The following is a 71,943-nucleotide window of genomic DNA, read 5'->3' on the forward strand; positions in this document are numbered from 1 at the left end:
ACTACTGTAACAAGCCTCCTCCTCATGTATTCTACTTACTACTGGGATGACACACTGTAACAAACCCCCTCCTCATGTAATCACCTTACTACTGGGGTGACACACTGTAACAAACCTCCTCCTCATGTAATCTCCTTACTACTGGGGTGACACACTGTAACAAACCTCCTCCTCATGTAATCTCCTTACTACTGGGCTGACACACTGTAACAAACCTCCTCCTCATGTAATCTCCTTACTACTGGGGTGACACACTGTAACAAACCTCCTCCTCATGTAATCTCCTTACTACTGGGGTGACACACTGTAACAAAACTCCTCCTAATGTAATCTCCTTACTACTGGGGTGACACACTGTAACAAACCTCATCCTCAAGTAATCTCCTTACTACTGGGGTGACACACTGTAACAAACCCCCTCCTCATGTAATCTCCTTACTACTGGGGTGACACACTGTAACAAACCTCCTCCTCATGTAATCTCCTTACTACTGGGGTGACACACTGTAACAAACCTCCTCCTCATGTAATTTCCTTACTACTGGGGTGACACACTGTAACAAACCTCCTCCTCATTTTTTCTATTGCACAGGTTTCCATAAATCTACCCCTAAGTGATTATTTATGGTTTATTTTTATTATAGCTTGCATGTATTATGTTAATGAGGGCTAATTTTTCTGCCCCCTTGACTCCACCCATTGGCACGGCCTCTGACATGCCCCAGCTTACTACTGTAACAAGCCTCCTCCTAATGTAATCTCCTTACTACTGGGGTGACACACTGTAACAAACCTCCTCCTCATGTAATCTCCTTACTACTGGGGTGAAACACTGTAACAAACCTCCTCCTCATGTAATCTCCTTACTACTGGGGTGACACACTGTAACAAACCTCCTCCTCATGTAATCTCCTTACTACTGGGGTGAAACACTGTAACAAACCTCCTCCTCATGTAATCTCCTTACTACTGGGGTGACACACTGTAACAAACCTCCTCCTCATGTAATCTCCTTACTACTGGGGTGACACACTGTAACAAACCCCCTCCTCATGTAATCTCCTTACTACTGGGTTGACACACTGTAACAAACCTCCTCCTCATGTAATCTCCTTACTACTGGGGTGACACACTGTAACAAACCTCCTCCTCATGTAATTTCCTTACTACTGGGGTGACACACTGTAACAAACCTCCTCCTCATGTAATCTCCTTACTACTGGGGTGACACACTGTAACAAACCCCCTCCTCATGTAATCTCTTTACTATTGGGGTGACACACTGTAACAAATCTCCTCATGCTGCTGGCTGATCAAGTGGTTCGGATGCTGGTTGTCTAACTTTCTTGTGGCAGGCAGAGTGGCGCCCCCATCAGGAGGGCGCTGTAGGAGGCTGACTATTTTGCCTATAGGCAGAGCCGGCCCTGAATAGCATGTTCTGCCGGTGCTAGGACTGCAGGAAAATCCACTGTCTCCATAGAAGTCAACGCATTTCCGAGCGGATTCCACCTAAAGAATAAACATTATTTATTGCCGGAATTTCTGCATCTGCAGCGGAAACATCTGCCATGGAAATTCAGCAGAATTTTTCCGCCAAACTCCGCTCGGAAATTGTGGCGTGTGCACATAGGGTGCATATATATCTCCCTATCTGGCACTCACATATGTCTGGGGTATTTAAGAACCGCCTCCTGCATTATCGCTACCTTATCCCCACCATATCCCAACAATTTCAATGAGCCACCTAGAGGCAGGTAGTGTATACCGTTGGCTCATTTTCCAACCATGTCCGGTGTTCAGTTCTGTTTAAAAAATTGATACGTTTGGTAAATGAGCCAACCAGAGACACTGCCTGACTCCGGGCAGCTAATGCAAAATGGTGACCTAAATACTACCATGTGAATGTGGCTTTAGGGTGTGTTCACCCATCCAGTGTGTGTGATATGATGACGGGATATGAGGACAGGATATGAGGTCGGAATATGAGGTTGGGATAGTAAGATGGGATGTCAGGATATGAGGGCAGGATATTAGGATGGGATATGAAATCAGGATATGAGGACAGAATATGGGGTCGGCATATGAGATCAGGATATGAGGTCGGGATAGTAGGTCAGGATATGAGGTAGGTTGGGAGGACAGGATATGAGGATGGGATATGAGGACGTGATATGGGGATGGGATATGTGGACAGGATATGAGGTAGGTTGGGAGGACAGGATATGAGGATGGGATATGAGGACAGGATATGAGGACGTGATATGGGGACGGGATATGTGGACAGGATATGAGGACGTGATATGGGGACGGGATATGAGGACAGGATATGGGGACGGGATATGAGGACATGATATGAGGACGTGATATGGGGACGGGATATGAGGACAGGATATGGGGACGGGATATGAGGACATGATATGAGGACGTGATATGGGGACGTGATATGGGGACGGGATATGAGGACGTGATATGAGGACGGGATATGAGGACATGATATGAGGACGGGATATGAGGACAGGATATGAGGACGGGATATGAGGACAGGATATGAGGACAGGATATGAGGATGGGATATGAGGACGGGATATGAGGATGGAATATGAGGACATGATAGAAGTTCAGGATATGAGGACGTGAGATAAGGATGGGATACGAGGACTGGATATTTGGTCAGAAGATGAGGATGAGGACGAGCGTGTCATTGTTGCTCCCACAAGGTTTAGGTAGGAAGACTGGGCAATGCTGGGTCCGCTGCTGGTTGTACAATACAGGACAGGACTAGCGATGTACCAGGCTGCTGACAGTGACCAGGAATGTTCCCATCAAACACATTTCTTGTAAATGTTGAGGAACTGAGATACTACGTATAGTAGAAAGTTTCATTTATTCCGTCAAACTTTTCTTATATCAAACAAATCCCTTTAGGGCCCTCCTCTAGTTTTATATAATCTTTTCAGCGAGCGGAGATTCCGCAGTGTGAACGCACCCTTAAAGGGAACCTGTCATTACGTTCATGTTGTCTGAACCATCATGGTGGTCTCCGATGGTTCCTCCCTGTGTCATTAGCCATGATTGATACAAACGATAGGTATGTCTATGGGACTTCTGGTACCTTACTCCACTCCGCTTCTCCTGGTGAGTATGTCGGTCCCGCTTGCAAACCACGCTCCTTATATTTCTGGTCCTTTTTTTTTTAAATTTTGGCTTAAAGGGGTACTCCGCTGCCCCATCGCTTAGAGCGGGGGTCATGACGTCACGCCCACGACCCTTCGTGATGTCACACCACGCCCCCTCAATGCAGGTCTATGGGAGGGGGGCATGGCAGCCCCCACGCCCCCTCCCATATACTTGCATTGAGGGGGCGTGGCGTGATGTTGGGAGGGGTGTGGCCGTGATGTCACGACCCCCGCCACGGGCACCCAGTGTTCTAAATGAATGCCCGGTGCTGCACAGAGATTCGCAGGGGTCCCAGCTGCGGCACCCCCGCGATCAGACATCTTATCTCCTATCCTTTGGATAGGGTGGAGTACCCCTTTAAGGCCAAAAAACACCATTTTCATCCACTACACCCACTGTTCAGGTCCTTCAACCACAATCTCTTCATCAGTGCTCAGCCTCACCTGATGTCAGCAGAGAGCACTGTGCTCGTGATGTCAGCAGAGAGCTCTGTGCTCGTGATGTCAGCAGAGAGCTCTGTGCTCGTGATGTCAGCAGAGAGCACTGTGCTCGTGATGTCAGCAGAGAGCTCTGTGCTCGTGATGTCAGCAGAGAGCTCTGTGCTCGTGATGTCAGCAGAGAGCTCTGTGCTCGTGATGTCAGCAGAGAGCTCTGTGCTCGTGATGTCAGCAGAGAGCACTGTGCTCATGATGTCAGCAGAGAGCAGAGTGCTTGTGATGTCAGCAGAGAGCACTGTGCTCGTGATGTCAGCAGAGAGCACTGTGCTCGTGATGTCAGCAGAGAGCTCTGTGCTCGTGATGTCAGCAGAGAGCTCTGTGCTCGTGATGTCAGCAGAGAGCACTGTGCTCGTGATGTCAGCAGAGAGCACTGTGCTCGTGATGTCAGCAGAGAGCACTGTGCTCGTGATGTCAGCAAAGAGCTCTGTGTTCCAAAAAGAAAAGAATTTCCTCCGTATTCAGCAGCTAATAAGTACTGGAAGGATTAAGATTTTTTTTTAATAAAAGTAATTTACAAATCTGTTTAACTTTCTGGCACCAGTTGATTTAAAAAAAAAATAATGTAAAAAAAAATATATAAGTTTTCCACCGGAGTACCCCTTTAAACGATGGCTTTTTATGTTATTTTATTTTTATTTTTTTCCCAAAATGAACTCTGCTGGAAAAGTCCCTTTGAACAAAAGGGGAAGTAGACAAGTTTTACTTCCTCATGGAACAACTATAGCTCTTATGTGAAATACAAAATACTAACATTCACACCTTAAGGGTACGTTCCTACACGGCGTATTTGCTGCGTATTTGCTGCTGCGTATTTTATTTTCCCTGTTGAAGTCAATGGGTAGGAAAATACGCAGCACCAAATACGCAGCAAATACGCAGCAAAATACGTTGTGTGGGAACGTACCCTAAAATGATATCGATCCGTGTTTCCCAAGCAGGGTGCCTCCAGCTGTTGCAAAACTACAACTCCCAGCATGCCCGGACAGCCGAAGGCTGTCCGGGCATGCTGGGAGTTGTAGTTTTGCAACAGCTGGAGGCACCCTGCTTGGGAAACACTGATATAGATGCCTGAATGACATCTCCTAGAGGTAAGAACGTCTGCCTGGAATGTCATTACTTATGTCTCAGGAATTCTACCCACGGATTAGTAAACTAGTAAAACCCCGAGCAGCAGCGCAGTTACCCAGGTCGCTACCGACACAAATATGCACCATAAATCTCGCCCGTCACAAAGACCCTATTCAAAGACTAATCTACTTCACTGGTTGAGGGTTTCGCACGTTTTTGCAATACAGTTCCCGTATCAGGTTTTTGATGAAAAAACTGATTCCTCAAAACCTGACTAAACTGTATACAAACGTGTGCGTACAAATTTCAACCTATATATTGTTAAAAACCGTATACGGTTTGAACAATAATGTCCGGTAGGATCCGTTTAAAAAATAAAATAAAAATAAATTTAAAAAAAAGAATACGTTTTTAACTTTTCACTCCATTATGAATAAAGTTTCACTTGTTTGATTGAAATTCCAAGAAAAAAAAACTGGGCAAAGTCAAAAACTGTATGGTGAAAACCGGATGGAACCGTACGCTCATACAGTTCTCTACGGTTCCCATGTAGAAAAAAAAAAAAAAAAAAGGTATATGGTTTAATACGGTTTTTCACCCGGACCAAAAAACGGGGTAGGCAACGGTTTGGGGTACGGGAAAAAAAAACGGACAAAACCGTATAAGATGCAAAACGGACACAACCTGATGCATCTTTTGGCATACGGTTTTCAATGGAGAGTCAATGCATACGGTTTTCAATACGGTTCCGTACGGTTTTCAAACTGAAAACGTATACGGGAACTGTATCGCAAAAACGTGGTGTGAACCCGGCCTAAGGAGGGGTTTACATTGTCGCTGTGAACCGACCGTCAACGTCAGATGACAGGAATAGTCACGAGCCCCAATAGTCATAATGATCGGTTCTATCTGATTTACAGGACAAATTTATAGTCAACGCTCACATGTTCCCGCCGGAAAATATGGCGGCATTAGGACCACTCGGATTTGGCGGCATTAGGACCGCTCCGAAATGTGCCGTCTCCATAGATGGCGCTGCATTTCCAGGCGGAATCCGCAGAAACATCTAACAGGTTCAATGGGGGGAGATTTATCAACACCTGTGTAGAGGAAGAGTGGTGCAGTTGCCCATAGCAACCAATCAGATCGTTGCTTTCATTTTTGAAGAGGCCTGTGAAAAATGAAAGCAGCGATCTGATTGGTTGCTATGGGCAACGGCTCCACTCTTCCTCTATACAGGTTATGATAAATCTCCCCTCCATAATGTTACCGCAGATGCCGGAATCCGGATTTCCATGGCAGAAACATCTGACGCGGAAATTCCGCCCTGTGCACGGTGCAGCAGAATCCCATTGAAAGCAAAGGGATTCTGCTGCAACTAAATTTTTTACGGCCGTATTCCGCTCGGAAATTCCGCCGTGTGAAAATGGCCAAATACATCTTGCACATGGAAAAGTCTCAATTTGGAGCCTTAGGCTAGGTTCACACTGCGGAATCGCCAGTCGGCTCTAGGACCGCGCAGACATTGCCGTCCCCATAGACGGTAATGTCTCCTGCTTGGGTTCCACCTAAAAAAATTACCCAAATAATGATTTTGCCAGCGGAAATTAAGTGTCAGAATATCCGCTGCTGAAATTCGGTAGTGTGGACTGCGCAGCGGAATCCCATTGACTGCGGAATTCCGCTCAGAAATTCTGTAGTGTGAACCTAGGCTTAGGGCTCGTTCACAGTATGGACATTCCAGGAGGAAATTTAAGGGGATTCCACTTGGAGCCTTAGGTTAGGTTCACATTACGGAATTTCCAGCTGGAAATATCCTGTCAGCCTCCCATTGATAACAATGGGAGGCTGCTGCCAAGTTTGCATATCGAAAGTTTGATTCGGTCAAAAGAATTAAAGGGGTATTCCAGGAAAAAACTTTCTTTTGTTATATCAACTGGCTCCAGAAAGTTAAACAGATTTGCAAATTACTTCTATTAAAAAATCTTAATCCTTTCAGTACTTTTTAGCAGCTGTATGCTACAGAGGAAAAACATTTTTTTGAATTTCTTTTTTGTGTTGTCCACAGTGCTCTCTGCTGACACCTGATGTCCGTATCAGGAACTGTCCAGAGCAGGAGAATATCCCCATAGCAAACCTATGCTGCTCTGGACAGTTCCTGACACGGACAGAGGTGCCAGCAGAGAGCACTGTGGACAAGACAAAAAAGAAATTCAAAAAGTAAAGAATTTCCTCTGTAGCATACAGCTGCTAAAAAGTACTGGAAGGCTAAAGATTTTTTTAATAAAAGTCATTTACAAATCTGTTTAACTTTCTGGCACTGGTTCATTTAAAAAAAAAAAAAAAAGTTTTCCACCGGAGTACCCCTTTAATCACTTAGCATATAGAGATCTGTGTCTGACTGACTGTGATTAAAATGGTGAGACCTACCACTACCTACCCTCTTATTTGGGGGGGGAGACACTACCTACCTAGGGACATTCCTACTTATGGAGGGGCTACATAATAATTGAACTGTCCAGAGAAGGAGCCAATGCCCATAGCAAACCTCTCCTGCTCCGGACAGTTCCTGATACACACAGAGCACTGTGGTCAGACCGGAAAGAACTATACAACTTCCTCTGGAGCATACAGCAGCTGATAAGTACTGGAAGGATTAAGATTAAGTCATTTTAAAATCTGTTTAACTCTCTGGCACCAGTGGGAAAAAAATTTTTTCCACCAGAGTACCCCTTTAATGCCCCCAGTTCAGCTTCTTCTTTTATCACCAAAATGTTTTCTGCCGGTGGCTCTAGTCGGCTGCCATCTTGCATGTCTAGGCGCTTGGCGATGACATGAAATAGCGTGTTCAGATGGGTGAAATTCACCGCTCTCACTCCCGGGGAGATTCTTTTTGGTTTGGAAGGGCGTATGGAGGGGGTAATGGTGGTGGAAGAGACCAGGGCCCAGTAATAGGGAGAGTTCTGGTGAGAGAAGTGAATGTCATGCAGGAACCATTGGGTCACCTGTGTGGGGCCTTGGCTACTTACCCGTCCTTGCGCTCTCCGGCCCCCACCTTCCTGGATGTGGGCAAGTGAGGCGGGACATCGCTGAAGCTGGTGATTGGCTGATTGCCCACGTCTAGGTAGGTAAGGGGTTGGAGCACGCCGAGGGTGGGTAAGAAGACCGGGGGAGGTCCGACCTGTGGATAGGGGAAAAGTGTCTGATAAGTTCAGTTTCTCATAATGTCCCTTTAACTGTCTGGGCATGCTGCGAGTTGTAGTTTTGCAACAGCTGGAGGCACCCTGATTGGGAAACACAGTATTATAGAATCCCTGTTATTTAGGTAACTTTTCATGTATGTACAAAAGAGAAGCAAAACTATGTTGGGCCATTTTGCTCTGCAGGCTTCACCTCTAATTCAGTTGTCTCCCTGTGGGCACCGATTCTTCTTTTTTCCCCCCTTACTCTCTTTTCCTTTTCTTTCTCTTATTCTGTTGGTTTCTGTATTTTCTATTATTCTGGCTCCACTGTTTGGATCCAGTGTTAGGCCTCATTCACACCACGTTTTTTTTTTTTTCCTACGACACACGGACGACACACGTCAGAATGACACGCCAACGTATCCGTGCTCGGACGGGCAGGGGCCCTATTCATTTCGATGACCCGAGTGTAGTCGCCTAGTGACTACGTTACGTTCATTTCTCCAGCTAAGGCTGCATTCACACTGCGGTTGGAGTGTACGGCTGCCGGATCCGGCTGGGGGAGGGGAAAACCGTGCGCTCCCGTACCCCAGCTGGACCGGCGCCAAACTCCATTAACTTTAATGAGCCAACAGGAGTCAAACAGTGACTCCGGTCGGCTCATTTTTGCCCCGTATCCGGTTTTGTGACCGGACCTACCGTAGTTCACTGCAGTTTTAGGTCCGGTCACAAAACCGGATACAGGGCAAAAATGAGCCGACCGGAGTCCCTGTTTGACTCCGCTCGGCTCATTATAGTCAATGGAGTTCTGCGCCAGTTCAGCTAGGGTACGGGGGCACACAGTTTTCCCCTCCCCCAGCCGGACACCACCGCAGTGCGAATGCAGCCTTATACGAGTTTTTTGTCTTGGACTGAAAATCGCTGCAAGTCAACTGTTTCTCAGTCGGATCCATAACTTGTATGTGCTCGGGAAATGACTACAATCCGGCCATTGAAATGAATGGGACCCCTGCCTGTCCGAGCACGGATACATCGGTATGTCATTTTGACCTCCTCCCGATTTATCCGTGCTTCGGAGACATCAATCCTGGTGGTACGTCATCTCCTGCTCTAGATTTGTGAGTAGCATGTGCTTGCATTTTCTGTGGCTAAATCTACATTGCCCGGTACCATTTCTTATTGCTTTGTTATAGTTGATTTGCCTATCCTTGCCTATCCTTTCCTAACATTGTTCTTGTTCCTCCCACTCCAAATCCCATGTTTTGTGGTGTTCCCTTTCCCTGTTTTATCTTCTGGATTGCATTTTCATTTATTTTAAATAAAGTTGTTTTTTTTTCATACGGAAAAGATAATAAAAACACAAAAATGAAAAAAAAAAAAACAAAGTCTAATTTATTGTCCCCCATACTGACATTAAAGTATAAAAAAAAGAGGGGAATTAAATGCCGCTGTCAATAAGGAAAAGACGTACATGCATACGGGGGGGAGGGGGGGTATCAACTAAGTAATAAAAGCCAACATGAACATTTTTTTCATTTTCAAGCCTTTTTTTTTTGTTGTTTATTACTTTATTCAGATGCCTCCCGAAAATCTTGGCATCAATAGCCCAATTGCACTATTAAAGGGGTTATCCAGGAAAAAACTTTTATATATATATATATATATATATATATATATATATATATATATATATCTCAACTAGCTCCAGAAAGTTAAACAGATTTGTAAATTACTTCTATTAAAAAATCTTAATGCTTTGAGCTGCTGAAGTTGAGTTGTTCTTTTCTGTCTAACTGCTCTCTGATGACACCTGTCTCGGGAACCGCCCAGTTTAGAAGCAAATCCCCATAGCAAACCTCTTCTACTCTGTGCAGTTCCCGAGACAAGCAGAGATGTCAGCAGAGAGCACTGTTGCCAGACAGAAAAGAGCAGCTCAACTTCAGCAGCTGGTAATTATTGGAAGGATTAAGATTTTTTAATTGAAGAAATTTACAAATCTGTTAAACTTTCTGGCACCAGTTGATATCAAAACAAAAGTTTTTTCCTGAAATACCCCTTTAATCTAGACCAGTGGTCTTCAAGCAGTGGCCCTGCAGCTATTGCAAAACAACAACTCCCAGCATGCCCGGACAGCCGTTGGCTGTCCGGGCATGCTGGGAGTTGTAGTTTTGCAACTTCTGGCAGGCCGCAGTTTGGAGACGACTGATCTAAATTCGCACACTGTCCCTATGATAACACTCAGAAGAGCACCAAACAGGAGGTGTTGTCATAGGAAGAAAGCGGAAGTGAATAATCTGACCAGTCCTGTGTGTAAGAAATGTTTTTTTCAAGTATTTTTCTTCTTTTTCACCGCTTTTTCTTTGTCTCTTTCTTTTGCTTTTTCCCCGCCGTCACTAGAGCCATCTTGGGTTTTTTCAACACTTCTGTGCTTTTGACTTCAGAAGAGTCGGAATCCTGAAGAAAAAGTAAAACAGCCGAGGTTAATAATAATAATAATAAGGCTTTGTTCACACATAGGGGGGAGATTTATCAAAACCTGTCCAGAGGAAAAGTGGCCCAGTTGCCCATAGCAACCAATCAGATCGCTGCTTTCATTTTTTAAAAGGCCTCTGCAAAATGAAAGAAGCGATCTGATTGGTTGCTATGGGCAACTCAGCAACTTTTCCTCTGGACAGGGTTTGATAAATCTTCCCCAAGGTGTCTCGGGGCGGAGTACCCCTTTAAGGAGCACAATCACAATTTCTCTGCACGATTTATCGCAAAAACACTCGAGATATTAGCCATTCGTGATTACTGAGAATACGTGTCTGCAATATCCTGCGATTATTTCCTTGCATTTGAAGACCTGACCCCCCCCCTGTTCGTGTCAAATATGGTGCTGGGGCGCGGTCAAAACTTTAAATAACTTACCTAGTCCCACCCATGTAGGTCTGCCGCAAATCCGGTTAACCTCCGATCAGCCCCGGTGTCTTCTCTGCTTCCTTCTTCAGGGATAAGCAGCTTGATGTAGGACCTTCCCGCACAGCCAATCACTGGACGGAGCAGTAACTTGTCTCAGCCAGTGATTGGCCGAGCGGGAAGGTCCTGCAACCAGCTGCTTGTTCCTAAAAGAGGAAGCAGAGACCGGGACTGCTAAGAGGAAAACAGGATCTGCAGCAGATCTACGGGGCTAGGTAAGCATCAGTTTTTTTTTTAAATGTTTCCCCCGCACCCTGGCATATATTAAGGGAGATGGACATGAAATGGGGACAAGCGGGGCTCTGTACGCCCAGGATAAGCGGGGCTCTGTACGCCCAGGACAAGCAGGGCTCTGTACGCCCAGGACAAGCGGGGCTCTGTACGCCCAGGGCAAGCGGGGCTCTGTACGCCCAGGACAAGCGGGGCTCTGTACCCCGAGGAAAAGTGGGGCTCTGTACACCGAGGAAAAGCGGGGCTCTGTACACCGAGGACAAGCGGGGCTCTGTACACTGAGGACAAACTGGGCTCTGTACACCGAGGACAAGCAGGGCTCTGTACACCGAGGACAAGCAGGGCTCTGTACACCGAGGACAAGCAGGGCTCTGTACACCGAGGACAAGCGGGGCTCTGTACACTGAGGACAAGCAGGGCTCTGTACATGAAATGGGGACAAGCGGGGCTCTGTACACTGAGGACAAGCGGGGCTCTGTACACTGAGGACAAGCGGGGCTCTGTACACTGAGGACAAGCGGGGCTCTGTACACTGAGGACAAGCGGGGCTCTGTACACTGAGGACAAGCGGGGCTCTGTACACTGAGGACAAGCGGGGCTCTGTACACTGGGGACAAGCGGGGCTCTGTACACTGAGGACAAGCGGGGCTCTGTACACTGAGGACAAGCGGGGCTCTGTACACTGAGGACAAGCGGGGCTCTGTACACTGAGGACAAGCAGGGCTCTGTACACTGAGGACAAGCAGTGCTCTGTACGCTGAGGACAAGCAGTGCTCTGTACACTGAGGACAAGCAGGGCTTTGTGCACTGAGGACAAGCAGGGCTCTGTACACTGAGGACAAGCAGGGCTCTGTACACTAAGGACAAGCAGGGCTCTGTGACACACTCCCGGCTCACATAGGATGATTGACAAGCCAGGAGCCTGCACAGAGCCCTGCTTCTCCTGCCCTCACTTCCTGTATCTGGACTCCTCACAGAGACACACAGGCAATAGCTGCAGGGACAGCAATTTTTCACCCACAAATAAACAAAATTTTTTAACCAATGAATATTACAAATATACATATAATAGTATTATCTACATTATATAAAAAGTTTTTGCTAATGACAGGTTCACTTTAAGATTTGTTTTCACTGGAATTATAAGCCCTAAACTATGAGATCATCAAGCCAGGGTTGGTCCGGCAAGTGAATATAGATGAGGCAGGGGAGCTCGGCCAGCCAGCTCCCCGCCTCCAATGTGGCCCATTAGGAATAAAGCTGTTTCCAAGCATAACTCTGCACATACAGATTTCAGCGAGTAACCCCTTAATTTCTAGCTGTTCATCCACACTATAACCGAGTATACTGGGTTTAGAGTGGGTGGGCTAGCTGTCAGATTCTCTTTAAGGTCCCCCATTCTGGTGATCAGTGGAGATTAAGATTAAGAGGGATACTTTTTTTTTTGATCACTGATCTTAGACATTACTTCTGCATTGTCCTTCTGCAGTTGACATACATGCAACTATTATAGGAAGATGTGATCAAAAGCAGAGCGCTCCTGTATAGTCGGCCCATTTAAAGGGACCATAACACGAGATTAGTTCATACAACTCACCATTTCCTTTGAACTGCTACCAGGGAATATAATAGCCAAAATGCATATGAGCTGGAAAATTGCTCCACAAAAGAGTCCATAGCGCAGTAAGGTCTCTAGGAAGCTCGGTTCTGGGATATCCGGCGGGGAGAGATCCAGGGGTTCTGGCATGGTATACAGGACAGCCACCTAACAGAAGGAAGAGCCATATGTATTATCCATAAGTTTCTTATCTTACACATAACTACAATCTTTACTATGACCGGTGCGGATTCATGAACTCTTCTGCTCTAAGGAATTATACATCTGAGTTTTGGGTTGTACTTCGCCCCTAGACAGGTTATCCCTTTTTGCATGGGATCCAGCTGCTGGGACACTACCCCACGATCCAGCCCCATGCTTCCATATTCGTGCCATCACACCACGCCCCCTCCATGTCTATAGGAGGTGGCAGTACAGCTAGAACATAGTCGTCACGCCTCCTCCCATAGACATGAATGGAGGGTGCATGACGGCTATGGTCACCAGTCATCCGGTTCACTCCGTGCACTGGATGACTGGGGTGCCGCACCGGAAATCTCAGGGGGTCCCAGCGCAATCAGACATGTTATCCCCTATCCTTTGAATAGGGCATAACATATCTAGGGGCAGAGTACCCCTTTAAGAGCCTGACAATCCCCCTGCCCACCCCAAAACGTATTTGCAGGGGGTCCGAAAAATATTGCTTGCAGCTGGAGATAAACTCAACTAGTCTCCACTGGCTTTGGTGCGATCTTCTAATAAAGTCTTTTTCTTTCAAAGACCTCTCCCTGTCTGTCTCCAGGTTGGGTATGGTAGTTGTAAAACCACACCCAAATTGAAGACAGACAGGGAGAGGTCTTTCAAAAAAAAAAAAAAAAAGAAAAAAAGGGGCTCTTATTTTTTTTTGTCCTTGACAACCCCTTTAAGTTATGTCACATGGTGGAATTTCCTAGAAGAATCCGACAAAAAATTCATCTCGGAAAACTCCGGTGCAGAAGCCACCTAATGTTATTACTGGGATTCTGCTGCACTGTGTACGCAGTGTAATTTCTGTGGCCGAAACATCTCCCGTGGAAATACCGATTCCACCAATCTGCTCAGAAATGCATTGCCGTCTATGACCAGGCACGTCCAGGTTTTCCTAGCACCTTGAAATTTTCTGGGTAGACATTTTGCTGTGTGAACATAGCCATTTCCGATCAGAATACGGCAGAAAAATTGCACACATAAATTCAATTGCAGCAGAGTCTCATTGTTTTCAATGGGCTTCTACTGCAGTGTGCACGTTGAAATATCTCCTGCAGAAATTCGGATGTCAGCCCCTGCAAAAAGAATTGACATGTCTATGGACACGGCGCATGTGGTCCAAGTGGTCCTAGTGCTGGCATGTTCTGCCGGCATCCGCTGTTTGTAATATGTCCATCCGGGCGGACATTCTGCTGTGTGAACTTAGCCTAAGGCAGATTCCCTTAGTAAATCACCGATCACACTTAGCATTTTTCTGTGTTAGCAATCTAATGACTGCTTAAAGGGGTATTCCAGGAAAATACTTTTTTTATATATATCAACTGGCTCCAGAAAGTTAAACAGATTTGTAAATTACTTCTATTAAAAAAAATCTTAATCCTTTCAGTACTTATGAGCTGCTGAAGTTGAGTTGTTCTTTTCTGTCTAAGTGCTCTCTGATGACACCTGTCTCGGGAAACGCCCAGTTTAGAAGAGGTTTGCTATGGGGATTTGCTTCTAAACTGGGCGTTTCCCTAGACAGCTGTCATCAGAGAGCACTTAGACAGAAAAGAACAACGTTAACTTCAGAAGCTCATAAGTACTGAAAGGATTAAGATTTTTTTTATAGAAGTAATTTACAAATCTGTTTAACTTTCTGGAGCCAGTTGATATTTATATAAAAAAAAAGTTTTTTTCTGGATAACCCTTTTAAATAAGTCCCCTATGAGTGTAAATTAAATACCGTATATACTCGAGTATAAGCCAAGTTTTTCAGCACGATTTTTACGCTTATACTCGAGTGAACTCTCCGCCTTCCTCCCTTCTCAGTGGTCTTCAACCTGTGGACCTCCAGATGTTGTAAAACTACAACTCCCAGCATGCCCGGACAGCCATCGGCTGTTCGGGCATGCTGGGAGTGGTAGTTTTGAAACATCTGGAGGTCCGCAGGTTGAAGACCATTGCGGCCTTCGTCATCTTCCAGACCCCCCTTTAGTTTTCTACTCACCTCCCCTCGGTGGGAAGGAAGGGTGAGCTGGTCCGGGCCATCTATGCTGCAGGGACCGTCCGGTGGGAAGGGTTAGTCGTTCCCGGCTGTCCATTTTCACTGGGAGGGGGCCCTCTTCTCCACTCCGCGCTGTCCCCGGCCTAGTGACGTTGCCTTGACGACGACGCAAAGGGACATCCGTGCGCTGCAGACGTCCCTGCGCGTCGTCAAGGCAACATCACTAGGCCGGGGCTGGCCCGGAGCGGAGTAGAGAGCCCCCTCCCGGGGAGCTGTCCGGGCATGCTGGGAGTTGTAGTTTTGCAACATCTGGAGGTCTGCAGGTTGAAGACCACTGATGAAGGGATTGACAGGCGGTGATGATGAAGGGGGGGGGGGGAGATGATGACCGGCGGTGATGATGACGGGGTGAAAATGACAGGATGATGATCACGGGGGGATGATGTATTTCCCACCCTAGGCTTATAGTCGAGTCAATAACTTTTCCTGGGTTTTTGGGGTGAAATTAGGGACCTCGGCTTATATTCGGGTCGGCTTATACTCGAGTATATACAGGTGGTAAAAAAAAAAAACAAAAAAAAAAAAACTTTTTTTAAAATATACCCTTCCCTAATAAAAATTTAAATTTAAATTTCCAAATAAAAAAAATAAATAAAAAAATTATAATACAGAAAAAAAAAACAGATCAATTTGGTTTAACAAATAGATTTGTCCGAACTTTTGAAATAAAACACTATGAGTACTGTACAGTGAACGGCGTAAATGTGAAAAAATATTAGAAGTCCAATATGTCAGATTTTTGGTCCCTTCACATCCCAGAAAAAATATATATATAAAGTGACCAAAAAGTTAAATATCTGCAAAAAATGGTTCCAATAAAAACTACAGATCACCAAAAAATGAGCCCTCATACAGACCCGTAGATGGAAAAATAAAAAGTTATAGGGGTGCAAATAGGGTGTGCAAATTTTGTTTAAAAAAAAAAAAGTATGACTTTTTTTTTTCTTTTTTTAAAAACTAGTACAATAATACAAAGGCTAGGTAATTATGGGTATTGCTGTAATAGTATGACCGCGCACTGTATAAAAAAAAAAAAGGAAACCCCACCCCCTTCAAAAAAAGTTCCAAAACTAAGAGGGGTTCCTATAATTTATTGTTTTTTGGGGGGAATTGGAATTTGTTGCCTCGTACATTTTATGAGACAATTATAGTACAATTATGAAACAAAATGTTAGCATCCTGGCTCTTAGAAGGCGAGGAGTAAAAAAAATTAAAAATGGGCTAAAGGGGTTATCCAGGAAAAAACTTTTTTTTATATATATATCAACTGGCTCCAGAAAGTTAAACAGATTTTTAAATTACTTCTATTAAATTGTTTAATACTTTCAGTACTTATGAGCTGCTGAAGTTGAGTTGTTCTTTTCTGTCTAAGTGCTCTCTGATGACACGTGTCTCGGGAACTGTCCAGAATAGAAGCGAATCCCCAGAGCAAACCTCTTCTACTCTGTGCAGTTCCCGAGACAAGCAGAGATGTCAGCAGAGAGCACTGTTGCCAGACAGAAAAGAACAACTCAACTTCAGCAGCTGATAAATTATTGGAAGGATTAAGATTTTTTAATAGCGATACATACATTTTTTTAATAGAAATACAAATCTGTTTAACTCTCTGGAGCCAGTTGATATAAGAAAAAAAAAAACGTTTTTCCCTGGAATACCCCTTTAAGTCCTTATGGCAATGTTTTCCAAACAGTGCGCCTTCGGCTGTTGCAAAACTACAACTCCCAACATGACCGGTTAAATTAAGCATGAAATCAGCGCCACTCTGCTTGGACAGAGCGTAAAATTCCGTAGTGTAAACAGGCCTTAAAAATAAAAGGTAGACCAATAGGGACTGACGGAGCTTTGGCGCTGTATCGGTGGGCAATTTAACAAGCCCATTATTATGGGTTTTTTTTAAACTTTTTTTTATTATTTTTTTAACATTTTTCTGTCCAACAACACCCCATTAAAGAGACATTGGCGCAAACCGCCATGTCTGACGCTGCATCTCTTGCAGCTGGCGATTTGCGCCAATGTCTCTTTAATGGGGTGTTGTCGGACATTGTTGGTTGCCAAGGAAACCGTACAATGCCCATGGCTGCTCGCTCAGCTAGTGTTGTCAAATATACAATTGTCAATAGGAAACACTGTTATAATTGTTTGTACAGCCGTATGGTATATGTTGGTGCTATAATAAATACACATAATTACTAAGGATACAGCAGCAGTGCCGTGTGAGTGATTTACAGGAGACAAGCTCCACGCAAACAGTATGTCCGCATAAGCTTTTACCATGCAAATACAGCTCTACAGACTATATAATACCGTATTGTTATAAGACTTACAGACAATACACAACTGCAGCCCCCAGCCGATCACCAGGAAGGGATTGTACCGCTGTCCGGATATGACGAGTTTCTATGGACTGGAATTGTGAACGGGAGCAGCCATTTTGTCAGCGCCCACATCCTATAGGATAAACCGGAGAACGGTCTCCGGCAAAATGGCGGCCGCGCGTCACAGGATGCCTACGAAAAGTTTTACCTCTGGTGACCAAAGTTTTACCCCAGAGATTTAGGGGTGTAAAGTGAGATCTATTGTTTCCATTTCAGCCCCATCATGAGGAGGAATGGTTGTAGTTATAGCAGGAACCTGCTGGGAGTTGTAGTCCCACTGAATGTTTTGAAAACATGAGTGAAATGTAAAAAAATCTATAACAACAACATGTCGCGAAATAGTAATAATAATCATGAGAACAAAGATTAGTATATAGATAAAAGTTGGAAATGCAGCATTTTGCGCCAAATTTATCGAAATGGCTAATCTGAATGATAACTAAGATGAAAGTGACATGCGTCGTTGTTTTAGTAGTCGCTGAGCTGCCTGATGTTGCAAAACTACAACTCCCAGCATGCCCAGACAGCCAAAGGCTGTCTGGGCATGCTGGGAGTTGTAGTTTTGCAACAGCTGGAGGTCCACATGGTGTTTCCCAACCAGTGTGCCTCAAACTTTTAACCTCTTAAGGACGTAGGGCGTACAAAGCTATGGCGTTGCAGGGATCAGTGCAAAAGATCAGTGTGTGCAGTGTTATAGGTCCCTATGGGATAACAATGATCAGTGTGTGCAGTGTTATAGGTCCCTATGGGATAACAATGATCAGTGTGTGCAGTGTTCTAGGTCCCTATGGGATAACAATGATCAGTGTGTGCAGTGTTATAGGTCCCTATGGGATAACAATGATCAGTGTGTGCAGTGTTATAGGTCCCTATGGGATAACAATGATCAGTGTGTGCAGTGTTATAGGTCCCTATGGGATAACAATGATCAGTGTGTGCAGTGTTATAGGTCCCTATGGGATAACAATGATCAGTGTGTGCAGTGTTATAGGTCCCTATGGGATAACAATGATCAGTGTGTGCAGTGTTATAGGTCCCTATGGGATAACAATGATCAGTGTGTGCAGTGTTATAGGTCCCTATGGGATAACAATGATCAGTGTGTGCAGTGTTATAGGTCCCTATGGGAGCTATAATACTGCAAAAAAATGTGGAAAAAAAAAGTTAATAAAGGTCATTTAACCCCTTCCCTAATAAAAGTCTGAATCACCCCCCATTTCCCATAAAAAAAAACAAAAAAACTGTGTAAATAAAAATAAACATATGTGGTATCGCTGCGTGCGGAAATGTCTGAATTATAAAAATATATTGTTAATTAAACCGCACGGTCAATGGCGTATGCGCAAAAAAATTCCAAAGTCCAAAATAGCGTATTTTTGGTCACTTTTTATAAAATTAAAAAAAATGAATAAAAAGCGATCAAAAAAGTTAGATCAATACAAAAATGGTACCGATAAAAACTTCAGATGACGCCGCAAAAAATTAGTCCTCATACCGCTCCAAACGCGGAAAAATAAAAAAGTTATAGGGGTCAGAAGAGGACATTTTTAAACGTATACATTTTCCTGCATGTAGTTATGATTTTTTCCAGAAGTGCGACAAAATCAAACCTATATAAGTAGGGGATCATTTTAACCGTATGGACCTACAGAATAAAGAGAAGGTGACATTTTTACCCAAAAATGTACTACGTATAAACGGAAGCCCCCAAAAGTTACAAAATGGCATTTTTTCTTCAATTTTGTCGCACAATGAATTTTTTTTCCGTTTCGCCGTGGATTTTTTGGTAAAATGACTGATGTCACTGCAAAGTAGAATTGGTGAAGCAAGAAATAAGCCATAATATGGAATTTTATGTGAAAAAATGGAAAGCGTTATGATTTTTTGAAGGTGATGAGGAAAAAATGAAAATGCAAGAACGGAAAAACCCTGCGTCCTTAAAAAAATAAAATAAAAAATACTTACCTAGCCCCGATTTCTGCTGGTCTCCCGCACTCCCATTCATCTCCATCCGGTCCTCTGATCTTCTCTCTTCTTGCTGCTTCCAAGACGAGCGCTCGAAGCAGGACCCGCTCAGCCAATCATTGGCCAAGATGGGACACTACAGTGGCCATTGATTGGCTGAGCAGGCAGGCCCTGCCCCCAAGCTTTTGTCTTGCAAGAAGAAGAGAGAAGATCCAGGGACTGGGACTAGGCAAGTATGTTTTTTTTCTTTCTTTTTTTCGCTCCAGAAACATATTATTTTTTAAAAGAAGCAAACTGGTATAGCTGCATTGGTTCATCGTCCATGTTGCGCTCGGTGTCCTCACAACAAGTTCCGAAAAATCAATCAATCCACCGACACCTTATAATGAAGACGCCACTTTACACCCCACCAGGCTCTATAGATTAGACAAGTCATGGTGACTGAATAGAGTGTAAGGCAACATGAGCGTTTATAATAAGTGATTTTTAACAAGATCAACTTCTCTTCTTCCATCCAGATTCCCTACGGCAAGGTCTCTTAAAGGGGTACTCCACCCCTAGACATCCTATCCAAAGGATAGGGGATAAGATGTGTGATCACGGGGGTCTCGGCTGCCATCTTTGGCTACGGCACCCCGACATCGCTCTGTGCCGGATGACTGGCGATGTGGGGCGGAGGCTCGTGATGTCACGGCCACGCCCCCTCAATGCAAGTCTATGGGAGGGGGCGTGACGGCAGTGACGCCCCCTCCCATAGACTTGCATTGAGGGGGCGTGGCCGTGATGTCACGAGTCTCTGGTGCTGCAGGGAGATCGCGGGGGGCCCCCAGCGGCAAGACCCCCGCGATCAGACATCTTATCCCCTATCCTTTGAGTAGGGGATAAGATGTCTAGGGGCGGAGTACCCCCTTTAAAGGGGTACTCCGGTGGAAAAAATTTTTTTTCTAAATCAACTGGTGCCAGAAAGTTACACAGATTTGTAAAAAATTACTCCTATTAAAAAAATCTTTACCCTTCCAGTACTTTTTAGCGGCTGTATGCTTCAGAGGAAATTCTTTTCTTTTTGAATTTCTTTTCTGTCTGACCACAGTGCTCTCTCTGCTGACACCTCTGTCCATGTCAGGAACTGTCCAGAGCAGCATAGGTTTGCTATAGGAATTTTCTCCTGCTCTAGACAGTTCCTGATACGGGCATCAAGTGTCAGCAGAGAGCACTGTGGACAAGACAGAAAAGAAATTCAAAAAGAAAAGAATTTCCTATGTAGCATACAGCTGCTAAAAAGTACTGGAAGGATAAATATTTTTTAATTGAAGTAATTTACAAATCTGTTTAACTTTCTGGCATCAGTTGATAAAAAAAAAAAAAAAAAAAAAATATATATATATATATATATATATGTTTCCCACCGGAGTACCCCTTTAAGTGCACCCTTGTAGAAGACTATTTTTACAATGCAGTTCAGGGTGGTCGTCTCCAAGAGGTTTTGCTGTATAATAAAATGTCTTTGTTCTTTATGTTCAACAGAATAAGCCTAAAGTCTATAGACACCTTTAAAATGCATTTTTTAAATTAATTCTTTGTACAGATTATGTTGCAAAAATAACTTTTGTTAAAAACGTTGCTTTATTTTGCTTTTGCTGTGTGAGCTCTATTTTCTCTCTATAATTGTACGCAGCCTATATGATTCTCCCCTGCAGACTGCCTTGTATCTGCTCTCCTCTCTCTCATCAGCCGGTCTGAATTGTCCTTTAGGATTTCTCTCCCCCACCTACTAATTGATTTGGTCTATAACCCCCTACTAGAGATGAGCGAACTTACAGTAAATTCGATTCGTCACGAACTTCTCGGCTCGGCAGTTGATGACTTATCCTGCGTAAATTAGTTCAGCCTTCAGGTGCTCCGGTGGGCTGGAAAAGGTGGATACAGTCCTAGGAAAGAGTCTCCTAGGACTGTATCCACCTTTTCCAGCCCACCGGAGCACCTGAAAGCTGAACTAATTTATGCAGGAAAAGTCATCAACTGCCGAGCCGAGAAGTTCGTGACGAATCGAATTTACTGTAAGTTCGCTCATCTCTACCCCCTACCCTTTTCTGGCTGCTATCTCTAACACAGAGAGCAGAAAGTCCATCTCGTCAATTTCTCTTTCTCGGAGCAGCAGCTGCAGGGTAGGATACTGTTAAAGAAGTACTCCGGTGTAAAAAAAATAAATTCAGACCAACTGGTGCCACAAAATTAAACAGATTTGTAAATTACAAGTTTACAAACTATATACTATATTTTTTGAGTGCCAGAAAGTTATACAGATTTATAATTTACTTCTATTAAAAAAACCTTAATCCTTCCAGTACTTATCAGCTGCTGTATGCTCCACAGGAAGTTGTTTATCTTTCTGTAGTCCTTTTCAGTCTGACCACAGTGCTCTCAGCTGACACCTCTGTCCATGTCAGGAACTGTCCAGAGCAGGATAGGTTTGCTATGGGGATTTGCTTCTACTGTAGACAGTTCCTGACATGGACAGGGGTGTCAGCAGAGAGCACTGTGGTCAGACAGAAAAGAACTACACAACTTCCTGTGGAGCATACAGCAGCTGATAAGTACTGGAAGGATTAAGATTTTTATATAGAAGTCATTTACAAATCTGTTAAACTTCCTGGCACCAGTGGATTTGAAAAAATGTGCTTTCCACCGGAGTAACCCTTTAATGAAGACTATTTAAAAAGTTGCTTTATATTGGATTTAGGAAACAAATTAACATAAAAAAAAAAATCAATAAAAAAAAAAAAATGCACCTAGAGCTTAACTTTCATCTTCCACCATGTTGGTTTTCTGCTCACGTGTACAGCTGACCAAGCACTGTTGAGAATAGTTCTTGGGAAGGTGGATCAGTCCTGGCATAGTAATAAGATGACTGCTGACACATCATTGACAAGTCCTATTGATCAAGAATGTCTAAGAAACTCTTGGAAATCAAAGTTGCACTTTTCTGTTATCATGTTGGTCATGTTTTGTACAAGTCCCAAGGGGTATACAGACACTTCAGACAAACTTCTAGCATTTATAGACAAGTGCAGTCAGTACAGTGATCCCTCAACTTACAATGGCCTCAACATACAATAGTTTCAACATACAATTGTCTTTGCTCCAGATCTGTCCAGATCTGAGAAACTGACTGGTGTCTGGTAGCGCCCCCTACAGTACAGGGAGGTATTACATGTTCTGTACTCTTTACCTGTATTACTGAAGTACATGCACTGACTGGTGTCTGGTAGCGCCCCCTACAGTACAGGGAGGTATTACATGTTCTGTACTCTTTACCTGTATTACTGAAGTGTATGCACTGACTGGTATCTGGTAGCTCCCCCTACAGTACAGGGAGGTATTACATGTTCTGTACTCTTTACCTGTATTACTGAAGTACATGCACTGACTGGTGTCTGGTAGCGCCTCCTACAGTACAGGGAGGTATTACATGTTCTGTACTCTTTACCTGTATTACTGAGTGTATGCACTGAATGGTGTCTGGTAGCGCCCCCTAGAGTACAGGGAGGTATTATATGTTCTGTACTCTTTACCTGTATTACTGAAGTGTACGCACTGACTGGTATCTGGTAGCTCCCCCTACAGTACAGGGAGGTATTACATGTTCTGTACTACTTTTTACCTGTATTACTGAAGTGCATGCACTGACTGGTGTCTGGTAGCGCCCCCTACAGTACAGGGAGGTATTACATGTTCTGTAATCTTTACCTGTATTACTGAAGTACATGCACTGACTGGTGTCTGGTAGCGCCCCCTACAGTACAGGGAGGTATTACATGTTCTGTACTCTTTACCTGTATTACTGAAGTGTATGCACTGACTGGTGTCTGGTAGCGCCTCCTACAGTACAGGGAGGTATTACATGTTCTTAACTCTTTACCTGTATTACTGAAGTGTATGCACTGACTGGTATCTGGTAGCACCCCCTACAGTACAGGGAGGTATTACATGTTCTGTACTACTCTACCTGTATTACTGAAGTGTATGCACTGGCTGGTGTCTGGTAGCGCCCCCTACAGTACAGGGAGGTATTACATGTTCTGTACACTTTACCTGTATTACTGAAGTGTATGCACTGACTGGTGTCTGGTAGCGCCCCCTACAGTACAGGGAGGTATTACATGTTCTGTACTCTTTACCTGTATTACTGAAGTGTATGCACTGACTGGTGTCTGGTAGCGCCCCATACAGTACAGGGAGGTATTACATGTTCTGTACTCTTTACCTGTACCAGGGTTAGCTGCTCCTTTGGACACCAGGTGAGGGCGGCTCCATTACTTTTTTAGGACACTGTGTACTGTACAGGACCCTGAAGAAGCTCCTGTCCTCTACATAGACAGTGATTACAGCTCCCAGCAGATCTTTATTACTTTTAAATGTAAGGATTTGCTTTATCTATATTAGTTCTCTACTTATTTTTCTTTTAAGTAAAGTCTTAAGTCTTTTAACCTGTGCAGGGTTACCTGCTCCTTTTGGACACCAGGATAGGATGACTCCATGTTACTTTTTTAGGACACTATGTACTGTACAGGACCCTGAAGAAGCTCCTGTCCTCTACATAGACCAGTGTTTCCTAACGAGGGTGCCTCCAGCTGTTGCAAAACTACAACTCCCAGCATGCCCGGACAGCCGTTGGCTGTCCGGGCATGCTGGGAGTTGTAGTTTTGCAACAGCTGGAGGCTCCCTAGGTTACAAAACACTGACATAGACAGTGATTACAGCTCCCAGCAGATCTTTATTACTTTTATATGGAAGGATTTGCTTTATCTCTATTAGTTATCTACTTATTTTTCTTTAATCCTCACTTTTTCCTATTTTTGGATGACATTTTGGTGGCTTCAGAACCAATTACCAGGTTTCTATAGAGTTATGGTCTCAACATACAATGGTCTCAACATACAATGGTCGTCCTGGAACCAATTAATATTGTTACTTGAGGGACCACTGTAAACTTATTTAATTCACAATTCAGACGTTGTCTTCATTTCATGATATTTTTGTTTCTTTATTCTTGGTTCAATACAAAAGTTTTTTTCTGGCATAACAACCCCTTTTCTGCGGTGTTCCTGACCCGGCCTGGACGTGACTTTTCTGGGAACCTCCCCTTACTCATGTGTGCAATAGTGTTGTTTTCAGATGTACAGGTGCTTACTTTAAGGTGCCCATACACTTTCGACTGTCTAAGACATTGTTTAAATATACTTTCCAGGGACACTTCGGCTTTGACAATGAAGGATGTAGCTTATTGTGAGTGTGGTTTGTTTTTGGTGTGTGACTTATCACAGGGTGTTTTTTTACCTGTAGGTAGTTTGTCCCCTGTATGTAGGACCCCCCTGTAGGTAGTTTGTCCCCTGTATGTAGGACCCCCCTGTAGGTAGTTTGTCCCCTGTATGTAGGACCCCCTGTAGGTAATTTGTCCCCTGTATGTAGGACCCCCCTGTAGGTAGTTTGTCCCCTGTATGTAGGACCCCCTGTAGGTAATTTGTCCCCTGTATGTAGGACCCCCCTGAAGGTAGTTTGTCCCCTGTATGTAGGACCCCCCTGTAGGTAGTTTTTCCCCTGTATGTAGGTAGTTTGTCTCCGGTATGTCGGACCCCCTGAATGTAGGTAGTTTGTCTCCTGTATGTAGGACCCCCTGTAGGTAGTTTTTCCCCTGTATGTAGGTAGTTTGTCTCCGGTATGTCGGACCCCCTGAATGTAGGTAGTTTGTCTCCTGTATGTAGGACCCCCTGTAGGTAGTTTGTCCCCTGTATGTAGGACCCCCCTGTAGGTAGTTTTCCCCCTGTATGTAGGTAGTTTGTCTCCTGTATGTAGGACCCCCCTGTAGGTAGTTTGACCCCTGTATGTAGGACCCCCCTGTAGGTAGCTTGTCCCCTGTATGTAGGACCCCCCTGTAGGTAGTTTGTCCCCTGTATGTAGGACCCCCCTGTAGGTAGTTTGTCCCCTGTAGGTAGTTTTCCCCCTGTATGTAGGTAGTTTGTCCCCTGTATTTCGGACCCCTGTAGGTAGTTTGTCCCCTGTATGTAGGTAGTTTGTCCCCTGTATGTAGGACCCCCTGTAGGTAGTTTGTCCCCTGTATGTAGGTAGTTTGTCCCCTGTATGTAGGACCCCCTGTTGGTAGTTTGTCCCCTGTATGTAGGTAGTTTGTCCCCTGTATGTAGGACCCCCTGTAGGTAGTTTGTCCCCTGTATGTAGGTAGTTTGTCCCCTGTATGTAGGTAGTTTGTCCCCTGTATGTAGGTAGTTTGTCCCCTGTATGTAGGTAGTTTGTCCCCTGTATGTAGGTAGTTTGTCCCTTGTATGTAGGTAGTTTGTCCCCTGTATGTAGGTAGTTTGTCCCCTGTATGTAGGTAGTTTGTCCCCTGTATGTATGTAGTTTGTCTCCTGTATGTAGGTAGTTTGTCCCCTGTATGTAGGTAGTTTGTCCCCTGTATGTAGGTAGTTAGTCCCCTGTATGTATGTAGTTTGTCTCCTGTATGTAGGTAGTTTGTCCCTTGTATGTAGGTAGTTTGTCCCCTGTATGTAGGTAGTTTGTCCCCTGTATGTAGGTAGTTTGTCCCCTGTATGTATGTAGTTTGTCTCCTGTATGTAGGTAGTTTGTCCCCTGTATGTAGGTAGTTTGTCCCCTGTAGGTAGGTAGTTTGTCTCCTGTATGTAGGACTCCCTATAGGTAGTTTGCCCCCTGTATGTAGGACTGACGGCAATTATATATTACACAACCCTGTTTTCTGTAAAAATATCTCTCCACTGCCCCCATTTTTCCTTGCCTGCATTCTGGCTGGATGGCTTCCCCGTCTGTAACATGGCGTCCTACTGAGGAGCATCAGACGATACATGTCACTCCGCTTCCTCCATAGCATTAAAGGGGTACTCTGTTTGAAACATCTTATCCCCTAGCCAAAGGACAGGACTCCCGCAGTCTCTGGGCCGGCAACAGCAGCATCCGGAGCATGGAAGCTTGCAGCTTTCGCGTTTGTGATGTCACACCACGACCCCTCCATTCATGTCTATGGGAGGGGGCATGATGGCTGGTACATAGTCACGCCATCACGTCCCCTCCCACCCCATCACGCCTCCTCCCATAGACGTGAATGGAGGGGGTGTGGCGGTCCGCATCACCAGTCATCAGGCACGGAGCGGAGTTTGCTCCGTGCACCAAATGACAGGGGTGCCGTGCCGGGACCCTCGCAATCTAACATCTTGTCCCCTATCCTTTGGATAGGGGACGTTTCCAGTGGAGTATCCCTTTAAACTGCACTAAATCAAGAAGCACAGGTGCACTAGAGGAGGCAGAGTAACGTGTATCGTCACATGCTTCTCCATAGGACGCCATGTCACGGATGGGGTGCCGTACATGAATAAGTGCCGTCCCGCAACTATCCTGTTTTTTCTGGGACGTTTAAATTGCCCAGGACAGGGTGCCAAATTCCAGGACTGTCCTGGCAAAAACGAGACAGTTTGCAACTATGTGTTCTGGAAGGAATAAGCGATAAGCTGCGGCTGACCTCCTCCTTTCACCATAAAGGAAACATGAACGTTCGGTCGTGCCATATGTTCTGGTGTATGGGGAGGACAGGAGAGACGACCACCTTTATAGGTGCCCACTTTATAGGTGCTTTTTGGCAATAACAATGGAGCCCGTCCAGTTGGGAAATTTTTAGTTTTCGTAGTTTTCCAAATCTACCAGCTATGAAAATGTTTTTCCTACATTTTGGATATTGAATTGAATTTGGATATTGATGTTGAATTAACGCGTTTACACTGTATCTTCCCATAGTACCTACCTACTCTATAGCACTATAAGCTAAAGTGCACCACGTTTCCGTACATGGTGTTCATAGCAATGCTAAGTATCTCTCTCCACCACTGCGCTGTGGATAAATGTAAGTGCTCAGACCGTACAGATATTGTACTTAGACCCTTTTACAACGACAATGCTTTATACTTATTGTAAAATAAAAGCAAACAGGAGTATTATACCTCGGTCGTCAGATGATATAATGATGATGAGATCCTGTTGGTGGGTATTGATCACAATGAGCTGTTTCATCACCTTTTACTGTCACTTCTCATGTGACCGAGATAATTACCCTATAGACGTCAGCCCCCCTCTGTTTGATCTCCCTCTTCCATGCCCCCCATTCTCCTCCTACCATGGGAGTCCAGGTATATAAGAATGTGGTTCTAACTTAGTCTCGAGCACATTTGCTGCCTCCTATTCCTGCAGTGAATAACTAAGCAGCCTAAGTACCCAGAGAAGACGAAGAAGAGAGGAAATCATCGCCGCTGACAATGTGAGTAACTACAACACTTCAGTGTCTGTCACTTCTATGTGATCCTTACTCTTGCATTCTCCATTCTTTCGTTGATCGTATCAGAATTCTGGCATACACACAACCCATGGCAAAGATCACTTACCTATAGTCTCGTATCTGATGCTGTAGCTTTTATGATAAACCTAAATCAACAATCCATAACCCTAGTCATATATTACCTGTATGGGACGAATGGGAAATATCTAAAAACAGCTATTTTGGTGTGTGAATGGTTTGCACTGTAATGGAACATCCTAAGGAACGTTCTACATGTCATTGCCAATGAACTATTCTGTTAGATTATGTGCAAATCTGCATTACTTCTATGACTATAGAGAAGTGTCACAACGCACCGTCCACTCTGTAAACCTTATGGTCCTGTAAATCACAAAAACATCTTTATTCTTCTGCCCATCATTAAAGCATGGTCTATGTCTACCATCATTACATACAGAATATGAGCTATATAAGTAAAGGACCAACTTCTTATATGTCACCGAGAGATGTCAGAAAATATGAAGGGTGGAGATTAGAGATGAGCGAACTTGCAGTAAATTCGATTCGTCACAAACTTCTCAGCTCGGCAGTTGATGACTTTTCCTGCGTAAATTAGTTCAGCTTTCCGGTGCTCCGGTGGGCTGGAAAAGGTGGATACAGTCCTAGGAAAGAGTCTCCTAGGACTGTATACACCTTTTCCAGCCCATCGGAGCACCTGAAAGCTGAACTAATTTATGCAGGAAAAGTCATCAACTGCCGAGCCGAGAAGTTTGTGACGAATCGAATTTACTTTAAGTTCGTTCATCTCTAGTGGAGATACCTGCTCAACAATGTTAGAACGAAGGGAACTATATGCCCCTTCGGCTTTGATATTGGAGATTTTCATATTTCCGAAATGTTGTCAACTAACATTCCATAGTTATGTTGTCATTTACATTATCATATCTAGGTGGTTCCACAAGACATCTTGAGGATGTACCTGTTGAGCCACACAAGAAGCATTAAATCTACTTTCCATCTTATCTCCATCCTATCTCTATTCTCCATCCTACTGTCCTTTAGCTTTGATATTCAAAATTTTCATATTTCCAGAATTCTGTCAACTAACATTCCATAGAGTTGTCATTGAGCTTTAACATTACCATATCTAGGTACTTACAGAAGATATCCTGACCATACATGTACATACATGTTCAGCCACACTTTAAGGAGCATTACATATATTGTCCATCCTTCCTCTGTTGTCTGCCAATAAACATTCCATAGAGTTGTCATTGAGCTTTAACATTATCATATTTAGGTCGCTCCAGAAGACATTTTGACCATAGATGTACCTGTTGAGCAACACATTAGGGAGCATTATATCAATGGTCCTTTCTATCTCTATCATTCATCCTATATCTGTTGTCCATGACAATAATGTCAACTAACATTCCACAGAGTAGTAATTGAGCTTTAACATTATCTTACCTAGGTAGCTCCAGAAGACATCCTGACTATAAATGTACCCATTGTATATTGTCAAACCTATTTCCCTTCAGTTTTGAGTTGGGAGATTTTTATATACATTTCTGTCAGATAACATTCAATAGAGTTGTACATGAGCTTTAACATTATCTTCCATAGGTAGCCACAGAAGACATCCTGATCATAGATCAAACCTACTGAGCCAAACTTTGAGATTGTCCATCCTATCTCTATCATCCACCCTACCTCTTATTGTCCATCCTACCTCTTATTGTCCATCCCGTCTTATTGTCCATCCCGTCTCTTATTGTCCATCTTATCTCTATCTCTATTGTCCATCCTATCTCTTATTGTCCATCTTATCTCTATCTCTATTGTCCATCCTACCTCTTATTGTCCATCCCGTCTCTTATTGTCCATCCCGTCTCTTATTGTCCATCTTATCTCTATCTCTTATTGTCCATCCTATCTCTATCTCTTATTGTCCATCCTATCTCTATCTCTTACTGTCCATCTTATCTCTATCTTTTATTGTCCATCCTACCTCTTATTGTCCATCCTATCTCTATTGTCCATCCTATCTCTATCTCTTATTGTCCATCCTATCTCTATCTCTATTGTCCATCCTATCTCTATCTCTTACTGTCCATCTTATCTCTATCTTTTATTGTCCATCCTACCTCTTATTGTCCATCCTATCTCTATCTCTATTGTCCATCCTATCTCTATCTCTTATTGTCCATCCTATCTCTATCTCTATTGTCCATCCTATCTCTATCTCTTATTGTCCATCCTATCTCTATCTCTATTGTCCATCCTATCTCTATCTCTTATTGTCCATCCTATCTCTATCTCTTATTGTCCATCTTATCTCTATCTTTTATTGTCCATCCTACCTCTTATTGTCCATCCTATCTCTATTGTCCATTCTTTCTCTATTGTCCATCCTATCTCTATCTCTTATTGTCCATCCTATCTCTTATTGTCCATCCTATCTCTATTGTCCATTCTTTCTCTATTGTCCATCCTATCTCTATCTCTTATTGTCCATCCTATCTCTATCTCTTATTGTCCATCTTATCTCTATCTTTTATTGTCCATCCTACCTCTTATTGTCCATCCTATCTCTATTGTCCATTCTTTCTCTATTGTCCATCCTATCTCTATCTCTTATTGTCCATCCTATCTCTTATTGTCCATCCTATCTCTATCTCTTATTGTCCATCCTATCTCTATTGTCCATCCTATCTCTATCTCTTATTGTCCATCCTATCTCTATCTCTTATTGTCCATCCTATCTCTATCTCTTATTGTCCATCCTATCTCTATCTCTTATTGTCCATCCTATCTCTATTGTCCATCCTATCTCTATCTCTTTTTGTCCATCCTATCTCTATTGTCCATCCTATGTCTATCTCTTATTGTCCATCCTATCTCTATCTCTTATTGTCCATCCTATCTCTATCTCTTACTGTCCATCCTATCTCTATCTCTTATTGTCCATCCTATCTCTATCTCTTATTGTCCATCCTATCTCTATCTCTTATTGTCCATCCTATCTCTATCTCTATTGTCCATCCTATCTCTATCTCTTATTGTCCATTCTATCGCTATTGTCCATCCTATGTCTATCTCTTATTGTCCATCCTATCTCTATTTCTTATTGTCCATCCTATCTCTATCTCTTATTGTCCATCCTATCTTATTGTCCATCCTATCTCTTATTGTCCATCCTATCTCTATCTCTTATTGTCCATCCTATCTCTATCTCTATCTCTTATTGTCCATCCTATCTCTATCTCTATTGTCCATCCTATCTCTTATTGTCCATCCTATCTCTTATTGTCCATCCTATCTCTATCTCTTATTGTCCATCCTATCTCTATCTCTATTGTCCATTCTATCTCTAATGTCCATCCTACCTCTATCGTCCATCCTATCTCTATTGTCCATCCTATCTCTATTGTCCATTCTATCTCTATCTCTTATTGTCCATTCTATCTCTATTGTCCATTCTATTTCTATCTCTATTGTCCATCCTATCTCTATCTCTTACTGTCCATCCTATCTCTATCTCTATTGTCCATCCTATCTCTATCTCTTATTGTCCATCCTATCTCTATTGTCCATTCTATCTCTATTGTCCATCCTACCTCTATCGTCCATCCTATCTCTATTGTCCATCCTATCTCTATTGTCCATTCTATCTCTATTGTCCATTCTATCTCTATTGTCCATTCTATCTCTATCTCTTATTGTCCATTCTATCTCAATTGTCCATTCTATCTCTATCTCTATTGTCCATCCTATCTCTATCTCTTACTGTCCATCCTATCTCTATCTCTTATTGTCCATCCTATCTCTATCTCTTATTGTCCATCCTATTGCCCTTCAGCTTGAATATTGGAAATTTTCATATTTCCAAAATTCTGTCAACCAACATCCCTTAGAGTTGTCATTAAACTTTAACATTATCACACTTAGGTCCGGAAGACATCATGACCATAGATGTACCTGTTGAGCCACACATCAAGGTGTTCCTCCGGAGTAATAAATCCCCTAGTGCCAGAAAGGAAGAGGAAGTTGTGTAGTTCAAACTAACAAATCAAAATCTCAAATAGCTAAAAATATCTTTCTTTATTACAAATAGCTTGTTACAGAATACAGTATATATAAATCCCCATAAAAACAGTAATTCACATCAAAACACAAAGTGCGATATTTATAGGGACAATCCCCAATAGTACATCCTAACCCGACGCGTTTCCTTTAAAGCAACCACAACCATCTTTTTACCCCTGATGAACCGTAGGTTACTGTAAATTACCCAGTTACGGGGAAACGCGTCGGGTTAGGATGTACTATTGGGGATTGTCCCTATAAATATCGCACTTTGTGTATTGATGTGAATTACTGTTTTTATGGGGATTTATATATATACTGTATTCTGTAACAAGCTATTTGTAATAAAGAAAGATATTTTTAGCTATTTGAGATTTTGATTTGTTAGTTTGAGCTAGCTATTATTTATCTATATATCAGTGATTTGAAGTTGTGTAGTTCTTTCCAATCTGACCACAGGAGAGGTTTGCTATGGGGATGTGCTTTTGCTTAGTGCAGTTCCTGACACAGACAGAGGTGTCAGCAGAGAGCACTGCGGTCAGACTGGAAAGAACTACAAAACTTCCTCTGGAGCATGCAGCAGCTGATAAGTACTGGAAGGGTTAAGATTTTTATATAGAAGTAATTTACAAATCTGTATACATTTCTGGCACCAGTTGATTTAAAAATTTTTTTACTCAAGAGTGCCCCCTTTAACTCTCTAATGTTCATCCCATCTCTCCATTCTATAGTTGTGTAGGCATTTGTTCGCTGTTATCACCCACTGACCATGACGCTTTTCAGTGGGATTACTCGTAGGAAAACCCAGAAAATACTTTGTTTCTCAAATTTCAAGATCTTAGATCTCCCACTTCTCTTTACAATAAAATGTCTTTCAAATGTTTAAATACATATTTGTAAGGTTTATTGACCCATCGCCTTCCTAGATGGGAACGCCTGATGCAACAAGATGGATTTTTGGTATCCAATGTCCCATCCATTGCCTCATGGTTTAAAACAGGGTTCAGTGGCGGAGCTATGGACCATCCGGTATATTTCCCATCTTGGATGTTTTTTTTTTACATCTGGTTCCTGCACCCCAATGGGAATTTAAAGGAAATCTGTCATCAGTATAACCCACACTAACCTGTCATAAAGGCCTATAGTGTGGGTTATACTGACCAAAACGATACTTACCGTGTCCTGAACCATCCAGCCATTTCGCTGTTATTTCAGTTTTTTTGTCATATGTAAATGAGGTCCTTGGGGCATGGGCTAAGGCCGGAGCTCTGGGCACCCATACGTCATCTTCGGCCAGGCGCTCCGCCCAGCTTATCCAAATGTCTAATTCCCCTCCCTCCTTGCGCTGTTGGTTTACTCTACGGCGCATGTGTCGCTTACAGGGTGAAGTGGCGCATGCGCCGTAGAGTAAACCTGCCGCACGAGCAGAGAGGGGGATTAGGCATTCGGATGAGCCAGGCGGAATGCCCGCCCGGCTGAAGATGGCCTAGGGGTGTGCTCAGCTGTAGCTCCGCCTATGCCCCAAGGACCTCATTTACATATAAAGAAAAACCGAAATAACGGCGGAACGGCTGGATGGTTCGGGACGCGGTAAGTATTGTTTTGATCAGTATCTGTATGACAGGTTAGTGCGGGTGATACTGATGACAGATTTCCTTTAAATAGGTTGAGGCAGTGTTCCCCAACTAGGGTGCCTCCGGCTGTTGCAAAACTACAACTCCCAGTATGCCCGGACAGCCGTAGGCTGTCCGGGCATACTGGGAGTTGTAGTTTTGCAACAGCCGGAGGCACCCAGGCTGGGAAACACTGGGTTGAAGTGAACCTACAAATTTCTGACCTGACACAGTGCGCGCGCTTACTTCATTCTAGCATTCGGAGGAGGGGGTCTCTACGATGTTTGGCAATTTAGGGGTTAACAGCAATGGGTATAAGGGCAGTGGTATGTGTAAGACAGTGATTCTTTTGGCTATAGCATCTCGCTCTATATCATTCTCTCCAAGAACGTGTAGCTTTTTGATATATATATATATATATATATATATTGCTCGCGGAACGTTAGTCACTACCGATAGGTTTTGCAATTATTTCGTAATTATTCCAACAATCTCCCACACATCTGCTTTTGTTTTCTTCAGGGTGATGCACAGATTCCTGTATCTCGTCTTGCTGCAATTTGGGTTGTACGTTCACTGCTATTTGATGCATCCAAACTACAGGTAGGTAATTACCTATCATCGAGTACCGATATTACCGACGCCGTGTCTGACAATGTGAAATTCGGAAGGCTGGAGCGGATGCTTCCATGCCTGTTTAACTCCTGATTTTGCATAAGGCGGTGTTACCCAACCGGGGTGCCTCCAGCTGTTGCAGAACTACAACTCCAAGCATACCCAAACTGATCCGATATATATATATGCATCATTATAGGCATAGACAATGAATGTAGGGGATATGTTGACCCAGCGTTCCGTGGGGTCCTGTTTTGGAGACAGCAGAGGGTCTCAGCGGTCAGACACTTATCCCTATCAGGGTGCCTCCAGCTGTTGCAGAACTACAACTCAAAGCATACCCAAACTGATCCGATATATATATATGCATCATTATAGGCATAGACAATGAATGTAGGGGATATGTTGACCCAGCGTTCCGTGGGGTCCTGTTTTGGAGACAGCAGAGGGTCTCAGCGGTCAGACACTTATCCCTATCCCTGACAGGGTGCCTCCAGCTGTTGCAGAACTATAACTCCCAGCATGCTCAAACTGATCCTATAGTCGTTCTATAGTCATGCAAGTCGTAGTCTGCTGAACTTTTCTATCCAGAGTAGAAAGTTGCACAACTACCTTTGCAACAGCTGGAGGCACCCAGGTTGGAAAACCACTGGTCAATGGCTTGTGTGTAGTATTGCAGTTCAGCTTAAATGTTAGAAATGGAGCTGAGCTACAATACCACCCAAAACAGGGTGTGGCGCTGTTGTTCGAAGAAGGCAGCCATGTTTTTGTAGTCCTGGGCAACCACTGTATCGGATGGAAGACATCCAAGAAATTTTGGGTCTGACTATTTGTGGCACCCTCATCGCTACCCCTCCATAACAACGATGCTGGTCGACGCTCTGCAGGGAACTACAACACAGTTCTATTCATTTCTTTATGTTAGGAATTAGTGGGATCATAGATGCCCCGGCACAACACAAGAATGCCGCAACTGAATGGGTCTAAGCCCGCAATACCAGACACAGCCTGTAAACAAAAGTGGCGCCTTTTCTGGCCAATTTTTTTTTTTCTTGCAGCCACTATAAAATCGACATTCACAGGGTATAAAGCGCAACTCCGACATTGGTCCATATTTAAATTTCCCCACAACTACATAGCCCTGCTACGGCGATCAGGATACAGATTGGATGGAAGTCCCATAGACTTACAAATCCGTATCCTGATCGATTTAGCAGTGTCAGGCTACGAAGTTTTCAGAAGATTTAAAGGGGTACTCCGGTGAAAACCTTTTTTCTTTTAAATCAACTGGTGGCAGAAAGTTAAACATATTTGTAAATTACTTCTAATAAAAAATCTTAATCCTTCCAGTACTTATTAGCTGCTGAATGCTACAGAGGAAATTCCTTCCTTTTTGGAACACTGATGACATCACGAGCACAGTGCTCTCTGCTGACATCTCTGTCCATTTTAGCAACCGTGCATAGCAGATGTATGCTAAGGGCAGCATGGTGGCTCAGTGGTTAGCACTGCTGCCTTGCAGTGCTGGGGACTTGGGTTCAAATCCCACTAAGGACAACAATAAATAAAGCGTTATTATTATTATTATAATAACGTCAGCAGAGAGAACTGTGCTCGTGATGTCATCAGTGTTCCAAAAAGAAAAGAATTTCCTCTGTAGTATTCAGCAGCTAATAAATACAGGAAGGATTAAGATTTTTTTAATAGAAGTAATTTACAAATATGTTTAACTTTCTGCCACCAGTTGATTTAAAAGAAAAAAGGTTTTCACCGGAGTACCCCTTTAAACAGGTATCCTGTTAAGGACCAACATCGGAGTTGCGCTTTAACCATGAGAAGAAATAAGTACTTTCTTTTGTTTCATTTCCCTATATATATACAGAAGATACGCTGAATGGCTGAATTGACCAGTTGCCCATAGCAACCAATCAGATCGCTTCTTTCATTTTGCAGAGGCCTTTTTTTTAAAATGAAAGAAGCAATCTGATTGGTTGCTAGGGGCAACTGGTCAACTTCTCCTCTTCACAGATTTTGATAAATCTCCCCCAATAGATTTCTCTAGGTCAGTGTTTACCAACCAGGGTGCCTCCAGATGTTGCAAAACTACAACTCCCAGCATGCCTGGACAGCCTTTGGCTGTCCAGGCATGCTGGGAGTTGTAGTTTTGCAACATCTGGAGGCACCCTGGTTGGAAAACACTGCTCTAGGTGTTGAAATCGTTCCACATTGGCCCATGTCCTGACAAACCCTGAATAGCTCCTTCTACCTTGTCCCAGAGATGTTTATAGGATTTAGATCTGGGGACACAAGAAAAACACAATTTTGGATGATTCCTACTCTACTGTTCGTGCGACTTTTTGAAATTGCTCTCCAAAAGGCAATTTTCTTAAAGGGGTACTCTGGTGGAAACTGATGCCATAAAGTTAAACAGATTTGTAAATGACTTCTATAAAAAAAAATCTTTATGCTTCCAGTACTTTTTAGTAGCTGTATGCTAGAGAGGAAATTCTTTTCTTTTTGAATTTCTTATTTGTCTTGTCCACAGGGCTCTCTGCTGACACCTCTGTCCGTGTCAGGAACTGTCCAGAGCAGCATAGGTTTGCAATGGGGATTTTCTCCTGCTCCGGACAGTTCCTGATAAGGGCATCAGGTGTCAGCAGAGAGCACTGTGGACAAGACAAAAAAAGAAATTCAAAAGGAAAATAATTTCCTCTGTAGCATACAGCTGCTAAAAAGTACTGGAAGGGTAAAGATTTTTTAATAGAAGTCATTTACAAATCTGCTTAACTTTCTGGCATCAGTTGATTTAAATTAAAAAAATAAAATAAAAATGTTTTCCACCGGAGTACCCCTTTAAGCCATGTCTGTTGTGATGTAGATTTGTGACTTTTTGGCCTGCTTGGCGACTTTTTGGGGGACAACCTTTGAAAGTTACAGGTTGGCATTCTCTGACCACTGCAAACGGTTTAGAACATCTGCCCTGCGCAAAATTGCACGGCGGAGAGCAAAAAGTCGCACAGATTTTGCGCAGGTGCCCAGAAAAGCAGTGTACAAGCCTTGATAAATTTCCCCTTATGGTCGTGTTAGGGTGCGTTCACACGTCGGAATTCTCGCGGATGAATTCCGCGAGCGGAGCTTCCGCCTGGCGGCCGCCGCCGGAGGTGCTTCAGCGCTAGGGCCGCGGGGCACTGAGCAGTCACCATTGATGGCTATGCAGTGAATGAACATGTTCTTTCTTTGCGCAGAACACTTTCAGCGGCGGAAATGTCCGCCGCTGAAATTCCGCAGTGTGAACGGGTCTCGCGGAAACCCGTTCACACTCATGTTAAAGTTCACACCGCGGAATTCCGCCCGGAAATTCCGCGGGAATTCCGTAGTGTGAACGGGGCCTTAGGCTGGGTTCACATCACGTTTTCTCCCATACGGGAGCGCATACGGCAGGGGGGAGCTGAAACCTCGCGCTCCCGTATGCCTTTCTATGCGCTCCCGTATGTAATTCATTTCAATGAGCCGGCCGGAGCGAAACGTTCGGTTGGCTCATTTTTGTGCCGTATGCGCTTTTTCCCCGGACCTAAAACTGTGGTCAACCACGGTTTTAGGTTGGGTTGTAAAAGCGCATACGGCCCAAAAATGAGCCAACCGAACTTTTCACTCCGGCCGGCTCATTGAAATGAATTACATACGGGAGCGCATAGAAAGGCATACGGGAGCGCGAGGTTTCAGCTCCCCCCTGCCGTATGTGCTCCCGTATGGGAGAAAACGTGATGTGAACCCAGCCCAATCTATGACTATACATCCCTTGTGGATGGATCATTGTCCTGCTCCAAGTGTCCCTCTGCCACAGGGGAGACAGCTACAATGAAGGGAACTTGGTGACTACTAAGCTTAGGAGAGCCATTTCATCCTCAGGTATCAGAGGACACAGGGTATTCCCAAAAAAATATTCCTCACACCATTACACCCTCTTTACCAGATGAACTGTTCACACCTGGATTTATGCTGCTTGTACCAAATGTTGACCTTCACATGGTGCCACAGAGATCTGTATTCATCTGCTAAGTAAGGCTGGGTTCACACCACGTTTTGTTAAATATGGTTCACGTATACGGCTGGGAGGAGGGGCGGGCGGGGCTTAATCGCGGCGCCCGCACTCAGCCGTATTCGGGAACCGTATTTAATGTATGTCTATGAACCGCAGCCTCCGGTCAGCTTCGTTTTCGGCCGTATGCGGTTTCCCAACCGCAGACAAAAACGTGGTCGACCGCGTTTTTGCCTGCGGTCGGGAAACCGCATACGGCCGAAAACAAAGCCGACCGGAGGCTGCGGTTCACTCCGGTCGGCTCATAGACATACATTAAATACGGTTCCCGAATACGGCTGAGTGCGGGCGCCGCGATTAAGCCCCCCTCCCAGCCGTATACGGGAACCGTATTTAAGGCTGCATTCACACCACGTTTATGCAATACAGTTCCCGTATCAGGTTTTTGATCAAAAACAGATTCCTCAAAACCTGACTAAACTGTATACAAAAACATGTGTACAAATTTTAACCCGTATACGGTTTGAAAAGTGATGTCCGGTTGCATTTGTTTTTTTATAGAAAAAAACAAATGTTTTTAACTTTTCACTCCATTATGAATAAAGTTTCACTTGTTTGATTGAAATTCCAAGAAGAAAACTGTACAAAGTCAAAAACCGTATGGTGAAAACCGGATGGAACCATACGCACATACGGTTCTCTACAGGTTCCCATTGACTCCCATGTTAAAAAAAAACAAAAAACGTATACGGTTTCAATACGGTTTTTCACCCAGACCAAAAAACAGTGGTAGGCTACGGTTTTAGGTACGGGGAATAAAAACGGACAAAACCGTACAAGACACGAAACGGATACAACCGGATGCATTGTTTGGCATATGGTTTTCAATGGAGAGTCAATGGATACGGTTTTCAATACGGTTCCGTACGGTTTTCAAATTGAAAACGTATATGGGAACTGTATTGCACAAACGTGGTGTGAATGCAGCCTAATCCAATATTTGTGCTTTTTTGCCCACTGGTGTCATGCCCTTTCCCTTAGAAGGCATTCTTACTTGAACTGGTCATCTGCTCTTATAGCTCATCCATGAAATGACGAGTGCATTAAGAAACATTAGCCATGGTGTTGTATTCAGCTGCGGTTTCCTTGACTAGGCCCTACCCAATCATCCCAACCATTCCTGAAATCCTCCTCGGACCCCATTTCAAGGCTTTTCCTTGATCATATCATTCTAAACCCCATTTTAGAAGAAGCCCCACATGGTTGTCACTTCCTGAAATCCTGACCCAGCTTGTCCAGAACCGATGACCGATAGTTTCAAGCTGCTCAGATCTCTTGATTTTTCCCAACTAATGTGGAATCACACGGAGGGTTCGGTCCCATGTAGCACATATGCAGTGTATTTTGCTGCGTATCTGCTGATTCGTATTTTCCTACCCATTGAGATCCATGAATAGCAAAATCAACTGCAGAAAATACACAGCAACATTCTCTGCATATACATTATGTGGGACTGTATCCTGAAAATGATCCACAGAAAACTGATCACTTAAAGGGGTATTCCAGGCCAAAACTTTTTTTTATATATCAACTGGCTCCAGAAAGTTTACCAGATTTGTAAATTACTTTTATTAAGAAATCTTAATCCTTCCAATAGTTATTAGCTTCTGAAGTTGAGTTGTTGTTTTCTGTCTAACTGCTCTCTGATTACTCACGTCCCGGGAGCTGTGCAGTTCCTATGGGGATATTCTCCCATCATGCACAGCTCCCGGGATGTGACATCATCATTGAGCAGTTAGACAGAAAACTTCAGAAGCTAATAACTATTGGAAGGATTAAGATTTTTTAATAGAAGTCATTTACAAATCTGTTTAACTTTCCGGAGCCAGTTGATATATAAAAAAAAGGTTTTGCCTGGAATACCCCTTTAATTTAATGCGTCACTCTGAGGTCACGTCTAAACTCTAAAGAGGAACGTTCAAATAGGGAAGGGGCAGCAGGCTCCAATAAGGTGGCCATTAAGCATATACTATATAACAACGTGTGTGTGTGTGAATATATATATATATATATATATATATATATATATATAATTTTCAAATGGCTGGAGATATTTCAATTAAATTAATACACATTCTTTTTATACGTCAAATAAAAATATAGTTTAAAGTTTAGGGATGTCTAGTTACCAACAGTCTTCTCAGTCCGAGAGTGAAACATCAGCCCAGACAGTTAAATAATACTTTACCATTATGTTGGTCCAGCGGCAGGATATTTAAAACTGATGGCCAATCTTCTCAACCTTAGAGGAACATGATCAGAAGATGTACTGGAAGTCCCATGCAAGTCTAATTGACTTCCGGTACATTTCTTGAGCATGTTACTCTTGGGCTACGGAGATTGGCCAGGAGTTTTAAAGGGGTACTCCGGTGGAAACCTTTTTTTTTTTTTTTAAATCAACTGGTGCCAGAAGGTTAAACAGATTTGTAAATTACTTCCATAAAAAAAATCGTAATCCTTCCAGTACTTATTAGCTGCTGAATACTACAGAGGAAATTATTTTCTATTTGGAACATAGAGCTCTATGCTGACATCATGACCACAGTGCTCTCTGCTGACACCTCTGTCCATTTTAGGAATTGTCCAGAGCAGCATATGTATTCTATGTGGATTTTCTCCTACTCTGGACAGTTCTTAAAATGGACAGAGGTGTCAGCAGAGAGCACTGTGGTCATGATGTCAGCAGAGAGCTCTTTGTTCATAAAAGAAAATAATTTATTCTGTAGTATTCAGCAGCTGATAAGTACTGGAAAGATTAAGATTTTTTAATAGAAGTAATTTACAAATCTGTTTAACTTTCTGGCACCAGTTGATTAGAAAAAAAAAGTTTACCACCGGAGTACCACTTTAAATATTCGGCCACTGGACCAATGTCAAGGTAAAGTATGATTTAACTGTCCAGCAGGCAGGTGCAGAGAATAGTTAGTGTGGGGGCTGGGAGAGGGGAGAGAAGATTTATGGCATTGCAGTCCTGCTACAGTGAAAAGTGCAGTGAGGACCAGCAGCTTATCACTGCTGGGGCTTCAGGAGACTGGGTTGCTTTTCCTCTCCCAGAATTTTTAGGTAGGAAGACTGAGCAACGTTTTTCCTGTATAAGCATAAAACAGTAGGGCAAAATGAACCAATGATAGTGATATCGGAATATAGATACATAGTTTGTAAGGCTGAAAAAACACATTACCCATAAGTTTTCATCCAGAGGAAGTAAAAAAAAAAAAAACCCTGTCAGGTAGAAGCCAGTATTGCTCATTTTAGGAACTTTCTGGCACTAATTGGGAATAAATCCATGGATCTACAAGCCTTGTCCAGACCCGTAATACTATTACTCTCCAGAAATGTATCCAGGCCCCTCTTGATCTCTTCTGTGGAGTTCACCCTGACCACTTCCTCTGGCAGAGTGTTCCATCAAAGACGATTATCTCAGAATAGACGGGTTGGAGGTGAAGTTACAAGTTGTACAACCCTCCAGGATTTGTCTTTGATGACTCTGTGAGCTAAGTGCATCTTCACAACGTAGGTCACAATGTCCTCTCCTGATCTTCTCTGACCACCCCCCGATCCTTTCATCATCTGTGCTGAACTGCGGAAGGGCAAAGCAATCCTATACGGTATTATTATGTGACAATACGGTCAGGAACCAGTCATATGACGGAGCCGCTTGTCTATGCATCGGTGATAGGGCCATAGGTGACCATATCTCTACTTTGAGAGGTATAGCTTTTCTGCTATGGTGGTACTTTAGGAAGCAGGATCCCAGTCAGGTGTCTTTTATCTACACTATGAAGAACACTTACTATAGTAAGATAACATCCAGATATAAAACACTTTTTAGAGAAAGTTTCGACGCTCAGGCTAGCAGGTTTTCCGTAAATGCATAGGGGGCAGTGTTGAGCTGGGCTTCCAAGGGTCCATCAGAGGAAATGGTTGTGAGGGTGCAAACTCTATCCATACAGAACATGTCCACTTTTTTCTTCATGGTAACCAGTTCACATCACAAGATCAGGTCCAAAAAACAAGCCTTGAAAAAAATCACTGGCTCCAAAGTCAGCTTTAAAGGGATACTCCACTGCCCCAGCGTTTGGAACAATTTGTTCCGAATACTGGGTGCGGGCTGTGGTGGGTCGTGACGTCACACCACGCCCCCCCCCCAATGCAAGTCTATGGGAGTGGGCTCTCAGGTTAGGTGGTGGAGACAGACCTGCAGAGGAATAAGCTGCAACAATGGCCTGCCTAACCCATGTAGCAATAGTATCTGCTCTAACACTATTTTCCCTATTGGGACCTGCAAACTGAATAAACAATCTATCTGATTGGACTAAAATCTTCAGGGGTATCTTTGAAGTCACTGGTTTTCTACTGTATTGTAAAGTAGATATGACTGCATCTGAAAGTCCCTTGGACCTCAAAATTATCCTCTCAAAAGCCAAGCCGTCTAATGAAGGTTGCGGGCATCTGGATGAAGGATTGGGCCTTGGCAGAGAATATCCTGGATTTACGGGAGAACCCAAGGGTCTGTTAGAGACATAGTCCTTAGACAGGAGAACCAGGATAACTCTTGCTCTGTCCTCCCTGATCTTCCTTATAACTCTGGGAACATGAGCCAGGGGAGGAAAAGCATAAGCCAAGTCCCAATCCCATCTTTGGGATAATGCATCCACAGCCAAAGGTCCGTCTGCTGGATTCAAGGAAAGAAAGTCTCTGACCTGTCTGTTGTGCCTGGTAGCAAACAGATCCACTTGAGGAGTTCCCCATAAGGCTGTAATCTTGTGAAATATTTTTGGATTCAGCCGCCATTCCCCCTGATGAATAAATTGGCGGCTTAGAAAGTCTGCCCTGGTATTGAGTTCCCCCTTTATATGCACTGCAGAGACTGATTTTAGATGGGACAGGACCTGAAATGACAAATTCATAAGGGAAGAACTCCTCGTAGTTCCCTGCCTATTGATGAGAGATACAGTAGTGGTATTATCAGAGAAGATTTTAACATTAGAGTCCCTAATAACATCACTAGCTGATTTAAGACCTCTGAACAACTCCTTACAATTAGCACCCCATCACCAAGGGCTGGCATCAGTAGTGAGGACTAAAGGGTCCTGACAAACCCAATCTACACCCTTTGAAAGGTTATCGCTCACTAACCACCAGTTTAAAGAAGCCAACACTTGGGGAGGCAACACAGTACGTCTATCCAAGTCTGGCTGGGAACCATCCTAAGTCCTAAGGAGTTCTAATTGTAACATTTTAGAGTGAAAATGGGTCCAGGGTACTGCTGGAATGGCTGCTGTGAATAATTCCAAAACTGACATCCCCCTGCGGATAGAAATACAGGGAGATCTAATAATTTCACTAACTGAAGAAATTCTATTTTAGTAGGAGGAAGAAAAGATTTTTGTACTGACGAGTCAGACAAGATGCCCAAAAAAACGTTTGTTGTGTAGGGGTAAGGGAGGATTTATCCCATTTAAATCAACCACTCCAGTTTATGAAGGATATCAATAGTATGGGTCAAAAGAATTTGCACTTTTACCTCTGATTCTACGACAAACAGAAAGTCGTCTATATAGGGAATAAAAATCCCTTCTCCCTCTCAGATATGGGCCACCATTTCTGCAACCACTTTCGTGAATACCCTAGAAGCAATAGCGATACTGAAGGGCAGTTTTAGATGAAGGAGTTGAGAATTTACAAATACTGCAATCCTTAAATATTTCTGATAATCTATGTGAATAGGGACATGAAGGTAGGCCTCTTTTTAATCACGAGACAACATAAAACAATCCTTAAACAACAGGTTGACCATGGATTTTATTCTTTCCATCTTGAAACCATTATACACCAAGTAACGATTCAGAGGATTGAGATCCCAGTTCTTGAGGAGGCACTGGGACAAAAAACCCTTTCTCCATTAGGGATAACACTTCCCCCTGTAAAGAAGACTGACCTGAAGGACCTGAGGGACATTTAGTGATCAGGAAACGAGTAGGCGGCAGACTGACAAAATCCAAACGGAGACCGTCATGGATGGTTTGAATAATCCAAGAACTACCAGAAATTTTCTTCCATTCTGGATCCCGCCATTGGGAGTCAGGTATTTTGGTAGAAGTACTAGGCTGATTAAACATAAGGCTACTCCCCTTACAAGAAAATTTCCACTTGTTAGAGTGATCCTTACTTTTATTTTGACCACCTCTCTTCCCTTTAAACTGGAAAGGCCTATTTTGTCTAGGGGGTTGGGAAGCTGAGAACCCCTTCTTCCTATCCCCTGCCTTTTCTAATACATCTGAGAGGACCAAACCAAACAAAAGTTCCCCCTCACAAGGGATGGCACATAACTTACTTTTTGAGTGTAGCACTCACAGAGGTAGTTGATCCGCTGTACCTGGGTGGAAGATGAAGTGGGCCGTACCAGGGAGCAGAGTCTAAGGTGCTGCTGGTTTTTACCAGAGCCTGCCGCAAAGCGGGATGGACTTGCTGCGGCAGGGACCCAGGTCGCTACCCCTGGTACGACTCGACCACACAGGCTGCTGAGATGGAACGTAGCACAGGAAGGATGAGGCAACTCGTTGTAAGCATAGCAGAAGGTCAGGGCAGGCAGCACGTTAGCGAGAACAGGGACGTAGCAAGAGGTCAGTAGGCAGACGGAACAGGGGCAAGGTCAGGTCACAGAATAGGTAGGTCAGGAACACGGTAAGGCAAGACTCAATGAACGCTTTCACTAGAGCACTGGGCACACAATGATCCGGCAAGAGGTAGTTGGAGGTGCAAATACTTATAAGGAAGGGACAGGTGCAAACACTAATTAAGGGCACACTGGCCCTTAGAGGCGGAGTCGCGCGCCACGGTGATGTGAGAACACAGAGGGGACAGAAGAAGGAGGAGGTGAGTGACGGCCTGAGATTCGCATGTGGGCGCGTCCCATGATGTGAATCCCGGGCCCGCCGGAGGACAGAGGGAGAGAGCCCTCATGGCCGGTGTGACTGGCCGGAGCGCACGCCGTAACATTGAGCAACTATCCCCTGACCATTTTTTAAGCCAAAGCGCCCTTCTGGTGGAATTGGTAAGTGCTGCTGATCTAGCGGACAGTCTAATTGCATCAGAAGATCAGGGCCAGATTAAGGCTGCCTGGAAGACGGAGCACTTCATTATGATGGCGCCCCCCCCCCCCCCCGACAGTCCCCCTTTCCTTCCACTGAGTGGAACAGGAGTCAGGCCCCTGTTAAAATAAAGCGGGCTTCATGGTCTAAAATCACTTTAGTTCAGGTCACTCTTTGCAGCTGTTGTAAAGCTACAACCCCCATTATGTCTGGAGAGCTTCAGGCATTATAGGAGTTGTAGTTTTGTAACAGCTGGAGCCTCATATACAGTCTCATCAATTATTACTGCAAAACTTAGAAGTGACGAGAGATCAGGAGAATACACAAACATAAAATGACTCACAGGAGACGTCTTCTCTGTTGTCTTTCCTTTTCTTCTTCATCTGGCCCAGACGCCATGTCTTCTTCCAGCTCCATCTTCCTCTGTAAAGTTTGACGCCTGGACATAATTGATTCCTCACTCTGCCAGCCGATCCTCATCCTCTGTATAAAGACAACAATCATTATAACCCTTCAAGAGACTGTGTTTTCCCCTGCTCATCATCCCCCCTGCTCTTCATTCCCCCCCCTCATCACTACCTCCCCTGCTCATCATTACCCCCCCTTCTCATCCTTACCCCTCTGCTCATCATTCCACCCCTGCTCATCATCCCCCCATCATTATCCCCCCTGCTCATCATTACCCCCCCTCATCACTACCCCCCGCTTATCATTCCACCCCCCTGCTCATCATTCCACCCCCCTGCTCATCACCCCCCCGCTAATCATTACCCCCCCTGCTCATCATTACCCCCCTGCTCGTCATTACCCCCCCTGCTCATCATTACCCCCCCCCCCCCCGCCTCATCATCCTCCCCTGCTCATTGCTCCCCCCCTCCTCCTGCTTTTTCTACTTTTCATATTTACTTACCTGGCCGCGCTCGGCAGGCTCAGGTAGCGTCGGGTCTCGTGGGCTGTGACGAGTTACGTCTCCTGCAGCTCCTCTGTGCGACGTCACTCGTCATTTCCTGCAGCGCTGGGGTGTAATGAAGAAAACTGTGCCCTATAGCGGCGCGGCTGCCGGAAATGAGGAGTGACGTCCCTGACACTGTGAGGAGGAGCCGCAGGAGACGTCACTCGTCACAGCCCACATGACCCGACGCATCACCTGAGCCTGCCGAGCGCGGCCAGGTAAGGAAATGTGAAATATAGGAAAAGCAGGAGGAGTCCGGGGCGGGCCCACAGGAGCCGCCGCTGGTCACTGTTATAAAGTGGCCGCCGCTGGGCTATCGGGGGCCCCGATCCGCTACTAAGCAGCCTGCAGGGATCTCCCGAATGTGACGGGGCCCGGAGCAGGTGCTCCATGAGCGCCAACGATGATCCGGCCCTGCAGAAGATGAATCCACCAAGAAAGCGGTTGCTTTTTTTTATCTTTGGAATCAAGGATAGAATCTGCTCTTTGGGCAGATCTGAAGATAACTGGTCAACCCACAACAGCAAGGATCTCGCAACAGTGGTACCAGCGACAGTAGGTTTAAGAATAGCCCCTGCAATTTCCAAAGCTCTTTTAAGGAAAGTCTCGGCTTTCTTGTCCATTGGGTCTTTTAAAGAACCTAAGTCCTTAAACGGTAAAGACCCCTTTCTGGAGACCTTAGAAATTGCCACGTCAATCTTAGGAGGGTGATCCCAACACTTAGTATCAGACTCTGAGAAAGGGTACTTCCTTTTAATGGCTCTAGGAATAAAAGATTTCTTGTCCGTAATCTCCGATTCCCTTTTAATCAACTGAGAAATGGTTCTATGCACAGGAAAAACGATCCTGATGATATCCTAAATAGACTTCTGTTCCTTAGTCTCCTCAAGCCCCATGGCCGATCTCAGCTTTAATGAATTGCTCTGAATCCTCTGCCAGAAAAAGAGGCCTTCCCGACAAGTCATCCCCTGCAGGGAACATATAACTATGACAATCCATAGCAATCAACCACTCAAAACCCCATGTCAGATAAAAGGAATACCTGAATCAGAGAATAGAAACCACATCTCCTTCCTCCTCAGAATCACCTGGAACAGAAGGGGCCACAACCAGCTGTGGAGGGGGAACTATAGGTAGAAACCCTTCTAGGGCGGATTCTATCTGGCTCTTAACCATCTCCTGCATCTGTACAATCAGTGACGGCATAACATAAAAATGTTAAGTAATAACTTCAACCTGAAAATGTATTACTCCGAACGCTGTGTGCGGGCTTCCGTGTTCAAGGCCGCCCCCTTGCGACGTCACGCCCGCCCCCTCAACGAAAGTCTATGGGAAGGGGGCGTGACAGTGGTCGCGCCCTCATCCCATAGACTCTTTTGTTAAGGGTGCCGGCGTGACGTCACGAGGGGGGCGACCTCGAACGCGGAAGTCCGCACACAGCGTTCGGAGCAATAAACTTCCGGATGCTGCGAGCGGAGCTCGGGAAGGCAGGGCAGTGGAGAACCCCTTTAACTGCTTTTCTAGGAGAATTCTAAGAAACAAGATAACTATATGAGAAAATATGGACAAATAAGAGCCATAACACTCAACCCTCCGCAAGAAACGGTACCGTAGACGAATTCTTGGATTCCGCAAGGTCCCACTTGGAAGAGTCCTCCCCAATGGAGCTCACACTCTTCTCCCTCCTGGAGGCCAGCAGCTGCAGCTTCCAGACGGTTGTAATGTGTGCAACGGGGCTTCCCTTTTTGAATCTGCCGTTCTGGTAGGCCCGGACTGCGGTGTCTGACGTCACATCCGCCACTGTCCTCCCCAGCAGTTACAGTACGTGACCTCATAGCCCCGCCTCCAATAAGGCCGCGGCCGCAGAGCTCCGAACCCCATCAGGATACTGCCACATGAAGGTAACAGCGCAGCCTGACCCATAACCACTGGACGGCCATGCGGCAGATAGAAGGGACGGAGGGAGAAGGGAGGCGGGTGGCAGCACCTGAATATGCTGCCGGGGGCAAAATAAGGAAAAAACCCCAACTAGGGGGTATCGGAGGCCCAGATAACTCTCCCAACATGGAGAGAAAAGCCTCCCCTGGACCTCCCCACCGTCACGATATGCATACCACCAGAGGCATGGACTACTCCAGGAAACCACTGAGGTAGAGAGGGATGTGCATCCTTTTTGTACTCTAGGTTTCGTGTTCCTGGAGGAGGAATCCATCTCTCTGGTGGCGCTGTCATGACGGGGTGGAAATACGCGATTTTGGACTTTTTTTTTACGTATATGCCATTGACTGTTCGGTTTACTTAACATTATATTTTTATAGTGATATCACATATATTTATTTTAGTTTGCATATTTGTTTTTTAAAAGAAGGAAAGGAAAAGGGGGGTGATTCAAACTTTTATTAGGGAAGGGGTTAATTCACATTTATTACAGCACTTTTAAAAGTGCCCGATCGGCGATGTCTGGTATTAACCGCGGGTCCTGGACCTGCCGGGTATGAAACGCCCTCAGCCCCTGAGCACGCTTCACATATCGGGAGCCGTCGCAGGACGTAAATATATGTCCTTCATCGTTAAGGTGTTAATGTGGCTCATGTAAGCAAAAAAAAAAAACTATAAATCACTTCAGATCACCATTTTGTATGTTTCCTCCTCTCCCCTGTGACTTTTCTGCTCAAAAAGTCTTAGTTGCAACTTTTTGTGAAACTTTTTAAAAGTGCTCACCAAATGCAGTTTTGTAAGGCTGGGTTCACACTACGATTTGTATTTACGGTTCCCGTATACGGCTGGGAGGAGGGATGGGCGGGGCTTAATCACGGCGCCCGCACTCAGCCTTATTTAATGTATGTCTATGAGCCGACCGGAGTGAACCGCAGCCTCCGTACGGCTGCTTTTTCGGTCGACCACGTTTTTGCGTGCGGTCGGGAAACCGCATATGGCCGAAAAAGCAGCCGACCGGAGGCTGCGGTTCACTCCGGTCGGCTCATAGACATACATTAACTATGGTTCCCTATACGGCTGAGTGCGGGCGCCACGATTAAGCCCCGCCCACCCCTCCTCCTAGCCGTATACGGGAGCCGTAATGACAAACCGTATTGTGAACCCAGCCTAAGCCAGGTCGGACTTGGCTTTCACTTTAACATTTTGGAAAGGAGTGCAGGTTTTTTTTATGCCTAAGTGCGACATTCACACTTCATAAATTCTCGACCACTGCTTAAACAACTTTTTTTAAACAATCCCAATTGTTCGAACTGCAATTCATCCCCTGAAATGATCAAAAAATTTACTCCTTCTTATACTGTGCAGTTACAGGGTAATTATGATGCTTGGATCCACATAAAGGCATACTCCGGAGGAAAAAATGTTTTTAACTCAACTGGTGCCAGAAAGTTATACAAGTTTGTAAATTACTTCTATATAAAAAATCCTAAAAGGGTACTCAGCTAGAATTCTACTTTATTTTTTATTTTTTAAAGAGATTGGAAAGAACTACACAACTTCCTCTGGAGCATACAGCAGCTGATAAGTACTGGAAGAATTAAGATTTTTTTAATAGAAGTAATTTACAGATCTGTATAAGTTCTGGCACCAGTTAATTTGAGGGGAAAAAAATAAATGTTTTCCACCGGCATACCCCCTTAACCCCTTCCAGTACTTATCAGCTGCTGTATGCTCCAGAGGAAGTTGCGTAGTTCTTTCCAATCTGACCACAGTGCTCTCTGCTGACATCTCTGCCCATGTCAGGAACTGTCCAGAGCAGGAGAGGTTTGCTATGGGGATTTTCTCATACTCTGGACAGTTCCTGACACGGACAGGGGAGTCAGCAGAGAGCACAGTAGTGAGACTGGAAATAACTACACAACTTTTCTCTGGAGCATACAGCAGCTGATAAGTCCTGGAAGGATGAAGATTTTTTATATAGAAGTCATTTACAAATCTGTATAACTTTCTGGCACCATACAATTTTACATGATACATGATAATGTTGCCAGAAGGTTTGAAGGTGCAGGATAATGTTACAGCGGCCAGATTGTGCATAGAGAATGAATGGAGGGGGATGTCAACCCCACATTCCGTACACATTGAAATCTGGAGATCGCTGGCGGTCCCAGTGGTCAGACACTTATCCCCTATCCCAGTGTTTCCCAACTAGGGCACCTCCAGCTGTTGCAAAACTACAAGCATACTCTAAGCATGCCCGGGAGTTGTAGTTTTACAACAGCTGGAGGCGCCCTGGTTCGGAAACACCGTCCTTAACTGTGGAGTACCGCTTTAATAAAAGTTTATATTGATAATTTTTTTTTCTAACAATCTTACGATACAATAACCCTTATTATATTTTTCACCGCAGGTATGACCAGACATCTAAATCCAGCAGAAGCGTAAATCTTCCAGTGCTGGAGAGAAGCCCCATGCAAGACTGGTTACTAGACGAGGCGCAGGAATTTGTTCGAGGTCTTTCGGAGAAAAGGTGAATTTATGGAGCCACAGATAAGAGATGCATAATGTGCGCCAGTATTTACATAGGCATAATGTCTGCAGTTTGGTGTCTTATCTATAGGATGGAGAGACATGTAGATGCTATATTCACCAACACCTATAGAAAATTCCTGGGACAGATTTCGGCGAGAAGATATCTGCAGAACATGATGGGGAAACGGCTAGGGTAAGTATAAAAGAAGGGCAGAAAAAGAGAGAAGTGTATATATGAACTTCCTGGATATGTTCCCTGTAACCCATCGTGCCTGATATGCAAGGCTCCTGTGGCCTCTGTTGTCTTCTCTGTCTGCTTGTTATACTTTTCCATCCTTTCCTCCCCTTGCCTACATCGCCCAGCAGTTATTGCATCTCTGCTCTGCCGTCCAGCTCCCCCCCTCCTGCTCTGAGCATTAGAGGGAGGTTCAGTGTCTGATTGGCTGAATCTGCACACACACCTCCCAGTTCTCAGCACTAAAGAGTGTATGACTTATCAGTGCATGGCAGACACCACATGGTCAGTGTCTCTCAGGAGGGTGGGAAAGCAGCTTTCAGAAAAGGATTTGGACAGAGACAGATTGGGTGGCTGGATGATGTCATTCCATCACTTCATGAATGTAAGTGACAACCAAAGAGGAAAACGGATCTATATAGCTATATAATTAATGATATTTAGAGAATTAAAGGGGTACTCCGGTGAAAACCTTTTTTCTTTTAAATCAACTGGTGACAGAAAGTTAAACATATTTGTAAATTACTTCTATTAAAAAATCTTAATCCTTCCAGTACTTATTAGCTTCTGAATGCTACAGAGGAAATTCCTTTCTTTTTGGAACACTGATGACATCACGAGCACAGTGCTCTCTGCTGACATCTCTGTCCATTTTAGCAACCATGCATAGCAGATGCATGGCAGATGCATGGCAGATGTATGCTAAGGGCAGCATGGTGGCTCAGTGGTTAGCACTGCTGCCTTGCAGTGCTGGAGACTTGGGTTCAAATCCCGCTAAGGACAACAATAAATGAGAGAACTGTGCTCGTGATGTCATCAGGGAGCATTCCAAAAATAAAAGAATTTCCTCTGTAGTATTCAGCAGCTAATAAGTACAGGAAGGATTTAGCTTTTTTAATATAAGTAATTTACAAATATGTTTAACTTTCTGCCACCAGTTGATTTAAAAGAAAAAAGGTTTTCACCGGAGTACCCCTTTAAATGGGTTGATGAGAGGGAAAAGATGAGCTATGGGTGCCTCCAACAGTTGCAAAACTAAAACTCCCAGCATGCCTGGACAGCCTTTGGCTGTCCAGGCATGCTAGGAGTTGTAGTTTTGCAACAGCTGGTCAATGGTCAAAGATGGTCAAAGATTTCTAACTCCTTTTCTCTACTTATAGACAGGACGACTTAGGAGATATATACCCAAATGAGGGTGACCTAAGTAAGAGGTCCCTAAGGGATACACTTGCATCAGTGCTGACGAACCTGTAAGTATATAATACTTTATGTACAATCTGTGCAACTATATAGGGGTCCTCTGCAGTTTTAAAAGCGTACCTGTTATTCCAGGTGACTTTTCAGGACAAGCTGCCCTGTGTGTGTAAATGAAGAGCAGCCCTATTTCTACCCATTATAGAACTTGTATATGGGATGTTTCAGCAGATTTTTGCTCTACAGGCTTCATCTATAATTTGCAATTCTCTAAAAGCTGGAGGGCGGAGCTCCCTCCTCCATAGACATGTATTACTTGTCTTGTAGACACAGGACAAAGTAGAGCTGATTTTCAGACAATAAGATTTGAGTAGCAAAAGAGGGAAAAAGTTTGATAACAGGAGAAAGAAGCATTTTTGTTTAATAAAATATATTACAAAGTTTCTTAGATTTGCTTGCACTATCGATTCCTGCAAAGTCTGCTTGTCTTGCAGAAAGAGGACAAAGCTGAGCGGATTTTCAGAGACAATATGAGCAGCAGGAGGAGGGGAAAGTAGTTTGATAACAAGAGAAAGAAGCATTTTTAAAATGACAGCTCTTATTTAAAAGTAGATTCTTATTAGATTTAATGTAAGCGACTATGCTAAAGAATTTTATAGCTTACAATTATTGGGTGATTGCTAAACAGACATAAGGGGGCGGGGATGTTTTATGGCGAACTATTGGAGCAGTGTTTTCCAAACAGTGTGTCTTCAGCTGTTGCAAAACTACAACACCGCCTTTGGCTGTCCGGTAGGGATCGATGATATCATTTTTTTTAGGGCCGATAGCCCATAACTTATACAGATATTCCGGTATAAGTTATCGGCTATTTAACCACCCGCGACACCGCTGCAGATCATTGATTTAAAGCGGGGGCTTTAAATCAATGCACTGCAGTGGCTTTTGCGGTGCCATAGGCCGCCGCCGCCACCCACTTCTCTCCCCCTACCTGTCAGGGTGGTCCGGGCCATCCTTCCTTCCTGTAGTGTCCGGCAGCATTCCGGGTGGAGGGTGAACCGGTCCGGGCTATCCTTCTCCGGGGTCATCTTCTCCACTCCGGGCAGGCTCCGGTCTAGTAATGCAGCATAGATACCACTGCGCAGTGACGCCCGTGCGCAGCGACGCACCTGACGTCATGGCGTAGCGGCGTCTATGCAGCGTACTAGGCCGGAGCCTGCCTGGAGTGGAGGAGAAGGACAGCCCAGACCGGTTCACCCTTCACCCGGAATGCCGCCGGACACTACAGGAAAGATGGATGGCCCGGACCACCCCCATTACAGGTAAGTTTAATTTTTTTTATTGACTCGGAGGGTAGGGGAGGGGCCCGACCAGTAAAGCGGTATGGGCAAAAATCCATACCGGTATACCGCCCAGCACTACGGTGGGGGGTGCGACGTGGTGGGGTGGGTCGGTGGAGGGGCAGTGGGGGCATTGCGGGGGGCCGGGACATTATCGGCAAGATAATTGCCAATACCGATAACGCCCTAATCGGTCGATCCCTACTGTCCGGGCATGCTGGGAATTGTAGCTTTGCAACAGCTGGAGACGCACTATTTGAAAAATCATGTATTGGAAAGTATGGGGACCATATACAATGCTATATAAATGCCAGGTGACATCTAAGTGGAATTCTGCTTTGAAATCCCGGTGAAGCTGTCAATGGAATTCCGCACTATGGAGTTTCATTTAAAATCCATCAATCATAACTTTTTAGCGGAATACATTGTCGTCTATAAAATGGCAACGTCTGTGTGGTCCTAGCAGACTGATTCAGTCGCCGGCCACCCCTTGGAATCTCCAGCCAGAGATTCCATAGTGTGAACCCAGCCTTACAATTGTCATGTGCAAATAAAATCTTGTGTTCCCTATATATCATTTTTCTCTTATTGTACATTTATATTTTTATTACAATATTATTATTTTAATATTTAAACGTTTCTTTACATTTTAATAAAAAGGTATATTGATTAAAAAAAATCTTATATTACATTTTTTTTTATCTTATACCTATTCTGTGAAAATTTTACATTTTTATTACATGTATTTTTTTTATTATTATTTATATGTTAATGTGTATTACATTTCAATAAAAACTATTGATTAAAAAAAATTGCGTGAAACAATTTCTCTTGTACCTATTCTAACTGAATTTTTTTTATGATTTTTTAATACGTTAAGGTTTATTAAAATTTGAATACAAAACTATAGTAATGATATTAATAATAATTACTATAATTTATACAAATAAAAAAATTTATTAAAAAAATCTTGTATTAGAATTAAGCAGATTTTCTATACATATATTTATTATATAATGGTCTTTGTTACACCTATTTTATCATCGACAGAAAAAAACCTGCATGGAGGGCCGATCAGCCTCAGCCATCATAGTGATCGGTGCGGATTGCGTCCATCCAACGGAGGCCCCTAAGAGAAGATACCAGCAGAATCGGATACACGGCTCGCCTGAAGAAAGTGTTATGTTTCCTGTGCAGTTCACACTCCACTTTTTTCCACTGGGTTATGTATTACGTGTAAATTAATTTAGTAAATAAAATAAAATGCTTTATGAAGCAGTCTTTTTTTTTTTTTTTGGACTCTGGGTATTATCCCAAATCTTTACATTTACCAAACACTGGTTAGAATAAGAGGGATTTAAAAGGACAGGAAACAGCGTTGTCCTGCACAGCCCCCTCAGGCCTGTACAGCCATAGATACTTACTCGCTATCCACAGTATAGAGGATAGATATCTGATCAGATCCGACCGGTGGGACTCCCTGCGATCTCCCTTACGGAGACCCAACATTGCCACGGCCTCACTGAGGTCGATGATACGCCCCCCCCCCCTGCATACAGCTCTATGGGAGAGGCAGTGATGCACGAATGCTGCATCTCCACCTCTCCCATAGAGATACATAAGTGTCTAACACCGCAGATCTCCCTTAAGGAAAGTCACACGTAGCACATCCACAGCGCATTTCATGCTGCAGATGCGCCTACGCCAGCAAGTTCCCTGCTTCGGACAAGTAGTGTCTGTTTCTGAGCATCCGCAGCATGAAATGAGCTGTGAATGTGCTTTGTCTGACCCTACCCTAATGGGAATGTGTCATCAAATAGTGACCCATTATAACAGCAAGTTTTTATGTTACCATAAAAAATATTAATATAATTTTTTCCTTTTACTTTCTATATTTTTAAATCTGAAATCTTGCCATTTCCACTGTGGCCAAAAGGAGTAAAACTAAGCTGACATTTCCTGTCCTGAACAGATCACTTTCCAGTAATTTTTTTTTTTTAAGCAAAGACAAGGAGAAAAAGTGAAAGGACATGCCCCCTCCATGTATCCCATAGAGCTACATGTAGGAGTCGTGACTGACATGGCTTCCTGCAGCGGTCAGAACGGCCCCGTTTAGGAGATCGTGGGGGTTCCCATGGGTCGGACCCCTGGCGATCTATAACTTATCCCACCAATCCTTTGGATAGGGGATAAGTTATGTTTTATTGCACTACTCCTTTAAAGCAGTGGTTTCCAAATTGTGGCCCTCCAGATGTTGCAAAACTACAACTCCCAGCATGCCTGGACAGCCTTTGGGGAGTTGTAGTTCTGCAACATCTGACAGGGCACTGAGATATATCAACACACAACACATTTCAAAGCCATTATGGCTTCTTCATCAGGACGTTGTGTCGATATAACTCAAGAGAACATACATGTCAGAAAAAATTCCGGTATCTATCCTATCATCTGCAGCGAGGTCCAGCTTCTATACCTCCTGCTGCAACTATCTAATAAAATGACAATATTATTCACATCAATCAATGATCGGTGGGAGCCCAACCTCTGGGAATAAAGGCGATGCATTACTTGTTTAGTGCATCTCTTCACTTTTCCACTATACAAGTGAATGGAGCTGGCTGCAGTTTCCCACACAGACATGTGACCAGGAGCCTTCAGAAGACGACCAATTTTTGCAATCAATGGATGTCCCAGAGGCTGGACCTCCACAGACCACAAAAATATAAAATAACTTAATATGGGAAACCCCTTTAAAGTGGTACTCCGCTGAAAAACATCTTATCCAAAGGATGGGGGAGAAGACGTCTGATGACCGGAGTCCTGCTGCTATGGACCCCCATGATTTCCGGGCCAGCAGCGGCAGCTTCCATGTTCATGATGTCAAACCACACCCCTTCCATTCATGTCTATGGGAGGGTTTGTGACTGCAAGTACATAGCCGCCACGCCTCCTCCCATAGACATGAATGGAGGGGACACGGCGGCTGTGGTCAACAGTCATCTGGCATGGAGCGGAGTAAGCTCTGTGCACTGGATGACTGGGGTGCCGCAGCGGAGATCACAGGAGTCCCCAGCGGCAGAACCCTTGCACTTACATAGCTTATCCTATCCCCTATTCTTTGGATAGGGGGAGATGTTTTCCGCGGAGTACTCCTTTAATCTTGTCATTACTATTTCTATTTATCTTCATACACAGAAAACCCAACTCTAAATCCCTTTTCCCAGCCACGGTCCGCTAGCTTTACCCAAAGCATGTGCTTGAGATAATCGCTCCCAGACCTTGGTAGCGTTATTACAGAAATAGGGGCAGTTATTGTAATTTCTGACAATTCTCACAGTTTATCGCCATCTCCGCTCCCAGCAATGAAATTGCATTGGGGCTGCTGAAGACCGGGGCACGTCGGGACTTACCGTAGGCTGAAGATTAATAATCTGAAATCAGACTTTCATTAATGTATTTCTGTGAATAAAATTCTCTCTACCTGTTAAAACACAAATGCATTCAAATCACAGATCTTGATTTATGACGCTTATTTTGAAAATCAATTCTAAATTTTCAGCAATTTTTAAAGTGGTGTTTTCCAACCAGGATGCCTCCAGCTGTCGCAAAACTACAATTCTCAGCAAGCCTGGTCAGCCAAAGGCTGTCCAGGCATGGTGGGGGTTGTAGTCTTGCAACAGCTGGAGGTAGCCTGGTGGGAAAACACTTTCTTACCCCTTAAGGATTCAGGGTTTTTCAGTTTTTTTCCTCCGTACCTTTAAAATAAATCATCATTCTTTAAATTTTGCACTTAAAAATCCATATGATGGCTAATTTTTTGTGCCACTAATTCTACTTTGTAATAATATCAGTCAATTTACCCAAAAATCTAGGGCAAAAAGGAAAAAAAAAATCAGTGCGCGACAAAACTGAAAAAAAAACACCCTTTTGTAACTTTTGGGGGCTTCCGTTTCTACGCAGTACATTTTTCGGTAAAAATAACACCTCTTTATTCTATAGGTCCATATGATTAAAATGATCCCCTACTTATATAGGTTTGATTTTGTCGGACTTCTGGAAAAAATCATAACTACATGCAGGAAAATATATAAGTTTACAATTGTCATCTTCTGACCCCCTATAATTTTTCTTTTTCCGCACATGGGGCAGTATGAGGGATAATTTTTTGCGCCGTGATCTGAAGTTTTTAGCAGCACCATTTTTGTATTGATCGGACTTTTTTGTTCGCTTTTTATTCATTTTTTCATTATATAAAAAGTGACCAAAAATACACAATTTTTTTTTTTTTGGCGCGTACGCCGTTGACGGTGCGGTTTAATTAACGATACAATTTTATAATTCGGACATTTCTGCATTCGGCGATTTGTTTATTTACATAGTTTTTTATTTTTAAATGGGAAAAGGTGGGTGATTCAAACTTTTATTAGGGAAGGGGTTAAATCATCTTTATTAATTTATTTTTTTGCAATGTTATAGCCCCAATAGGGGGCTATAACACTGCACACACAGATTTTTTACATTGATCATTGTTATCCCATCGGATAACATTGATCAATGATTCTGCTGCTTGACTGCTCATGCCTGGATCTCAGGCACGGAGCAGTAATTCGATGATCGGACACACAGGAGGAAAGTAGGGGTCCTCCTTGTGTGCTCCAGTTGATTTTGCCGCGGCGGTCCCGAACAGCCGACTGAGCTAGTCGGGGGGTAAGTTTACTTTCACTTTAGACACCACCTCTAAAGGGTTAATAGTGCGCAGCACCACGATCAGGCCGTTGTTTGAGGCTGGGCCTAACCCGCTATGATGTGCCGCATTATAGAAAAGGGAGAGGACTCAGGGCGTACGCCCCGAGTGCTTAAAAGGGATATTCCAGGAAAAAAAATTTTTTTGTATATCAACTGGAAGTTAAACAGATTTGTAAATTACTTCTATTAAAAAATCTTAATCCTTTCAGTACTTATGAGCTTCTGAAGTTAAGGTTGTTCTTTTCTGTCTAAGTGCTCTCTGATGTCTGGGGAACCGCCCAGTTTAGAAGCAAATCCCCATAGAAAACCTCTTCTAAACTGGGCGTTTCCTGAGACATGTGTCATCAGAGAGGATTTAGACAGAAAAGAACAACCTTAACTTCAGAAGCTCATAAGTACTGAAAGGATTAATATTTTTTAATAGAAGTAATTTACAAATCTGTTTATCTTTCTGGAGCCAGTTGATATATAAAAAGGAGATTTTTAACACTAACCGTAAAATCTCTTTCTCGAAGGATCCATTGGGGGGACACAGACAGTGGGTGTATCTTGCTGTCTCTAGGTGGTGTGACACTATGGTGATTAAAAAAGTCAGCTCCTCCCAGCAGGATACACCCGCCTTCAGGCTCTGAGCTAGTCAGTTTAAGTTCCAGAGCAATAGGAGGAGACCAATAGGTCAAGGAAAAACCCAAAACTGTCCGAGAACCAGAAGAAAAAACATAACTGAAAAAACCCTCGGACAGAGAACCAAAAGGAAAAAAAAACAAAAAGGGCAGGAGCCGAGTCCCCCAATGGATCCTTCGAGAAAGATATTTTACGGTAAGTGTTAAAAAATCTCCTTTTCTCTATCGGCTCCATTGGGGGAGACAGACAGAGGGACGTACCAAAGCCATCCCTTGGGTGGGCAGATAAGTAATCAGGCAGACGGCCGATCCACTGTCGCCTGCAACACCTTACGCCCCAGGGTAGCATCAGCCGATGCAAAAGTATGAACCCAGTAAAACCTCGAAAAAGTTTGCAAAGACGACCAGGTAGCCGCCTTGCAAATCTGCGATGCCAAGGCTCTATTCTGGAGAGCCCAGGATGCCCCAACAGAACGAGTGGAATGAGCCACAACCCTGAAAGGAGGAATCTTCCCCTTACAGCGATAGGCTTCCGAAATGGTACACCGAATCCACCTAGAAATGGTGGCCTTGGAAGCAGGTTGTCCCTTGCAACGACCTTCCGTCAGGACAAAAAAAAGGAATCACACTGGCGAAAGGAAGAAGCGATGGAGAGAAGACCGAACAGCCCGAACCACGTCCAGCTTGTGCAGTAAGCACTCCCTAGGATGAGAAGGAGCCGGGCAAAATGACGGGAGGACACTATCGTTATTGAGATGAAAGGCCGAAACCACTTTAGGTAAAAAGGAAGGGTCTGGCCAGAAACAACCTTGTCCTGATGGATCACCAGAAACGGAGAACGGCAGGAAAGGGCTGCCAATTCAGACACCCTCCGGATGGAGGTGATAGCCACCAGAAACGCCACTTTCCAAGAAATGAGGCGGAGAGACACCTCTCTAAGGGGCTCATAGGGTGCACCCTGGAGGGCGCTCAGAACCAAATTCAAGTCCCAAGGGGGAGAAGGTGACCGATGAGGAACAGCATGCGCCACTCCTTGCAGAAAGGTCCGGACATGAGGATTAGAAGCCAGGGGCCGCTGGAAAAGAACAGTAAGGGCCGAAACCTGACCCTTAAGGGAACTGAGAGACAACCCCAGTTCCAACCCAGACTGCAAAAAGGAGAGAAGACGGGGAACCGAGAAGGTCACCGGGGAGAAGTCCTGTACTTCACACCAACGAAAATAAGACCTCCAAGTACGGTGGTAAATCCTTGCAGAGGAAGGCTTACGAGCCTTGAGCATGGTGCGAATGACTTGGGAAGAGAACCCGCGGGACCTCAAAACAGCGGTCTCAACCGCCACGCCGTCAAATGCAGCGACTGTAAATTGGGGTGGCAAAGAGGACCCTGAGAGAGCAGGTCTGGACGGAGCGGAAGGAGCAGCGGAGCGTCGTCCAGAAGCCTGACTACGTCGGCGTTCCACGACCTTCGGGGCCAATCTGGAGCTACCAGAATGGCGGGGACGCCCTCTGCCTTGAGCTTCCTCAGCACCCTGGGAAGAAGCGGAAGAGGAGGGAACAGATAGGGTAGGGTAAACCCCGCCCAAGGAATCACTCGGGCGTCCACGGCCAGAGCCTGAGGGTCCCGGGACTTGGACACAAACGGAAGGATCTTCCGATTGTGCCAGGACGCGAAGAGGTCCACATCCAGAATGCCCCAGAGGTGCGCGAAGACCTCTGGATGTAGAGACCACTCGCTGGGGTCGGGTGAGGACCGACTGAGGAAGTCCGCTTCCCAGTTGAGCACCCCCGGGATGTGAATCGCCGAAATGGCCGGAACCTTGCTCTCCGCCCAGGAGAGAATCTTTGTCACCTCGGCCATGGCTGCCGAGCTGCGAGTGCCGCCCTGACGATTTATGTACGCCACGGCATTGTCCGACCGAACGCGGACAGGACGGTGGATGAAGATGGGACTCCCAATGAAGAAGACAAAGAAGAATCGCCCGTAATTCCAATATGTTCATCGGAAGGGTCTCCTGGGGATACCAGAGTCCCTTAACCGTCCAATCTCTGAACACGCCGCCCAAGCCCGACAAGCTGGCATCCGTTGTAACAACCTGCCAGTGAAGGGGAAGAAACGACCGCCCTTGGAGAAGAAGGGTGGAGCGGAACCACCAGAGCAGAGACTGACAGACCCTGAGAGGGAGAACAATTTGACGATCGGGGGACAGAGGAGACCTGTTCCACCGAGAGAGAATCGCCAGTTGGAGGGGACGGTAATAAAACTGGGCAAAAGGTACGGCCTCCAAAGTTGCCACCATCCGACCCAGGACTTCCATACAAGTGCGGATGGAGAGTGATACCTGGATCCGAAGGGAGCGGACCCCCGACCGGAGCGCCAGACGTTTGTCCGGCGGAAGACGAATTCGAGCAGAGGCCGTGTCGAAAAGAAGTCCCAGAAAGGTTAGAGACTGGGTAGGACGGAGGACTGACTTGTCCTGGTTGACCATCCACCCGAAGCGAGTCAGAGTTTGGAGAGTGATGTCCAGATTCTCCAGAGTCTGGGCCCTGGTTGGAGCCTTGATGAGAATGTCGTCCAGATAGGGTATCACTGAGATTCCCCTCGACCGTAACAGGCCCATCACTGGCGCAAGCACCTTTGTAAAGACCCGAGGAGACGTGGCTAGACTGAAGGGGAGGGGTACAAATTGAAAGTGCCCCTCCGGAACCGCAAAGCGGAGGTACCGATGATGGCCCGGAAATATTGGCACATGGAGGTAGGCATCCTTGATGTCCACCGATGAAAGGAACTCTCTTTGTTCCAGGGACACCACTACCGAAAGGAGGGATTCCATTCGGAAGTGGCGGATGAGAAGATGAAGATTGAGACGCTTGAGGTCCAAAATAGGATGCACAGAACCGTCCTTCTTGGGGGCCACAAAAAGATTTGAATAGAAACCCCGAAAACCTTCCCCTGAAAGAACAGGAACGATAACACCCTGGAGAAGCAGAGACTGGAGAGCCGCTCGAAACTTTCGCCAGAGGAGGAGACCGGGGGCCGGGATCGAAAAAAACGATCCCTCGGACGGGATGCAAATACGACCCGGTAACCGTTAGACACCACGTCCCTGACCCAAGAGTCTTGAATGTGAGAGGTCCAAATGTCTCAAAAAAGTAAGAGACTACCTCCCACCCGAGAAGAAACCGCGGGTGGGGGCCTCACTTCATGCAGAAGTGGGCTTTCGGTTGCCTGATTTGGGCGCAAAACGGCTGGACTGGTTGGAGTCCGACTTCCAAGACGGGCGAGCCCGGAATGAGGGAGCCTTCTTGTCCCGCGAGGGCGCCTGCCCGGATCCCTTGTTGGAGCTGGAGGTCCGAAAGGAAAAGGCCTTCCTTTGGGAAGTAGGACGAGCCTTATTTTGAGGTAACAAGGAACTCTTACCTCCCGTTGCCTCGGAGATAATCTCATCAAGGCGTTTGCCAAAAAGACGGCCACCCGTAAAGGGAAGCTCAGTGAGAGATCTTTTGGAAGCGGTATCCGCATTCCAAGCCTTAAGCCACATAGAGCGGTGGAGAGCCGCTAGATGACCCACAGCATAGGCAGAACAACGGGCTGCCTGCATGGAAGCTGCGCACAGAAAATCCCCGGCTTTAGAGCATTGGAGAGCCAAAGCAGATAGCGGGATCCCCCCCGGAGGGTCTAAGATATCCTGATGGAGCTTTTGGCACCACTCAGACAGGCCCTTGGACACCCATGTGGAGGCGAAGATGGGAAGAAGAGAAGAGCCAGCAGCTTCCGTGGCAAACTTCGCTAAGGATTCTACCTTCTTGTCCGTGGGATCCTTGAAGGCAGCGGCATCTGCCAGAGGCAGTGTATGCCTTACTGATCCGGGAAACTGGTGGGTCCACTGAGGGAGGAGAAACCAACTTAGTGACAAAGACCTTGTCAAATGGATAACGATCTTGAATTGTCTTGATTCCCGGGAACCTCTTGTCTGGATGTTTCCATGCGGTCTCCAGAACATCGTCAAAGTCAGCGTGAGAGCTGAACTTCTGAGGTGCTGGCTTAGCACGATGAAAGGATACTCCTGGATTGACATCCGAAGATCCTGGGCCCTCTAAGTGAAAGGTGTCTCTCAGGGCGTTAACCAAAGAGTTAACCGTTGCAACTGAGTCCGGGCGGTCCTCAGTCACATGCCGGCTCGGAAGCCTCGTCCATCAGTTCGCCAGGGGAATGAAAATGGGTAGAGGCAGTCCTTGAGGGGGAGGCGACTGACCGAGAACGCTGCTCTGGCGTGGCAGAGCGGCGACTCCGAGAACGTCCTCTGGAGGAGCAACGTTTGTGCCCAGATGACGGGGGGGGGGGGGGGGGGACTCATTGGAAGAGTCAGACGAGGCACCCCTAGGACGCTTGTGAGAGCGTGAGGAATGTGGAGACGAGGAGCGAGCCTTTCCAGAGGTCCTGCGCAGGGAAGACCCCCTTCAAGGCGGACACCACTTCCCGGGAGGCCTCAGCCACCGAGTGGAAGACTTTGTTCAAGTCAGCCATATACTGGGTCAGAGAAGAAACCCAGGCTGGGGGAGCGGCAGGATCCACAGGGACCGAAGGGGCATCAGGGGGTCTGGGGGAGCAGTGGCGCAGGCAGGACAAATGGGCTCAGCATAGCCAGACATTTTGGTATTACAGTGCTTACAAGATAGTAAGTCACTGAAGTTCCAGGTCTCTGTTTAGAGGGAAGAACAGCTCTGGGTACGGACATAATGAGGGAAAAGAAGGGAGATAGGAACTTACTCACCCTAGTCTGTGTCCCCTGTCAGCTGCAGTGAGGAGACTCGCTCTGTGCAGCTATGGAGAGAAAAGGCCAGCCAATAGGAAGAGAGGGGCGTGCCTGAAGCAAGGCAATAAGTAATTGCCCCCTTCCTACTGAAATTCGCGCCCACGGCGCTGATTGGAGGCAGCTTCGCGCCTCCGAGCTCTCCCAGACCGGTCGGGAGAACTGTCATGGTGCCCGCTCCTTGCCCCGAGCACACCTGATGGCCGTTTGTACACTCGGGGAAATAGGGCGGGCGGCCAGATAAAGTGCAGCTCCTGTAAGATAGCCCCCAAAAAACTAAAGGGTGGGTCAAAACAGGGGGTCTCCAGCTGGTGAGAGTCAAAAAAAAGGGGGGGGGGGGAGAAGTGCTTACCTCAGTCAGAAGAACTCCCCTACTGGAGTCGTCACTGAAGTCTTCAGTCAGCATTAGTTAACTGTATCACGCCTGGCTGCTATGCGCGAGCGAGGCGAGCAGAGAAATAGGGGGACCTGGACCCGTGTGGTACCACCCAAGCGCTGACCGTTGGCGAGGGGGGGGGGGGTTAACAGCGCATATACGCAATGTCTGTGCCCCCTCACTTGTAATGGGGAATCGCAGTCCCCGAGTCCCCACCTGAAAACAGAAAAGGAATAAAAAAACTAACACGTCCCTAACTAGGAAAACAAAAAAATTAGAAGACCTGGTCTGGAGCAACCCAGACCACGTCCCACCTCCTTCAGACACTAAGCTTAAACTGACTAGCTCAGATCCTGAAGGCGGGTGTATCCTGCTGGGAGGAGCTGACTTTTTATTACCATAGTGCCACACCTCCTAGAGACAGCAAGATACACCCACTGTCTGTGTCCCCCAATGGAGCCGATAGAGAAAAAAGTTTATTCCTGGAATACCCCTTTAAGAGGTTAAATGAGCACTGTCAGAATCTAAAACTTTTTATATGTTGCAAATCTCGGCAAAACATTAACCTTTCTAATATAAAACATAAAAAAAAATGTTATCGCCTTTTTATGGAAATCATGGCATTAAAAAAATAAAAATAAATTAAAAAAACGACCACTACATGGCTACATCTTTGTCCCAGCATAAGGCTAACTCTTGTCCTATCAGACTGCAGCATGAAATAAAAGATGAGGAGGTTACAGAGCAATCTGCAGTGATTGGATGTATAGACCCAGCACAGCAGACTCAGGGAGGAACTGAATGGCGATTGAGGGCAGGCTCAGACACGCCCCTTCCTGAGCAGTGGATGTCAGAATGAGTGAGCAGCAGAACAGATGGATTTGAGAGCCAAATACAGAAGCTACACACATAACAGAGACATGTAAAGTATCTGCATGACCTAGTGAGTGAGATATAGAGGCATAATCTTTTTTTGTCATATGACAGGTACGCTTTAAAAAGGAAATAGACAAAAAAAATAAAAAATAAAAACAGTCCCATTCACCTTCCATTTATTAAACAGGCAAAGAAACATTCGGAAGTCCCATTTTTTTTAATCTTCTCCCAATTCCATTCTTCCACATCGTCCCCACCCTCCTCCCAAAAATGACATGGTGCCAATACACCCCCCCCCCCCACCCACCCACCCAACACTATGGTAGTTTGTAAGTGTGAAAATGCCCAGAGCTAGTTCAAGCCCTGCATCTGGCAGAAAGAGATGTCAGCGTACGCCACGTCTGGAATGGATTTCACAGTGGTATCGAAGAGGGGCAGGGGGGCAGCTCAGAAGGTGTAGTATTACAATCAGTGCAAAAAAAAACATTTGGGGTACGTAAAAAAACAAAAACAAAATTTAAAGGACTGCAATTTTGAACATTTACAAATGAACCGACGCTGGCATCTTAAGGTTTTATTCTCTTTTTTTCGGATCCGGTCTCACTTCACTTTTTTGACCTAACAACAAAATAAGAGAGCAAATATTAGATAATATATAAAAATTAGCATCGAGTATATATAGAAAAAAATCCTTTAAGGGATGGTTGGTGATTTATGTTTACATGCACATAGATACATAAGCAGGATAACCTATGATCTGCAGCAGACGTCCACACCTTTTTATATGAGAAAAGGCAGTAATGCAGTGTATTTTCTAACCGGGGTGTCTCCAGCTGTTGCAAAACTACAACTCCCAGCATGCCCGGACAGCCTTCGGCTGTCCGGGCATGCTGGGGGTTGTAGTTTTGCAACAGCTGGAGACACCCTGGTTAGAAAATACTGCAGAAATCAAAAGAAAACTTGTACTATTTCCCTTTACGTGGCTTTTTAGGTGGAAAGATAAGGGCCTCATGTAAATACTATAGATCCAGGAGATAACCAAATACAAAAAGTCATGGCAGCATAATTAAGAATATTTTTTTTTTGGGGGGGGGGGGCGTCATTTTGCTGGATAAAAGGCTTCCCATGTTCCTTTCTTCAGTGATACAGAATTCATTGAAAGGCAGAACACAGAGAACTGATCTCCTGGACCTCGACCATTATACAGTGTTTCTACTTGCACACGAGCACAACGCTGTTAGCAAGATTAAAAGTTAACTCCTTATTCAACTGATTGGAGATCAAATAAATCTGACAGGTGGGGGTCAAACCACTGCAACCCCAGTGATTATATATAATTTATTTATTCTCATTTTTATCATATAAATAAAATAAAAAAAGTTATATTATACATAACTTTCTCTCTAGCTATATTTTTATATAGATATATCAGACCATCCATCTATCTCTCCCTTTCTCCCTCCGTGCCTCCCCCTCCCGTGTCTCTCCCCCCCTCCCCCTCCCGTCTCTCCCCCCCTCCCTCTCCCGTGTCTACCCCCCTCCCTCTCCCGTGTCTACCCCCCTCCCTCTCCCGTGTCTACCCCCCTCCCTCTCCCGTGTCTACCCCCCTCCCTCTCCCGTGTCTACCCCCCTCCCTCTCCCGTGTCTACCCCCCTCCCTCTCCCGTGTCTCCAGTAAATTCGATTCGTCACAAACTTCTCGGCTCGGCAGTTGATGACTTTTCCTGCATAAATTAGTTCAGCTTTCAGGTGCTCCGGGGGGCTGGAAAAGGTGGATACATTCCTAGGAAAGAGTCTCCTAGGACTGTATCCACCTTTTCCAGCCTACCGGAGCACCTGAAAGCTGAACTAATGTATGCAGGAAAAGTGATCAACTCCCGAGCCGAAAAGTTCGTGATGAATCGAATTTACTGTAAGTTCGCTCATCTCTAATCACAACCAATGAGGTCAAATGTCACCAGAGTGACTAGCGCGGCAGTGTGCATTCCCATCCACCACTTTTTTTTTTGTGAATAAGAAATTCATTTGAAAATGTTCTTATGGATTTACGTGGATATTAAAATGGGTTACTGCCTTACTGTAAAACTTATGATAGGGCATAAGTGCCTGATTGCAGGGGGTATGACTTCTGGCAGCCCCAGTCTTCTCCAGAACAAGGCTTCGGCAATGTCTATGGGAGAGCTGGAGATACACAAATGCTGTACTCGTGTATCTCTGGCGCTCCCATAGACAATGCATGCTGACAGGCCTCTCCATGCGCAGAGAGCTACAGTGCCCTGTCATGGAGATTGCGGGAGTCCCAGACCGTCTGCGGATAAAGCATAACTTTTTTTTTTTTACAGTAGTGGAGAACGCCTTTAAGAGCAAGTCAAATTTGAGTACATGATGGATGAATAGGTAGGTAGGGTTGCATTTTAGTGGAACAAAATAAGCACAAACCATCAAGTGCAGGTGAAAGGGTTAAAGCCACACAAACCGTGAACCTCTGTAGAGCAGAATGGCTTCGCCCGCAGCAGTCAATGACAGCGAGTGGTTAGTTAAAATAAATAAAATGGATGCATGAGGCAAGGGCTGTGTATTATGGAGCATGGTTGGCATGCATGTTGGGCAGGTGTTAGAATGACTTTGGTAAGGCAGCCTTACTTCACGGACGCCCCGATTACCGAAGGGTTCTATACTTTGCCAACCTACTGCTTTGTTCAGCTGCAGTCCTGAGAGAAAAGAGGAAGGAGAAGAGGCAGGGGAAGAGAAGGTAAAGGCCTGGGAGTTATAGAGACAGGTCTGAGTGCAGACAAGATTACAGCAGAGAAATCAGATCATAAAGGAACAAATTACTCAAATACTCCTGGACAGATGGGAGAAACGGAACGCAAGTGTCAAGTACAAGACTATAGAGGCCTCCGAGAGCAACAGGGAAACGCTCTGAAATCCTCCAACAAATTCAGGCGATTTATTTTGATTTGGCCAATTTGATTCCGCCATTTGATAGGTCCGTTTTATACCGTAAAAAAAAAAAAAAAAAAAAAGAGAACGCCGATTATTTTACCTCTTGACTGCTTTCTGGGCAAGCATGCGGTTTCCAGCTAGGAACGTGACAATTCCTAATAAGGCCAAATATTTCAGAGTCTGGAACATGTTCAGATGAGTCCAGTAAACATACATCAGGCCCAGCATTGCTAGAAGAGAATATTTAGTAAATGTTATATACAGTGATCCCTCAACTTACAATGGCCTCAACATACAATAGTTTCAACATACAATGGTCTTTTCTGGACCATTGTAACTTCAAACCGGACTCAACATACAATGCTACGGAATCTGCGAAACGTGTCAAGGGCCGGAAGATCCGACCAATCAGAATGGGCATTTCACTGGTAAAACCCCTGTATTCCTAAAGTGTATGCACTGACTGGTGTCTGGTAGCGCCCCCTACAGTACAGTGGGTATTACATGTTCTGTACTCTTTACCTGTATTACTGAAGTGTAAGCACTGACTGGTGTCTGGTAGCGCCCCCTACAGTACAGGGAGGTATTACATGTTCTGTACTCTTTACCTGTATTACTGAAGTGTATGCACTGACTGGTGTCTGGTAGCGCCCCCTACAGTACAGGGAGGTATTACATGTTCTGTACTCGTTATCTGTATTACTGAATTGTATGCACTGACTGGTGTCTGGTAGCGCCCCCTACAGTACAGTGGGTATTACATGTTCTGTACTCTGTACCTGTGCCAGGGATAGCTTCTCCTTTGGACATCAGGTGAGGGCGGCTTAATTTTACTATTTTTAGGACATTGCGTATACTGTACAGGACCCTGAAAAAGCTCCTGTCCTCTACATAGACCAGTGTTTCCCAAAGAAGGTGCCTTCAGCTGTTGCAAAACTACAACTCCCAGCATGCCCGGACAGCCGAAGGCTGTCCGGGCATGCTGGGAGTTGTAGTTTTGCAACAGCTGGAGGCACCCTCTTTGGGAATCACTGAAATAGACAGTGATTTACAGCTCCCAGCAGATCTTTATTACTTTTATATGTAAGTACTTTATCTATATTAGTTATCTACTTATTTATCTTTAATCCTCACTTTTTCCTATTTTTGGATGACATTTTGGTGGCTTCAGAACCAATTAACAGGTTTCCATAGAGTAATGGTCTCAACATACAATGGTCGTCCCAGAACCAATTAATATTGTAACTTGAGGGAATACTGTATAGTGCTTTTATTTACAACATACATATTACAATAGAGCAGCATGGAGAAACATACCGGCATGGCCAAGATGGAAGACCAGCGTGCTTGGAGAGAAGCTGAAGTTGGAGATATTCACACCAATCTTCACCCACTGCGAACAAAAGAGCCTTGTAAATTATCTCTATATCCCATCATAAAATCTATATTAACATGCTTCAGCTGCAAGTGGCTCAATTATAGGTCTATGGGGGTCATCTCGTGTAGAGAAATTGAGTTAGCAGGAAGTGCTTAAAGGGGTACTCCACTGGAAAACATTTTTTTTTATTTTTTATTATCAACTAATGAAAGAAAGTTAAACAGATTTGTAAATTACTAATATAAAAAATTCTCAATCCTTCCAGTACTTATAAGCTTCTGTATGCTCCACAGGAAGTTCTTTTCTTTTTAATTTCCTTTCTGTCTGACCACAGTGCTCTCTGCTGACACCTCTGTCCATTTTAGGTACTGTCCAGAGCAGGATAAGTTTCCTATGAGGATTTGCTCCTACTCTGGACAGTTCCTAAAATGGACAGAGATGTTAGCAGAGAGCACTGTGGTCAGACAGAAAGGAAATTCAAAAAGAAAAGAACTTCCTGTGGAGCATACAGACGCTTATAAGTACTGGAAGGATTAAGAATTTTTAATTGAAGTAATTTACAAATCTGTTTAACATTCTGGAGCCAGTTGATATACCGTATTTATCGGCGTATAACACGCACTTTTTAGGCTAAAATTTTTAGCCTAAAGTCTATGTGCGTGTTATACGCCGATACACCCCCAGGAAAGGGAGGGGGAGAGAGGACGTCGTTGCCCGCTTCTCTCCCCCTGCCTTTCCTGGGGTCTAGAGCCCTGCTGCCGGCCCTTCTCTCCCCCTGGCTATCGGCGCCGCTGCCCGTTCTGTCCCCCTTACTATCAGTGCCGGCGGCCCATTGCCGGCGCCGATAGCCAGGGGGAGAGAAGCGGCGCCGACAGCCAGGGGGAGAGAAGGGGCAGCGGCATTGCCGGCGCCGCTGCCCCGTTGCCTCCCCCCCCCCCATCCCCGGTGGCATAATTACCTGTTGCCAGGGTCGGGTCCGCGCTGCTGCAGGCCTCCGGCGTGCGTCCCCTGCGTCGTTGCTATGCGCTGCCCGGCGCATGACGTCAGTGCGCCGCGCATAGCAACAACGCAGGGGACGCACGCCGGAGGCCTGCAGCAGCGCGGACCTGACCCTGGCAACAGGTAATTATGCCACCGGGGATGGGGGGAGGCAACGGGGCAGCGGCTGCCCCTTCTCTCCCCCTGGCTGTCGGCGCCGCTTCTCTCCCCCTGGCTATTGGCGCCGGCAATAGGGCGCCGGCACCAATAGTCAGGGGGACAGAACGGGCAGTGGCGCCGATAGCCAGGGGGAGAGAAGGGCCGGCAGCAGGGCTCTAGACCCCAGGAAAGGCAGGGGGAGAGAAGCGGGCAGCGACGGCCTCTCTCCCCCTGCCTTTCCTGGGGGTGTATCGGGGTATACACGCGCACACACGCACCCTCATTTTACCATGGATATTTGGGTAAAATGAGGGTGCGTGGTATACCCCGATAAATACGGTATATAAAAAAAAGTTTTTTCCTGGATAACCCCCTTTAATCCTTCAGTATTCAGTTGATTTTTTTTTTTTTTTACAGCGGAGTAAAGGGGTACTCCGCCCCTAGACATCTTATCAAAGGATAGGGGATAAGATGTCTGATCACGGGGGATCCCACCGATGGGGACCCCCGCGATCTCCCTGCTGCACCCAGCGTTCGTTTAGAGCGTCGGGTGCAGCGCTGGAGGCTCGTTAAGTCATGGACAAGCCCCTCAATTCAAGTCTATGGGAGGAAGCGTATAGAATTGCATTGAGGGGGAGCGGATGTGACGTCACAAGCGGGGCGCGACGTTACGAGCCTCCACCTCTCATCCGGCATGGAGCGAAGTTCGCTCCATGCATCGGATGTCTGGGGTACCGCAGCAGAGATCAGGGGGGGTCCCCAGCGGCAGGACCCTCGCGATCAGACATCTTATCCCCCTATCCTTTGGATAGGTGATAAGATGTCTAGGGGCGGAGTACTCCTTTAACCGTACACTTCTCCTGGTTATATTTGGAGATTGGTGCGGTCTGGACACTGACCCTGAACAATCAAAACGTCAATTTTTTCTTTTTTTTTTATATTGACAGGGACACCCAAACTTTTACACAACTTCTAGCATGTTATAGTGACATTTCAGAAGTTATAATTTGGGCAGGTGCGTCTGCTGAGACCCTCACCAATTGCTAGAATAAAAAGACAGAAGCACTCATAAGTATGGTGATCCTTTATTTCTGCTCAGAGTGCATGGATTATGGACACTAACAGTCCCAGAGATACATAGACACTGTCACGGGGGCCACACTCCGGGTGTTCGACTTTCCAATACTGACCGAGTGCTTGTGTTCCTTTGTTATAGCGAGACCCCAACAGATAACTTCTGACATGTAAGTACACTTTAGCCCAGTGTTTCCCAACCAGGGTGCCTTCAGGTGTTGCAAAACTACAACTCCCAGCATGCCCGGACAGCCGAAGGCTGTCCGGGCATGCTGGGAGTTGTAGTTTTGCAACATCTGGAGGCACCCTGGTTGGGAAACACGGCTTTAGGCCAATAAAAAGACAAAGTAAAGTTGGATAAAAGTGTCTAAAGATAAATCAAACAGCACAATAAGCTGTAACATATGAAATGCATTAGTAGACTGTCTAGAGTCTCTAGACTTTGTGTGGTGACATTAAAAAATTGTAACTTACAAGAATAAAGAGGAGCAGCAATGGCGCGAGGACCAGGGCGGTGAAAGTATTCGATACGACAGTAGGTGGCCTCTTCTCTGGCTCCCGGAATAAGTGCTGCACACAGAGAGATA

At 45.0% G+C, this 71,943-nt stretch overlaps 3 protein-coding genes across 8 annotated transcripts in view; 1 reads left to right on the forward strand and 2 right to left on the reverse strand.

Annotated features, from left to right (window-relative positions):
* Positions 1–9,648: 9,648 nt before the first annotated feature.
* MANBAL (mannosidase beta like) lies at positions 9,649–17,458 on the reverse strand. Its single transcript, XM_056550726.1, has 3 exons — positions 17,325–17,458; positions 12,711–12,878; positions 9,649–10,378 (listed from the first exon to the last, which is right to left on the reverse strand). Exons 2-3 carry the CDS (start codon positions 12,858–12,860, stop codon positions 10,271–10,273), a joined length of 258 nt encoding a protein of 85 aa, XP_056406701.1. The 5' UTR covers positions 12,861–12,878; positions 17,325–17,458; the 3' UTR covers positions 9,649–10,270.
* Positions 17,459–17,476: 18 nt separating this feature from the next.
* On the forward strand, positions 17,477–54,655 carry GHRH (growth hormone releasing hormone). Of its 4 annotated transcripts, none has more exons than XM_056550725.1 (6): positions 17,477–17,528; positions 33,915–33,995; positions 50,501–50,620; positions 50,711–50,815; positions 52,018–52,107; positions 54,442–54,655. In XM_056550725.1, the coding sequence occupies exons 2-6, from the start codon at positions 33,919–33,921 to the stop codon at positions 54,482–54,484; spliced, it is 435 nt and encodes a 144-aa protein (XP_056406700.1). In that variant the 5' UTR covers positions 17,477–17,528; positions 33,915–33,918; the 3' UTR covers positions 54,485–54,655. The 4 variants fall into 4 exon arrangements, with proteins under 4 accessions (XP_056406700.1, XP_056406699.1, XP_056406697.1 ...); XM_056550724.1 differs by having other exon boundaries at positions 17,482–17,566; XM_056550722.1 differs by lacking the exon at positions 17,477–17,528 and adding an exon at positions 17,655–17,680.
* A 10,578-nt stretch (positions 54,656–65,233) lies between these two features.
* Positions 65,234–71,943, reverse strand: part of RPN2 (ribophorin II) — a 49,900-nt gene continuing 43,190 nt past the window's right edge. For 2 of the 3 annotated variants that reach the window (XM_056550721.1, XM_056550719.1), the window contains exons 14-18: positions 71,831–71,926; positions 69,085–69,160; positions 67,868–67,997; positions 67,465–67,532; positions 65,234–65,440 (exon numbers count right to left, since the gene is read on the reverse strand). In XM_056550721.1, the coding sequence (XP_056406696.1) occupies positions 67,481–67,532; positions 67,868–67,997; positions 69,085–69,160; positions 71,831–71,926 (354 nt within the window). In that variant the 3' untranslated portion in view covers positions 65,234–65,440; positions 67,465–67,480. The remainder of the gene's footprint in view (positions 65,441–67,464; positions 67,533–67,867; positions 67,998–69,084; positions 69,161–71,830; positions 71,927–71,943) is intronic. The other variant, XM_056550720.1, reaches the window with a different exon arrangement.

The sequence above is a fragment of the Hyla sarda genome, chromosome 13 (assembly GCF_029499605.1).
Source record: "Hyla sarda isolate aHylSar1 chromosome 13, aHylSar1.hap1, whole genome shotgun sequence".
Classification (NCBI taxonomy): domain Eukaryota; kingdom Metazoa; phylum Chordata; class Amphibia; order Anura; family Hylidae; genus Hyla; species Hyla sarda.

Coding starts and splice junctions, on each gene's coding strand:
- MANBAL (XM_056550726.1), bottom strand. CDS start 12,860: ATGCCAGAACCCCTGGATCTCTCCCCGCCGGATATCCCAGAACCGAGC. Junction 10,379..12,710: donor GTAGCAGTTCAAAGGAAATG/GTGAGTTGTATG, acceptor CTTTTTCTTCAG/GATTCCGACTCTTCTGAAGT.
- GHRH (XM_056550722.1), top strand. Junction 33,996..50,500: donor TTGATGCATCCAAACTACAG/GTAGGTAATTAC, acceptor TTTTCACCGCAG/GTATGACCAGACATCTAAAT. Junction 50,816..52,017: donor ATGATGGGGAAACGGCTAGG/GTAAGTATAAAA, acceptor CTCTACTTATAG/ACAGGACGACTTAGGAGATA.